Genomic DNA, 72,089 nt, shown 5'->3' with positions numbered 1-72,089 from the left:
GCTGTGAACAGTCAAACACCAACTAATCAAATAACAAGACTACCCCGGAGCACCATCCAGCTCTGATCGGACTTACTCTGCAGTGTTGGGGTTAGACGGGTTTGGATTCCGCTTTTCCCAGGACACTTCATCGCGAGGGGAAGGTTTGCGCTGGCTGTAGTTGGCAGCCGCTGAGAAGCTGATGCACAGTACTAGTCAGTACTATGGTATTGAGAAGGGTTTGGGTGGGATTAGGGATGGCACGGCCTGGCCAAGGACCTCTTTTCTTTTTTCTGGGAGGGCAATAGGCACTCTTCTAAGTTATGGGGGGGCATGTAGTTCAAAGTCCGGCAGCAGGGCAGCATGGGGGGGGTTTGCTAGAGTGGGGCGAACTTGCCATTAGCGGGTTGTTTAAGTTTAATGTTGTGATGTTGCTACTATTGGAGACACTGATATACGGGCAACAGGATGAAAATTCAGGGTGGGGTGGGGGGAAGAGGGTGGGCTTCATTATCCCCAACTAGGATATGGCTAATCAGGTTAGGTCTGCACTTAGGGTCCTGTCGTGGAATGTTAATGGGCTAAATGATAGAATTAAACAGACTATGGAATTACAATACCTACATAGACATTCTCCTGATCTGGTCTTACTGCAGGAGACACATTTGAAGGGCAATTGCTACTTGGAACTCAACAGGTTTGGATACACCCTCCTGGCACACAGGGGATTTACCTCTGGCTCTAGAGGGGTAGCAATACTAATCAGGAAAGCAGTATCCTTTATATTGGGACGTATATGGCATGATTCTCTGGGCAGATATGTGGCGCCGACAGGGACTTGGGAAGGATGCACTCTCAATTTATGCTCCACCTATCTACCTGCAAAGCTTCACGCAGAGACGCTTCCGCTGATAAGCAAACTAATGCTGGACCTACCCCCAGGGATCCTCCTGCTGGGGGGAGATATGAATGGTATGATGTCCTAAGACCTGGATAGAGCCTATCCATCTTCCCAGGTGGGGGCCCGAGCCATTGTGGTTGTGGACATTCGTGGAAGCACTGGGGCTTATAGATCTGTGGTGAGAGCATAACACATCCATTAGGCAATAAACGCATATATCAGCAGCACATGGTAGTGGGTCAAGATTAGATTTCCTTTTTACGCAACATGTGCATGTCCGACAGTTCGGGGACATGCAGCATAAAGCTAGAGGTATATCGCACCACTCCCCAGTGGAGGTGTCCCTGCGAGGCCCAGCCCAACACCAAGTTCTTCCACCACGTATGTATTCCTGGCTCTTTAGGAATCATGAATTTCAGGACAAGTTTAGAGAAACCACAGAACAATACTTCATAGACAACACAGGTTCAGTTAATTCACAGTGTGTGTTGTGGACAGGCATGCAAAGTGGTTGCACAGGGCAATGTCCAGGTGCTGATAGGTGGCAGGAAAAAGGAGCGCCGCTCTCAGAGCGCAAAAATAGAACAGGAGATCGCAGCACTTGAGGAGCACTGGGGACAGCAGCGGGGGACTGACTTGACACTCAGCCATATTCTACTCCTCAAACTGAAGGAGCTCAGGGACCTGGAAGAAGATGCAGCCCACTCACATGCAGTGGCAAAACAAAGGAAGATATATTATGTGGGTGACAATGCCAATAAGCTAATTGCCTGGTTGGAGAAGAGGGACTGAGACCGAAACTGGGCGGCTGAAATATGGGATTTAGAGGGTACGCGATGTAGGGCAGGATCAGAAATAGCAGAGTGTTTTGCACAGTATTATGAAAATGTTATATCAGTCTGCCTCAGCCACAACGGAAGAGGAATGCACCGAATTCCTTAAAGATATCTCCCTGCTGTCACTGACAGTGGTAGATACCACGGCAATTGATCAAGACTTGACAACAGAAAAGGCTGACAGTGCCATAAGGGAGCTGCAATCAGGGAAAGCAACGGGCTGCCCTCAGAAATGTATAAATGTATAGCAGAAACAGTAGTATAGCTCATGCTTAACATGTTTTGCATGGTACGGGAGGAAGGATGGCTACCAGTGGCCCTTAGGAAACCTGGCAAACCACCGGAACTATGTGGCTCATATAGACCCATCTCCCTGCTCAACTTTGAAGGCAAAGTGCTGGCAAAGGTGTTGGCCAATATAATCCGTCTCATCATTTCCACAATAATTCACCCGTACCAATCAGTGTTTATACCACAGAGAAGCACTAAACTGAACCTCGGTCACCTATATGGGGTAATGTACGAGGTGGTATCGTGCCCGACAGAGGCTGCAGCAGTGCTGTCGCTGGATGCCCGTATTGCATTTAACAGCATCGAGTGGCTATTCTTATTCATGGTTCTGTCTAAGCTGGGCTTTGGACCAAATTTTTGTGCCTGTGTCCGTCTTCTGTACTCCGACCTGTTGGGGAGAGTTCGGGTCAATGTGGCGAAATCTAGACCATTCGCTCTCCAAAGAGGCACACACCAGGAATGTCCGGTCTCCCCGATGTTCTTCGCAATGGCTTTGGACCCGCTAGTGGCATGGGTGCGTAGGGTTCCTTAGGTGTGTGGGATAAATGCTGGCGGTGGTTGGGAGGAATAAATCTCCCTATATGTGGACGACATCCTGCTTATGCTCATACGCCACGCCACACAATCCACGGACTCATGCATATCTTTAGAACCTTCAGTAATTATTCCGGCTATCAAATAAATTGGGATTAGTCATTAGTCTTTCCCTTAGCGGCCAAAACTCTACACCTTACTTCTGTTTGTGCGGCTCTGGCACAACAGGAGGAATTTGGGGATTTGTGCCACCAAGTCGGCAGAGAGGTTTCTAGAACTGAACTTGTATCCTCAGTTGGAGATATTGCGCAGCGACGTGGTGACCTGGCGAAAGTTACCTGTCTCTCTTTAGGGAAGGGCTGTCCTGTTCAAAATGATGGCCCTCCCACAGTACTCCAGAACACCCTGCAACAGGTCCCGAACGCAGTTTTTCGAACAATTGATGGGCAAATACACACCCTATTGTGGGGGCCAGCCCCGCATTGCACTGCGTAAGCTGCAACGGGGAGTTTCTGAGGGTAGATTGGCGGTACCAAACCTCAGGAGTTATTACTTGGCGTCCCTATCTTGTTCTCAATTGAGGGTGCAGAAAGCTGGACAGTTGTGAAAAGGTAGAAGGTATACTTATCTCCCATCCAGTTCTGTACTGTTTTATGTCCGCCTGAAAGAGAAAAGTAGTGAGGATAATCATATTTGTACGTTTTGCCTTGCACACAATACACCCATGTAATTCTTGCATACTGGGTGCTGTAATGTGCTCTCATTCCATTAACTTGTTGTGATCTGTGATCAAACTAGCTTTCTTGGGATCGTGTTGTCCCATATCGTTGAATTTAGCGACGTTTAATCGCATCTGTATATATGCAAGTTCATGAACACCATACTGTTAAAAACTCCATGGTAATACTTTCACTGTTGCATCACAAAACATCCCGCAACTTCAATCTCACATTCATACCTGAATAACTTAATCCTTTTTTCACTCTTGATTGTTCTTACATGCCGAACATCTTACCCTATTCAGGAGGATTTTATGTGTCTCAGGGGACTGCGGTTAGTGGGGATAGCCTTGTAGTCAAACTCTGTAAAATTGCAGGTTCGAAGTAGAATGGTAGGAAAAGACCCCAGCCTCAAAGAGTAAGCCCCGTATCCCTACTTACTTCCGCAAAGGTCCTGACCCTCCGTCACACCTACTTAGTTCCTGCGTACCCCAGCACTTGCAGTTCCATCTGCCAGGGACGCAGCTTATGAATAACCGTGGTCAATAAACTCCGCTCCGCTAGCAGAGATTTGGGAACAACGAATTTCATTGAAAACAGGGAATTCATACAATAATTCCTACTCTGCTACATAGTGGAGTTAGCTACTGTACCTACAACCCTTTGATAACACAACTTTACCTTTACATGCTAAAAAGCATATAACCATTCACAAAAGTGAACTTTGAAAAATACCAGGCAATGAGAGAGGTGATGAGTTTGGGGTCACCCCTAACACAGTGGGAGGGCAGACAGATGCCTTGAACACAAAGAGCATATCATGCTGAATGATTCTGTGGTGGCCCCATCCTCCTAGGACCAACCCAAGCAAAGTTATGGACAAAAATACAATGCCAACCAAATGCCCAGAAAAGCATTATGGGGCTCGAGTTTAGTGAATACTATAGTATTAGCTCTCAGCTGAGCCCCAGAGCCACAATCCGCTCTAACCACAAAGGTTATCCAAAAGAGCTTGTTTGCAAAAAACTTCAGAGGGGACAGTGCAGTTCCTTGCCTAGTGATGACCTACTAGCTGTGAAATTTGTGGACAGGAGGGATGTGTACATGCTGACTACCATCCATGATGAGAGTACTTCACCTGTGGCTGTTTGGGGTCAGATTGCTGAAGTGCGCAAACCTGTGTGCATTTTAGATTACAAAAAGCACATGGGTGGTGTTGATAGAGTAGAGCAGAGGTTGGAACCTTACACTGCTTAAGGCTTACGTTTGGTATAAGAAGATGGCCATCCATCTCTTCAATTTAGCAAATTTCAATGCTTTTGTTGTGTTCAAGGAGTGTTCTCCTGCATCAAAGTTTTCTTTTCTTCAGTTTCAGCAGTCTGTGATAGGCAGCCTTGTTGTTGTGGAACAGGCAAGTGTTCCTAGAGTTGGAGTGGTGGAGGATGTGGCTCGATTGAAAGATCGCCACTTTCCTGATCACATTCCTCCCACACCCTCAAAAGACTTTCCCACTAGGAGCTGTAGAGTCTGTTGGCGAAGAGGTATGAGGAAGGAGACTCTTATGTACTGCCCCGAGTGTCCTTCTAACCCTGGGCTGTGTGTGCCTGCTTGTTTTAGAACGTACCACACGCAAAATAATTATTGGGAGCATCCATGAGTGGTAAAGTGAACTGCCTGGTCTGTATTGTTCAAACAATTTTGTTCTGTTTCAAGTTTGGCATTAGTGCAATGTATTTAGTTTCAGGTTTTGTGTTAGTAGATTTGTATCTATTTGCAATTTGTTTGTGTTTTCTTTTTTGTATGAAAAAATCCTAAATGTGATGGCGGTGTGTGTAGGCTGGCGCTTGGCTGGTGGTGTGCGTGGACTGGCGCTTGGCTGGCGGTGTGTGTGAACTGGCGCTTGGCTGGCGGTGTGCGTGGACTGGAGCTTGGCTGGCGGTGTGCGTGGACTGGAGCTTGGCTGGTGGTGTGCGTGGACTGGCTCTTGGCTGGCGGTGTTGCGTGGACTGGCACCTGGCTGGCGGTGTGCCTGGACTGGCGCTTGGCTGGCGGTGTGCGTGGACTGGCGCTTGGCTGGCGGTGTGCGTGGACTGTTGTGTGACTGGTTGTGTACGTGGACTAGCACTCGGCTGGTGGTGTGTGAGTTGTGACTTGCTGCTAGTCACTACACACACTGCGAGCTAAACGCCACTCCATGCAATCCTTGAGCTGGAGTGGTTGCTGTGTCAGGAATGTGGGCGTGTGAAAGTGATGGGCCCTTGAATGGTGCTGTCTGCTGGTGTGAGTGTTGTATTGTGCTGGCGGTGTGAAGGGTTGTGTATGTGTCACACGTATGAAAGGTGTATGAATGGCCTGTAAAGTTGTGAGTCAATGGTTCAGTTTCTCGTCCTTTCAATTATTAACAGTGCATTTCATTTTTGTGAAATCTCTGGTTAATACAACTGTATATACTGAACCATCACTCACTCTCATGCCAAATCCAACCAGTATGTAAGTGTGCTTGAAGAATAGGTGGCTGTGCAGAAATATTTGTCTTTTCTGTCTTTCTCAAGCAGGTAGTACCTTGTCCTTTTTTAGGTTTCCGAAGATGGCTGCCGATGGCTGCCGAGCACGGGGCCAAAAACCCAGGTGACCCCCCTTGCAAAACCAGGTTGTTTTGTGATAGGCAATTTTGATGTCGCCACACTACGTTTTGCCTGTCATGGGTACTTGGGCCTCCCACACGAGTGAGGCACCATTTTTATCGGGAGACCCTGGGGAAAGCTGGGTGGTAGGAAATTTCTGTCAGCCCGGTGATGCCACAACTTTCCCACACAAAAGTGTGTGGAAAAAAAGTGATTTTTTCAGCTAAAATTAAGGTTTGCCGGGGATTCTGGGAGGAAACTTTGGGGGATCCATGCAAGCCATACCTCCCTGGAATCCCCCTGGTGTCTAGTTTTCAGAAATCTGTGGGTTTGGTAGGTTTCCCTAGATGTCCGCCGAGCACGGCGCCAAAAACCCAGGTGACCCCCTTCGAAAACGAGGTTGTTCTGTGATAGGCAATTTTGATGTTGCCTCACTACATTTTGGGCCCTTGCCTGTTGCGGGTACTTGGTACACCCACAAGAGTGAGGCACCATTTTTATCAGGAGACCCTGGGGAAAGCTGGGTGGTAGGAAATGTGTGTCAGCCCGGTGATGCCACAACTTTCCCACACGAAAATGTGTGAAAAAAGTGATTTTTTTCAGCTAAAATTAAGGTTTGCAGGGGATTCTGGGTAAGGAAACGTTGGGGAATCCAGGCAAGCTATACCTCCCTGGAATACCATGGGTGTCTAGTTTTCTGAAATAATTGGGTTTGGTAGGTTTCGCTAGATGTCCGGCGAGCACGGGACCAAAAATCCAGGTGACGCCCCTTGCAAAATCAGGTTGTTTTGTGATAGGCAATTTTGATGTCGCCTCACTACGTTTTGGGCCCTTGCCTGTCGCGGGTACTTGGGCCTCCCACACGAGTGAGGCACCATTTATAGTGGGAGACCCTGGGAAATGCTGGGTGGTTGGAAATTTGTGTCAGCCCGGTGATGCCACAACTTTCCCACACATAAATGTGTGAAAACATATTTTTTTCAGCTAAATTTGAGGTTTACAGGGGATTCTCGGTAAGGAAACGTTGGGGGATCCACACAAGCCATACCTCCCGGGAATCCCCCAGGTGTCTAGTTTTCAGAAATATATAGGTTTGCTAGGTTTCCTTAGGTGCCGGCAGAGCTAGGGTTAAAAAACTACAGCTAGGCACTTTGCCAAAAAAGGGTCATTTTTCACTGTGAAATTGTGGTGTATCCATGTTGCTTTTTGCGCAGTTTCCTGTCGCGGGCACTAGGCCTACCCACACAAGTGAGGTACCATTTTTCTCAAAAGACTCGGGGGAATCCTGCGTGGGTGGAAATTTGTGGATCCACTCAGATTCCAGAACTTTCCACCACAGAAATGGGAGGAAAATGTGTTTTTTAGGCAATTTTTTAGGTGTGCAAGGGATTATGGGTAACAGAACCTGGTGAGAGGCAGTCGAGTCACCCCATCCTGGATTTCCTGGGGCATCTAGTTTTAAAAAATGTATAGGTTTGCTAGGTTTCTCTAGGTGCCGGCAGATCTCGGGTTAAAAAACTACAGCTAGGCAGTTTGCCAAAAAAGGGTCATTTTTCACTGTGAAATTGTGGTATATCCACGTTGCGTTTCGCGCCGTTTCCTGTCGCTGGCACTAGGCATACCCACACAAGTGAAGTACCATTTTTCTCAGAAGACTTTGGGAAACGCGTGGTGGGTGGAAATTTGTGGATCCGTGCAGATTCTAGAACTTTCCACCACAGAAATGTGAGGAAAATGTGTTCTTTTTGGCAATTTTTTAGGTTTGCAAGGGATTCTGGGTAAAGTAAAGTCCACATTTGTAAAGCGCACAATCACCCGTAAGGGTCTCTAGGCGCTGGGGGCCATCGGGAAGATTAAGCGAGCTATTGCCCAGAGTCACATGGTGCTGGGCTAACCTGCCGCCGGAGCCGGGGATCGAACCGTGGTCCCCAGATTCCAGCGTCAGTCGCCCTGGCCGCGGCGCCACACCTCTAACAGAACCTGGGGAAAGGCAGTCGAGTCATCCCATCCTGGATTTCCCGGGGCATCTAGTTTTAAAAAATGTATAGGTTTGCTAGGTTTCTCTAGGTGCCGGCAGATCTCGGGTTAAAAAACTACAGCTAGGCAGTTTGCCAAAAAAGGGTCATTTTTCACTGTGAAATTGTGGTATATCCACGTTGCGTTTCGCGCCGTTTCCTGTCGCCGGCACTAGGCATACCCACACAAGTGAAGTACCATTTTTCTCAGAAGACTTTGGGAAACGCGTCGTGGGTGGAAATTTGTGGATCCGTGCAGATTCTAGAATTTTCCACCACAGAAATGTGAGGAAAATGTGTTCTTTTTGGCACTTTTTTAGGTTTGCAAGGGATTCTGGGTAACAGAACCTGGGGAAAGGCAGTCTAGTCACCCCATCCTAGATTTCCCTGGGTGTCTAGTTTTAAAAAATGTATAGGTTTGCTAGGTTTCCCTAGATGCCGGAAGAGCTAAGGTTAAAAGCTAAGGTTGAAAAACTAGAGCTAGGCAGTGTGCCAAAAAAAGGGTCATTTTTTGCTGTGAAATTGAGGTGTGTCCACGTTGCATTTTGCGCCGTTTCTTATCACAGGCACTAGGCCTACCTAGACAAGTGAGGTACCATTTGTCTCGAAAGAGTTTGGGGAACGTGGGGTGCGTGGAAATGTGTGGATCCACGCAGATTCTAGAACATTCCACTACATAAATGTGAGGAAAATTTGTTTTTGTTTTTTAAAAAATGTGGCTTTGCAAGGGATTCTGGGAAACAAAACCTGGTGAGAGGCAGTCAAGTCATCCCATCCTGGATTCCCCTGGGTGTCTATTTTTCAAAAATGTATAGGTTTGCTAGGTTTCTCTAGGTGCCGGCAGAGTTAGGGTTCACAAACAATAGCTAGGCACTTTGCCAAAAAAGGGTCAGTTTTTTACTGTAAAATTGTGTTGTGTCCACGTTGCATTTTGCGCCGTTTCCTGTCGCGGACACTAGGCCTACCCACACAAGTGAGGTACCATTTTTCTCGGAAGACTTTGGGGAACGTGGGGTGGGTGGACATTTGTGTATCCACGCAGATCAGAACTTTCCACCACAGAAATGTGAGGAAAATGTGTTTTTTTGGACATATTTTTAGGTTTGCAAGGGATTCTGGGTAACCGAACCTGATGAAAGCCAGTCACGTCACACCATCCTGTGTTCCACTGGGTGTCTAGTTTTCAAAATTGTATAGGTTTGCTAGGTTTCCCTAGGTGCCGGCAAAGCTAGGATTCACAAACTACAGCTAGGCACTTTTCAAAAAAAGGGTAATTTTTCATTGTAAAAATATGGTGTGTTCACGTTGCGTTTTGAGCCGTTTGCTGTCGTGGGGACTAAGCCTACCCACACAAGTGAGGTACCATTTGTTATCGGGAGACTTAGGGTATTTCAGATTTGTAAAGCAACTGTTATTACCCATTGACTTTCAATTCATTTCTGCCTTCCAAATGAAAGACAATGTGTAAAAAAGAAGTCATTTTGAAAAATGACCGATAATTCTCATGCTAGTATGAGTGTTCCCAATTTCGGAAATATGCATATATCTACTATTTCTAAACTCTATATTTTGTTCCCATTTCAGAAATACATAGGTGTCTTTCATATCGATGTTTCCATGTATACATTTTCCCAGATTAATTGCTATATACCCTCTACATAATAAAAAACCATTACAAGTCGCTGCTCAGTTTTTGGCTCTTGGTTCGTCCGGTTATTGGTGAACCTACAAGTCGTATATAGCTGCACAGCCAGTAAGAGCTGTCATAATTATAAGAAGTTACAGGTGAAAACGTTTCAACTAATTTTCAATTGTTCCTATATTTAACTGTTAATTTCTATAAGAAACCTTGAAGGATCTACACAAATGACCCCTTGCTGAATTCAGAATTGTGTCTACTTTACAAATATGTATAGCTTTCTAGGATCCATTATTGCTTTCATACCCATTTCTACCATTAACTGTAAGAAGGTTGAAAGCACAAAAAATAGCAAAAATAGGCTATGTCCCAGAAAAATGATAAAACTGTGTAAAAAATGTTGGTTTTCTGACAAAAGTCTGTCATTCCCTAAAAGCAGGGAAAATGCTGATTTCCGCCCCACAAACCTTTTTTTGATACCATTTGCAGGGAAAAACCCAGACACTTTCATTTACAGCACTTTTTTCCCATTTTTCCCCAAAAAACTAAAATGTTGCTGTATTTTGGCTAGGGGTATCCACAAACCCTGGGTACCTTCAGAATCCCCATGATGTTGGAAGAAAAGGACGTACATTTGGCGTGGATACTTTATGTGGTCAAGAAGTTACAGGGATGTAAGCGCAAACTACCACAAATAGCCCAAAAAAGGCTTAGCACGGGGGGGGGGGGGCAGGGGGTAGGCCTAGCAGCGAAGGGTTTAAGTCCCTGGATGTGCATCTGCAGCCAATAGACCCACTGCTTTTCCTTCTCTAGTAGTCTTTTTGATACGTTCATACCACCTTTTACCTTCTCAATGATGGTCCATTCTAGATCGTTGTCAGTGATGTCCCTTCTCAACATAATGGGAAGTACGTTTGGTAGCCATGATTGCTTGTCTAGTTGTACTCCAATGCTCACTTATTCATACCTTCACCTTCCTAGTGGTCATGCCAATGTATTTGGCCTTGCAGGGGCATGTGATCATATATACCGGGTTCTCTGGATTACAATTTGAATGGTCCCTTTGTTCCCATGGCGTGCCTGACCCAAATCTACACTAGTGGTGTGAGTGGTGAACCGGCAGACCACACACGAGCTACAAGGGTAATGGCCCTTTACCTGTGGTTGGCTCCACAGAGTAGGTTGGGTGTTTTATTTTTGTTTCCAACTGTCAGTGTGAATTAGAGTGTTCCTAATGCTTTTGTTGCATCTAAAATAAAACATGGGTTTTTCAAATGTCAGTTAGTTTGATGTGAGTATATGCCATTTTTTATTAATTCTTTTCTTTATGGCATTGAATGACGAATTGTAAGTGGTGACACATATTAGTGTCACAAGTGTGTGTGGGGTGTGGACACGTTGGTCTTTCATTAGCGCAGTTCGTGGTGTGGGAGTCGTCGGAGGCTCGTATGTTATCTCACGCAGGGGATGCCAGCCGCATTCAGGACCAAGGTCTGGAATTCGGTTGTCCCTCCGCCTCGTTTATTGAGACAAAGGAGCTTTCATGGCTAATTTTAGTCTCTGACTACTGCTTGCATTTCTTAATTGTGATGTGGCCTTCGTGCTGACTTGGATGCCAGGCCTGTGATTTGGGCTGCGCCAATTATGAGACACACGCAGCATTTGGCATGTTCGAATGAGCCACGGGCCCGATTGGCCTTGCGCTCCTTGTTCTGTCTCTCTCTCTTTCTCTCTCTTTCTTTCTCTCTCTCTCTCTCTCTCTCTCTCTCTCTCTCTCTGTCCTTTGATGAGGGCCTGACACACCTTCTTATCTTGGATATTGTCTTGCAGGCTGTGACTCACAGATTGTCCAGGGATGCCCCGCCATGTTTGGAGACCAATTGGAATGTGATATTTTGTTTGTCCTTTCAATGGTGAATGAATGAATCAGGATTTCTGTACTCACTTGTATGTTGATTATTGTAATTGTGTGACATCAGGTGGGTGCTTTTGTTCATGATTTCGTGCCGTTGATGTGCAGTATCTTGGCCCGGGGGAAGTGGGGCGTGCCTGGGGTAGGGCTCGGGGGTGGGAGTCGGGGTGGTGGTGGTGGGTATTATGACCCTCTTGGGTGTCCGGCCCGCATGATCAGTGGCTCCATGACATCTGTTGCCCTACAGGTGTGGCTCTGGGCTGGGCTCCCTTTTCTGGTGCAGGCTGTTGTCCGACTTTGCACCAGGTCAGAGCAGGTGTTACTTTCCTGCTGCTATCGTGCCTTATCGCATGCTTTGTGATCTTATCGCCGATCTGGCTGGTCGTTGAGAATGTTGCGGAGTGGTGTTGTCACAGCTTTTTGTACGGGAATACCTACTCTGCATCTCATTAGCGATAGTTGCCGGGGTCATCGGTGGCGATGTATTTTGCTGCTGCTATCGCAGGTAAACTGGTGCTATGGGCTGTTAGCACCAGCTTGTGAATGGGGAGATGAATTTATTGCAACTTTGGCTGCGATAAAGTGCCGATAAAGCGGCAATAATTCCTTGAGAACATGCCCCATAATTTTTTAGCCCTGCAATAAAAATGGGAATCTTACACACAAGTTGCTGGTAAAGTTTATCATTCTGTTCTCAGGTTACGAAGTGCTATCTGAGGGGAAGCTCGATGTGTGGCATACCTATATCTTGTTTTTTAATTTAGGCAACGGTCTCTTTAACGACCCCAGATGTTTCTTGAAAGCAAACCAGGGACACTAGCATTTCATCTCTAAAAACTGAGACATTAGGGGGCTGGAGAAATGGCCTACAGTATGATGTGGGCTGCAGTCCGCTTGGAGGAGTTGTAACTCTGCAGTATAATGTGCACTGGTCCAGGCGGCAGACTGCTTTTTAAAGAGATGCCTCGCAATTTACAGAGAGGGGCCGCCTTAAAAAACCCCGTCCCACCAAGATCACACCTTACAAGTTTTTCAAAACCAGTGCACCTGGAGCAGTTGATGGTTTTACTTGACTCTCACAAAATGTGGGAGTGATCCCTCCTTTTTATATTGCCTGTAGCATGTGCCAACGTGAAAAGTAGCAAATGCATTTGGTCAACTCAAGAAGCAGACTGCATCTAGGTGCTTGAATGACAGGTGAAATAGTTACAGGATGTTATGGACACTTGCATAACAAAAATTGAGGGGGCCTCACTGCACGGTACATCCGGGCTCAAGCAGGAGCTCTCCAGCCAGAGTGCAGTGTTGAGGGGGCCCCCTGGAGCTTGGGGCCCCCCCACACGGCAGGGGCTGTGGGGGCCTGTGTTACGCCCCTGGTTATGGACCTAGTGTGGATGACCGGCAAAGTAGGCTCTGTTGAAATTCAAACCTATTCCTGTAGATCTCCAGGACACTCTACATTATACATCATTATCTGAAACAAGAATATTTTAAACCAGGGGTGCGTGTTGTATACTTAACAGTAAGTGTACACTGTGCAAGTCAATGGAGCTGGGGATCTCTGGGAACAATGCACTAGTTGCTTGGCCTTTAGTAGCTCAAAAGGATTTTCACTGATTAGAAGTAGCTACCGAAAAGGTTGTAGACCCCTGTTCTAGCGCTACAAGCAGGCCATGGATGAGTTTAGTACACAGCCATTGAACTTTACATGACTGGACCAGTAGCCCCCACCCTAGTGACACCACTCTAGTGAGACACGTAAAAAGACCTGTTCACAGTGCTGAATCTACTAAAGACAAAACAGGTATGCAGCCGCCACTGTTCTCCTGTCACTTAACTCCAGGTAAGGGCGGTAACCTTCTACCTTCACGAAACTAGCGTTTGGTGCTCCCATCTCGGTCTAAGCAGACCGCATTAATATGACAAAGGCCTAGACACTGGCGTATGTGCATGATCCGTGCTCGTCCATACCCAAAAACGATACCAGGGATTCAGATATCAATGCAGCTGGGGTACTCAGAGTAGGAGTGCACATCTGCCACTATGCAGGGAAGTTTTCCATTCCAACAGATGCCCCTCCCAGATCAGACTACCCCAGATTAACTCCTAACCTGGAGAGGATGGATGTTTGTATTGGCAAAACCTATGGGCACGTCCATCTGCATTCCATTGGTTTAAGCTGGTCTTGTGTTTCACCCCAAAATCTAATCTTTGCATTGATATTGAATAACTTAACCACTTAGGATCCTCTCCCTTCATGGCCATTAACCACTTCAGTGGTATATGATCCATTTAGACTACAAGGCTAGTGTGAAACACGTTTGTGCACAAATTCCGCAAGGCCCACATTGTCACAAAGAGCTCTTTCTCAATAGCCACCCAATTCCTCTCCCTGGGTTGTAATCTCATGCTAATAAAGGCCACAGAACGCTTTCCACCTATGCCCTCCAGCTGAGCTAACACAGTTGCAACTTACTGGTCAGAGCCATCCGTCTGTACAATATAAGGTTACTGCTGTCAGGTGCTTTCACTACAGGTGCATTGCATAGTGCCTTTTTCATTTCTTTAAACGCTGGTTGACACTACTCAGTTCAGATCACTGTCCTACGCTGCGTCTTGGAGGTCAGTGTAGTCAATGGGGCAACTATACTCCCATAGTCCGCCACAAAGTTCCTGTAATGCCCTGTGAGTCCTAAAAAGGCTCTTCCCATGAGACAGGCCTAGGCCATTGAGCACGCATGCTCCATGTTCATCCATAACCGGAACTTAGTACCGGGGATCAAGATATCCATGCAGCTGGGGCACTCAGGGTAGGGATGCACATCTGTACCATGTAGAGGACTTTTTCATACCAAAAGAATATATATATATCAGCCGCGGACGGTAGTGGGAGTACGAATAAATGCGATGCAGTGCGCGCAACGAACTTCGTTTTATTTATTTATATGTTCGGAATCCATACATTACTACACCCCACCCCGCCCCTCCCCACGTCACCGCCCGGCCGGTACTCCCACTACCTGCCGCGGCTGATCTATGTGTATATATATATATATATATATATATATATATATATATATATATATATATATATATATATATATATATATATATATATATATATATTAATTTCAGTCAAAACCCTTTTGTAAACGTTCATTTAAGGTTTGCAGCTGAGATAGTTGGGCAACATAAGTGCAGTGACTTTCTTTGTATAACCCAAAAACAGTACTCTCATAAACCTTAACTAGGGTTTCTTAAATTAATTTGGAGTTTTTTTTTTCAGTTAGTTATTTATTTAATTTGATTTATTATATAGCTTTTATCCACAGGGCTGCATATGATTTCCCAATCCCCTAGCAGTGTTTTTTTTTAAGATCCGCGTAGCCTCATCCTGTGCTGTGTTGAGTGGAAAAAATTCCCCAGTAAATATTATTCACACACGGTATCACGTCATGATTACATGTTTTCCAAAGTGTAGTGGAGCATAACTTGAAGAAACGGTCTTAGTGGCTTTCATTAGGTTGAGCCTACCAGACAGCATAGCTGACTGGTAGCAAAAGACTTATTGTTCGCTTCCCAAGAACATACAGGGCCTTGGGGCCCACCCATCGCTTAAGATTGATTGGCTTTCTTGTCATTCTCGTTTGCCTGCTTCTTAATCGTGTCACAGCTTGTAAATCTTGTGTTTGTCCCTCCCATGGGTCATAGCCTCTTTACCATCATTTTGACTGACAGACTTCTATGCTTTCATTTCTTGCTTTTCAATCACTACTTTTTAGGTCTCCCCTAGTTACAGCTCGCATGCGCTACTCGCTCTTTAAGGCATATTGTCTTAAAGGAGACTTCAGAAGTGGAGTTGAAGCCATGCCCATCTTTTTTAGGTCTCGTCCTTTTCCATTGGGAAGCAATGGGAAATGGGGGAGAATTCATGTGCTCCATCGGATAGTCAAACCACCGCTTTTCTCCGCGGCGTTTTCTTCGAGTGCACGTACAGGCACGCGCATTTGGCCATCTGTTCCTGTTCCTAATGGCCCTCCCCCAGCACAGAGCGCGCATCGCGGCCGCACAGCACATCAAAGGGCTTCTCCCAGCGTGTGCTGTGCGGCTTCTCCTCCCCTAATTATGTGGCCGGCTGCAACGTGTATTGGCAAGGTTTGTTTAACAATGTTCTTGCTATTGTTGGTGTCTCTTAATTTTCTCTTGAAATTGTTTCTTCTTTTTTAAACACGCTCACACCTTTTGCCCATGTTCTCACTGCACAAAACTCATAAATAAATATATACATTTAAAAAACGATTGGCATACTTTCCGTTATATACTCATTTGTTTACACGTGATACGTCATTGAGCATGTAATCTTTCACTTTAATTCATTTTGAATCTCTTGTCAGAAGCTCTTCTACTGGCACCACCTCGCTGGTCTCTTGCTTGGGCCGAGTCAGCCGTCCCTGCAGCGTCTCTTCCTGCCCGTCCGTCAGCTAGGCTCGGAATTTAACCAAATAAATTAAAAGGCAGCCTGCTAGCTCTCCACACACCGCCGCACCCGCCTTGCCTCAAGCGCCACCACAAGCCAGTTTGGAATTAGTTTTAGTGTGCAAGCTCGTAGAGTGCTATTTAGAAAACAATCATGAAGCCGGACAATTTGCAGCTGTTCGTGGTAGGTTTTTTGTAGTTATCGCTCTCCTTAGGTGCAAATGAGATGCCTTACTCACCACTGAACACTTTACCCGACTTTTTAAAAAAAACATTTTTTAAATCGTTGCAGTTTGTTGGGAAACTGCTTGAAATCCAGGATAAATCTAGAAAACTGCTGCCTACTTCAGGGGAACAAAAGGTGTCTGGAAAGTTAACTTATAAAGTGGCGGTGGAGCTGCACTGGAAGTGAAATGGAGATCTGGAAAAGGTTCTGCTAGCCCCATGTTGCACCGAGCGAGCCCAGATGGTGCTCGCAAGAGAGCGCCGATAGGGATACCACGCTTGTTTTTTCATAGTGCACTGCACAGTCAGTACCACACAAGCACGAGCATCTCCGTAATCCGCCTGCCCCCACCAGGCTCACATTCCCGCCCCCTCACCAGGCCGCACATCTGCCTGCCACACTTCTCCTCCCCTCGTACGCATTCCGCTGCCCCTCCTTTCTCCCCCCCCGAACCCCCCCCCCGCCAGAAGCCTTGCAAAATAACCCCTCCTTTCTCCCCCTGCCCTGCTGCTCCCTTGATCCATTCTGGCTCTTTTTATTATTATTATACCTCCTTGCAGCCCTTTCAGTCCATTAGAAGACGTGTAAGTTGTTTATCAAGCATGCAAGCGCCACTCACACATGCAACGCCTCTCACACATGCAACGCCACTCACACACGCAACGCCACTCACACACGCAACGCCACTCACACACGCAACGCCACTCACACACGCAACGCCACTCACACACGCAACGCCACTCACACACGCAACCCCACTCACACACGCAACCCCACTCACCCACGCAACGCCACTCACACACGCAATGCCACTCACACACGCAACGCCACTCACACACGCAACGCCACTCACACACGCAACGCCACTCACACATTGTGGGTGCAGATTGTGGGTGCAGATTGTGGGTGCAGATTCAGAGTGCAGATTGTGGGTGCAGATTGTGGGTGCAGATTGTGGGTGCAGATTGTGGGTGCAGATTCAGAGTGCAGATTCAGAGTGCAGATTCAGGGTGCAGATTGTGGGTGCAGATTGTGGGTGCAGATTGTGGGTGCAGATTGTGGGTGCAGATTCAGAGTGCAGATTCAGAGTGCAGATTCAGAGTGCAGATTGTGGGTGCAGATTGTGGGTGCAGATTGTGGGTGCAGATTGTGGGTGCAGATTGTGGGTGCAGATTCAGAGTGCAGATTCAGAGTGCAGATTCAGGGTGCAGATTCAGGGTGCAGATTGTGGGTGCAGATTGTGGGTGCAGATTGTGGGTGCAGATTCAGAGTGCAGATTGTGGGTGCAGATTCAGAGTGCAGATTGTGGGTGCAGATTCAGAGTGCAGATTGTGGGTGCAGATTGTGGGTGCAGATTGTGGGTGCAGATTGTGGGTGCAGATTCAGAGTGCAGATTCAGAGAAAACGCAGCAGCACCACCACCATTGCAATGCAATAGGTCTCGTTTTAACGCAAATTTAAGCTATAGGCCTTGTAAATGACAAAGCCTTTTATTTATGTTCCAAAAACCAGAACGCAAAAATAAAGGGCATTATCATTTACAATGCTAATAGTTCAGACTCGCGTTATTGCGAGACCTATTGCATTGCAAATGCTTGTTATTGGCTGGCGTCATCATTTATGGTAAACGCTGGCTTGTGATTGAAAATTAGGCTTTTTTGTTACCGCCCTATCTCCTCTTGGGATCTCCCATCCGGACTTGGTGGGCTTTATCTGGTGGGTGAGCACTATTTTGTGTATTGACAATGGCGGCTGTATTTTAACAAAGAACAAGCATGGCCCGCTACAAACACAAATGAGCGGCTGCCCTTGCTGAAACGGGCCTCCCGCTGGCTTAACTGACGGGGAGCGCCAAATTAAAGACCAGCTTCTGCAATGGCGGCCCTTGTTTCATTGGCCAGGAAGTGTAATGCAAATATAAACAAGCTTTTAATAAGCTGCACCACAGGCGGCATTCTAAGCTGCTTACTAAAAGCATAAAATATTGAAAAAATTGTTTGTCGGGCAGCACGCACCGTTCTTTTACTCGGCGCCGCTCGACAAACTCTGTTGGGCATTCTGCAAGACCCGCGTCGCCCGACTCCAATGAAAGGCGCGGCTCGCCAAACAATATTTTTCAATATTTTATGCTTTTAGTAAGCAGTGCAGCATGCTGCGCTGCTTACTAAAAGCATCAAATATTGAAAAAAAGAGTTTGGTGATCCGCGCCTTTATTTTATTTCTTTCGCCGGGGATCGGGAAGGGGACGGCAGACCGAGCAGAAGGCTTGTTTAGGTTTCGCCTTGGGAACAGCTGCGCAGCAGCGTTTCGCGCAGGCGAAATCTTATGTTAGAACAGTATGGCCTTAGTTCCGCCTCTCTCTTCCATTGGCTAGCTCCATAAATGGAGGCTACCCATTGGAAGAGATATCTGTCATTCACCGAGGCGATTCGTGGGCGTTCCGGCGATTTTTTCTCATCCTGCCCCTTTGACAACGTCATTGCGGTGGTGGGCGGTTCCTATTTTTTTTTTGGGTCGCCTTGTTTTGGTCAGTTACCAAAAGTATTCTCCAGGAGTGGGCTGCGAAATTGAAGTTGCCAGAAAGGAGTTTATATTTGCGATCAGGTAAGCAGCAGCATGATAGCGCACGTGCGCGTTTAAAACCTTTTCCCCCACCTCCTCCCTCCTGTCTATGCTTGCTCCGTCCGCAAATCCGTTCCCTCTCCCGTCACTCCTTTAAACCCCCATTGGCCCTTGATGTCCAGTGTTTCAAACTGCTGGCTCCGGGCAGCCATTCCGAGTCTCTGTGCGGAAACATTTAGGGTCATAGCGGTTGGATGTTTTCCAGCCTTACTCTAGACCCAGCTGTGGGCACCTTCATGCTGAAGATCCTAACAGTGCCTATTTCCAAGAGTGGGCAAGGCTACGAAGTCGTCCCCGATAAGTGTTCACAGTGCTGGCATAAATGTTTAATAGGAACGTGAGGCTCCTTCGGCAGATGGGGCCCTTTCGTGGAGTCGTGAATCCTCGTTGCATAGACCACACATGTCGTGACTGCGTCAGATTCCCAGATCATCCCTGTGCAAATTAATTATATTTTCAAATTGTCAACTTGCTCCTAGGTAGAGACCCCCGTCCCCCCTCCCGCTGTCCGTGTGCCCGTCCCCCCTCCCGCTGTCCGTGTGCCCGTCCCCCCTCCCGCTATCCGTGTGCCCGTCCCCCCTCCCGCTGTCCGTGAGCCAGTCCCCCCTCCCGTGCTTATCTGTTCATTTGGGGAACACTATTTTCTTTCTTTCCTGCTACTGTTTGTAAAAGCTTCACTTTTTTTAGTGGGGGGGGTGGTACTTCGTGGTTTTGTTACTTTTGAACGCCATCATGTTTCCCCTTATGCTTTTGTGGCAGCCAAAAGACATTGTGCTTCTCCTTTATATTTAAATATTAATTTACATCGGAAAAGAGCATGATAGCGCATGTGCGCGTTTAAAACCTTTTCCCCCACCTCCTCCCTCCTGTCTATGCTTGCTCCGTCCGCAAATCCGTTCCCTCTCCCGTCACTCCTTTAAACCCCCATTGGCCTTGATGTCCAGTGTTTCAAACTGCTGGCTCCGGGCAGCCATTCCGAGTCTCTGTGCGGACACGTTTAGGGTCATGGCGGTTTGATGTTTTCCAGCCTTACTCTAAACCCAGCTGTGGGCACCTTCATGCATATTTCCAAGACTGGGCAAGGCTACAAAGTCGCCCCCGATAAGTGTTCACAGTGCTGGCATAAATGTTTAATAGGAACGTGAGGCTCCTTCGGCAGATGGGGCGCTTTCGTGGAGTCGTGAATCCTGGTTGCATAGACCACACATGTCGTGACTGCGTCAGATTCCCAGATCATCCCTGTGCAAATTAATTACATTTTCAAATTGTCAACTTGCTCCTAGGTAGAGACCCCCCTTTTTTTAATTTTTTTTTTTTATCTGTGGTTGAAGATGTGTGCACATTCATTAATTGCATAATTCAAGTGGAAGCAAGTCCACTCTCAACTTGCTTTCACGTGACCTCAGCAGTATAAGCACTAATGGGGAGTACTACCTACCAGGCACTCATATTCTTGGTTTTAACATCACTGCTGGCCTGCCTAAGGCTGCACTGAACAGAATCTGCAAACATGCTGAAGGGCCCCCCTCTGAGCCCTGATAACACCGGTACAATGCAACCTCGACTACCTAATTTTTGTGCAAAAATGTGATTTTACTAATCTGTTCCTTTAATGCAAAGGGCTAACTTGTGTGTGTTTTTATACAGCACCACCCCTTTGCAGCCCTGTGCTTGCTTCCCTGCCCCCTGGCTGTGCTTGCTCCCCTGCCCCCTGGCTGTGCTTGCTCCCCTGCCCCCTGGCTGTGCTTGCTCCCCTGCCCCCTGGCTGTGCTTGCTTCCCTGCCCCCTGGCTGTGCTTGTTTTATCTTGTGTGGGCATGCTTCTTGGATTGTCTAGTTAATTCTGACGTCCCAAGAAGTGCGACTGGGGACTATCAATATCACTGAGTTAAAATATTGTGTTTTGAGTCCTAAAGCATGACGTTTCAGAGTTGTAATCGGTTTACAGAGTTATCGCTCCATTTTAAGGTTTACAAATATTACAGTGATGCACGTGGTCGATTGGATGCTTATAAGTGGTGTGCAGAGTGTTAATTTAATTTGCTGGTCTGACGGTTGGGCTTCGTGCCTCGCTCCGCACACCTGCGTTCCACACCTCCATGCTGCCTGGACTTAATGCCCGCCGGCTGCTGCCGTCATGCGACATCTGTCGCTCACATGCCAAACCGTGCCTCTGGCCCAGGTCGGCACAGGTGACCAGAAGTACATTTTCACTTTCACATTCATGCTCTAATTTTGTGGCAGGGGACTAGTGTCGCCGGGTCACCTTCCTGTCTGGAGGAAAGTGGCGCCTTTCAGTCTGGCTGCGGGCGTGTGAAGAGGAGATCAGGGGTTGTGTGTTTAGAAAACAACTGCGCTTGTCCACTAGTAGTCCATCTCCCTTTCATTACAGCTGCTGTATTTTTAAACCATATCTAAAAATATGGGAAAACCAATAGACCCTTGGAGGCTTGAACAATTAAATGAGTAGTTAGCTGTGCCTACAAGGGATTAGTTCAAATATATATTTATAGCAATTGACAAATTACAATCAGGTAAGCTCTGTTAAAGTTGCTTCCAGTTGGATTACTCCGAAAACAATTTTGTTAATTTATCAATTAATCAAACATTATTATAGAAATACAGAGTTGAGAACAAAACGGGTGTAGGTATTCTGAAAATGAGTTTTATATTGATAAAAAATCATTAGTTGTAAAGGGTACAAAATCAAGAAATCAACACAATGTAGCCAGACGTAAAACAATACATAGGGTTAAATAATCTTCATAGTTACAGTTGTGAACACCTTTTCACAAAGTATTTATAAGCAATCTGAAGAGTTTTCACAATACCAAAATTGCCTGTAGTTCAATAAAATAAGGAATAGGTGTAAAAGTCGACATTTCGGTCTAATGTTGTCTTTGTCCGTTAGACTATCCTCAGGACTTTGCTTCTGTTGATAAAAAAAGACCCTTCGCACTAGGAAAAGTCAATCATTGGGAAAACTAATCCACAAATTGACTTTCTGGTCAAGCTAAAACAAATGGCTGTAACTGCTTTGCTTAAAGACCCCAGTCAATGCAGATGCTGTCAGCCAGAAAGGAAACACAAATTCTGGAATACAAATTCTGGGATGCTATACAGCATGGGTAAACACCATTGACAAAGCTAATAGTTTGCAGAGGCTTTGCTAATGCTTGTTCTACACTGTCTCCATTAACCCACTGTTTTACCCATGCACTTTCCTCCAAATATGTTACTGGAGGAAACTGCATAGGCAAAAATCAAGGTGCTTATTTACAATCCCCTGGAGCCGGCGGAACGGCACTTTTTGCGATGCACCAGCGGTGCATTTTGCAGCCCCATATTTAAAAGGACACGTAAAGCCACCCTTTGTGGCTTTTTGTGTCCTTGTAAATACGGCCCTTTTCACGCAGCACTTTGCATGAAAGGAGCTTGCCATTGGTGTTGCTGTGGGTGTTCCCACAACACACCCATGGCTTCTGCCGTATTCCCAGGTTTACAACATTTTGTAAACCTGGGAATGTGTCAGGTGCAAGGAGGAGAAATGCTTTAATTTCTCCTCGTTTTTTTCTTTTTCTATGCATGCTACATTCTGCAGCACACATAGAAAGAGGAAATCACAGCTCATGATTGTTTTTGTGCAGGAAGGTGTCCCTTCCTGCAGAAAAACAATCTCACCTTCATAGCAGGCACCCTTGCACCATTGTGCAAGGGTGCCTGCGTCGAAGAATTGCAGTCAGTTGTGCACCAGGGCCGGCTCTAGGCTCACGGAGGCCCTGAGCAGGGAGTGTAGGTAGGGGGCCCGAGGCCGCCAAATCCCTGCCAGGGGCCGCCACGCAAATATGTATCTAAGGATATATATTGGCGTGGCGGCCCCTGGGGTTTGGCGGCCCTGTGCAGGTGCACAGCTTGCACATGCCTTAGGCCGGCAGCGCAGGGAAGAGCACAGGGATCGTCGTATCATTGTAGATAGGACGCATCCCTGTGCTTTGAAAGTGACTCAGTGCTCTGCAGCGAAATGGCTTGCAGCACCACGCAGAGTTACTTGAGTAAATAAGGCCCCATGGGCCTCATTTATGAAAAGTGACGCATCGCTGCATGAAAACAGCGATGCGTCACTTTTCACTGCGCCCTCCTTGTGAGACCAATGATGCGTCATATTTACACTATGACGCATCATGGCGCAAGGAGTTACAGATACGTCAGTATTTCTGACGTATCTGTAAGCGCAAAAGTCACGCATTGTTGGAATGTGTCACAAAAGTGACGCAACTCCAGCAATGCGTCCTTTCACATGGGGAAAGCCCCATGTGAAAGGGCTTGCGTCAGTCTTACGCCTGCTGTGAGGCAGGCATAAGATTTTGACGCAACAGTGTCCTAAAAGTGACGCAGTGAAATCTCATAGATTTCACTGCGTCACTATTACGAGGCTTTTTGCGGGGGAACACCCCCTCTGCATACATTATACCTGACGCAGGTATAATGTAGCGCAGGGGTTTACAAAGTGACGCATCTGCTCAGATGCATCACTTTGTAAATAGTGCGCAACAGGAGGCATGTTTTACGCCACCGATGCGTTACAAAAAGCGACACATCGGCAGCGCAAAACTGACGCAAGACCTCATAAATGAGGCCCCATGGGTTTAAGCACGATTTTTGCGTAATCCAAGGCAGTACTATCAGCAAACACCTTTTTACAAGTACCACAACCCTTATTATGAAGCTGGCAGAGTTTGTTTGTGATCATTTCAATGACGCAATTTTGTTTTTTTTCCTCTTAACTGAGCACAATCACTGATTGAAGCTGTGGATAATACAGTCTTTGCGATCTTCTTTTTCAGTGATGCACGCTCCTGATTATTAATTAGAGATGCCAACAAAACAGTAATCCATTGGGGGGTGTTCTGTTTTACGTTCGTGTTCATCCAAATAGTACAATTTCCCTTTTTGCATCTTAAGTGCAGGAAATTGCATGCTTGCTAATTGATGTAACATTTTGGAATTATTGTATACTTGTGAATTTGTTGTTATAACTTTGGAGACGACTACCATCCCAGTGAATGTAACTAATAGGATGTATAGAAAATGATTTCCTCTGTGTGTCATCACCTTCTCTGTCAACTACCCTCGTTGTTCTCTCAGAAGAAAAATACATTTGAATTATCAAAATTCTCTGAAACTCAATTAATCCTCATTATTCTACTAACAATGTACCCAGGATAAATAACCACTTCATGCCGGAACCGTCCACTGTCCACTGTACATTTCAAACCGAACCTAACAAACCTCTCACTCCTGCAGACAAAACATGCCTTTACACCACCCACACAAAAGCCCCCACGGAAACCCCACCTAATGACGCATATCTTATCTGTTCTCTTCTATGGTGGCGCCCAGACAGAATACTGCCGTGTTCAACTGACTGCCTTTAATAAACATGCTTTATTTTCGTGCTTTTTAAATTAAAAGATATTAATTGTTAAAGCACACCACTGGTATAGTCTATCGTCTATAGTCTATGTTACATTTCGGAGATATTTTGACTCTTCTAAACCACTGAGCCTTTGATCTTCTTGAAGATTATTAAACCTCTGGACTCCGTCAATAGCACTGAAGGGCAATATTACACTTTAGACTGACGTGTATTGTTTTTGTAGGTTGACGGAGATATTATTCAATACAGTAAATGATCTATCTGTGACTACTGGCTTGACCTTCTTAGAGTGTTTGGGTGTAGGTGATCTGTTTGTATTGATCCAGATGACAGTAACCTAGGAGTAGTTCTCCTAATAGGTCTTCAGATAAATTAAGTGACTTGTGATATCTCCATGGTGCATTCTGCGCCCTTCGTGTGCATAGACTGGCCACCCACCAATCACTCAAAGAAGCCGTGGGGCTGTTGACATCCTGTCTGCATTTGTTACTTCCACCCAGCCCCCTTGAGAACCACAAATGGAACTCAAACGAATAGCTAGAGTGTGTTTTGCAAATTCACCACTTCCTGTGCTTGGTCTATTGCTCTGTACCTATTTCCTAACGACAGAAGTAATTTGCTCCGGAAAGTACGTGTCACTTCTCCTCAACGTCTGCCACCTACACAAGGGACACTGATACATAGAGGCAAGGTAGGAGTTGGACACTGCCCCACTGAGCGTAAGGTGACCCAGAGAGCTGTTGCCCTGGTGCTATCAGAGACCACCGCCTGCACCCAGACCCACCATGAAGGCCTCCCTGGCCACCCTCGCCGCTCTACTCCTGGTTGGCATCTGCTCCGAGGTCCTGGCAGCCCCAGGTAAGTTCGAAGTCGCATATCCTCCGTGGGTAGAGAGGGAGGTTTCTATAGCTTCTAGAGTTTATCCAAATCAAAAAAAGAATGTGTAGTAATTTTGGTGTCTAAAGTATTCGCATAAATTCCCTGCCTGTCTGGGATAGCTGTGCTGCAGAAAGATCTATCTAAAATATCTCTCTGCCTTGGAGACCTTTTCTGTACCTTGATGAAGACCTTTTTTATACATTGATATAGACCTTTTCTATACCTTGATGAAGGCCTTTTCTGTACCGTGACGGAGACCTTTTCTATACATTGACTGAGACCTTTTCTGTACCTTGATGAAGACCTTTTCTATACCTTGATGAAGACCTTTTCTGTACCTTGATGGACATCTTTTCTATACCTTGACGGACACCTTTTGTGTACACTGACAGGCACCATTTCTGTACTCTGGTGGACACATTGCCAGAATTAGCTGGGCCGCCTAAATGGGCATCCACCTTGAGTGGATGGTTCGGCTGTCTCAGGATGTGCTTACCTCCATCAGCAGGCATACCTGGCATGTGTAAGACACCTGAACAAAAGCCTGTGTCCATCAGCAGTATTTAAGCTGCACGACAGACATGTCCCATTATATCTTTATTGTTATTTGACACTTATTTAGTGCACAACATACTGCTGATTGCAAGAAGAAATGAAAGAAGGATGTGACAGTCATACGAAGATTAATGTCATAAGTAAACAAGATGCAGGGAAAGATACCAAGAACAAAAATCTCTACCAAATAACATATGATATTAAGTTCAAATGTTATAGATGTGGAAGTCCTCATCATTTAGCCCATAATATTTCCTGACAAGCCAGAACAGTTGTATGCCACAAATGAAGTGAAAGGGGTCATTTGGTAAGGGCTTGCAGGGAGCAACATCCTAAACCTGTTTAAGCTACTGAACAAGACAAGTTTCCTGAAACCAAACTAGTTAGTTTTCCAGTTACAGAGTGGTAATGAGGTATAGGGTTTCCCATCCTGTAGAATCACATTAGACAATAAACCTGTTACTGTGTTAGCAGACATATGCTTCCCATACACCTTGGTGGATGTAAGTCCTTTTTCTAAATTTTTCTCTGACTTGCATAAGGATTTACAAACACCATAATTCAAACCAGGAGGCCCTATACCATTGTTAGGTATGACAACCATGGAAATTGGTTTCATGGGAAGCAATAGCGTGGGTAAAATCTATGTCATACAGAGGGGATCTAACTGTGGGTTGGAGACATCAATAGGAACTTGGAAGCAAATTAGTCACTAAACCCATAGCACATAAAGTAAGGCCTACTCCTCATATGATGCATGCCCTTTTAAAAGTTGAATTAGACAGATTGTTAGCTTCAGGTGAAATTGAACTGATTGAAAGCTCACAGTGGTTGGCTCCAATAGTTCTTGCAGCTAAATCATCCAGCAAGGACATTAGACGTTGTATTAATCTAAGACACCTCAATGCAAACATATGGGTAGGCAGACATCCCTTGCCATGCATCCATGAAGTACTTACTTTAATTAAGGGTGCAAGTTGTTTTAGTGGATCTCACCACATCGTTTACTAACTAGGTTAAGCTACATCCTAACTCATGCCACCATACCTCCTTTGAGACTCCAATAGGGGCGTTTCAGTTTTTGTATGCCTTTTGGGTTGGCATCTGCTATGGCCGCTTTTCAGAGGATCAAGCAGCATGTGTTAAGAGACATTCCTGGGACACTATGTTTTCAGGATGACATTCTCCTTTATGGCAAGGATGTGGAGGAGTGCAATGTGATGCTTAGAACGGTGTTGACTAATCTAGAGAAGACAGGGCTCACCTTGATGAAGGAAATGTTTTGCAATCGGGTAGGGTCCGTAGAGTACCTAGGACACGCCATATCACAAGACGGCATAAAACCCAACTTGAATTTAGTGGAACCCATTCAAAATATGATAGCCCCAACCAGTGTTGAAGACCCTAAATTCATTTGGGACTGTCGGAATACTATTCTAAATGTGTACTGAATTATGCCAGCATTCTTGAAACCATTACAGATGTTACTAAAATCCATGGTCCCTTTCATTTGGAGTAAAGAGTGTCATGATGTCTTTATGTCTGTGAAGGTCAGTATAGTAGCAGCCCCTTCCCTGGATAGACTTGACCCTACTAAGCCCATGGTTTTGAGCACAGATGCAAGCAACAAGGGATTAGGTGCTAGTCAGACACAATGGGTGGATGGTAATACACAAATTGTTGCTTTTGCCTCTAGTGCACTAAAAGGGGCTGAGAAGAACTATTCTGTTGTTGAAAAAGAGGCCCTTGCTTGTTTCTGGGCAGTAAGGCATTTCAGAGTTTTAATGTGGGGTATACCGTTTACTGTAAAAACTGACTACAAGCCCTTAATGTATGCCTTCAATAAAAAGGGTTCTGACAGAACCACACCCAGGATTGTGTGATGGATTTTGGGGCTAGAAGGGTACAATTTCATGGTAAAATACTTACCTGGAGCACAGAACGTGGTGGCAGGTCTTTTGGCCCGCTCGCCTACAAAAGTTGGCGAGGATACCAACATTGAGGAAGAAAAGGATGTCAGACTTAAATTGATGAGTTTGAATAAGGAAGAATGGGATGAATGTGTAACATCTGACATGGAAATGGTTTCATTGAAGGAATACATAAGACATTGTTGGCCAGATAACAAAAGCGATGTCCCAGCGCTAATGTCTAAATACTGGCAGGTGAGAGTAGAGTTGGCACCTGTGGAGGTCCCGGATAGCTCTTGGTCCAAATAAGCACTTGATATAATTGGCCCCCGCAATCTTAAAGTGTTGAACGAGCAGTTCATTCTGGTATTCGTGGATTATCACACTTGTTGGGTGCTTTTCAAATGTGTACATCAACTCAATACCAATACTCTCATCCAGTTCCTAGAAGGGGCATTCTTTGAAGATGGAATTCCTGAAATCTTGGTGACAGATAATGGGGTGCAGTTCACATCTGAATCTATGAAAGAGTTTTTGTCTGATCTTCAAATTGTACATCACAAGACTGCATTGTATTGTCCTCATGTAAATGGTTTAGTGGAAAGAAGGAACCATATGATTAAAGAGCATTTACAAAGGGCTGGATCGCTGGGTACTGCTGTCGTGACTACCCTACAAGGCACCTTGTGGGCATATCACTCCACCCCAAATTGTGTTACTGGGATCTCTCCTTTCACATCATTGAAGGGCAGTGCTGCTAAGTCCAAGTTCTATGCTTCTTAGTTGATGAAAAGGAATGTGTGCTTGGTTGACCGAAGTGAAATCTCCAGGAGGGTTTCTGAACACCAGGATAAGTACAAAAGCAGGTACGACTAGACCAAGCATGTGAAACCCATTGAATTTTATGCATGGGAATGGGTCCGTAGAATAGCCAGGGTAGGAATAACATTGTTCATCTCGAAAATGGTCAATCCTGGGGTAGGGACATAATTGTTTCACAAAGGCCCGCTCGTGTTCCCGGTGTGCGCCCTGTTCCAGAAAATGTTTTGGTGGACTCCATGCCTTGTGGTTCTAGGAGATCTCAGAGAACTAAATCCTCTCCAGTGTGGCATAACCATTATAGCGTAAAGTGATTTTTGTGCCAGAGTATTTCTCTTCCTGTGTGGCATAGGTTTTAAGTGTGATGTGATTTTTTTTAGTCTCATTGCTATTTGCCTTTTCTCCCTCCCCTTCCTCACTGTTCTTCCCTATTTCCCTTCCTGTTTTTCTTCACTGCTTAATGATCATCCCATACGAAGGAGGTGTGTTATAATTAATGTATTGGCACATTCCATCTCCCCTCTTGTCCTATCCCAGTTGGTATGTACCATGTCTTTGTAGTGTTAACATTCCACAGGCTACAAAGGCTGACTGGAACATGTGGTGGTGGAGAGATGAAATAATGATTCTTCTCGCACCTGTCCATTGTCATCTCTCCTTATAACAGAATGACACTGTTTTAAAGCAATGGCTGAAGGGAACTGACCCAAAGCAACCATAGAATGCCCCTGCCTACCAAAAGGCTATACATGTTTATTGTGCATGCAATAAGGTGTTTGATTGCCCCAGACATAAAAAGAGGCAAAACTCATTTAGCTCATAGGTAGGGTTCTACAACATGGAGATGTCTGCAGGTCTAAGTCTGATCACTTGGTTAGAGAGAGTTCCCTGTAGACTCATCCTACATGCACCTGGGATGAGCTCAGCACTTCCACCTCCAGGTAGTGATGCTGTCTCCTTTTTTCTTGTAGTGGGATCTGACACAACGCCATGTTGCTTTTCCTATGCCAAGAACCAGATTCCTCGGACCCATGTGAGAGAGTACTTCTACACTAGCAGCCGCTGCTCCCAACCTGCCATCGTGTAAGTATCTCGTTACACTCAAGTGTTTGGGTGCATGTCTCATGGGCACAGCTGTTAACACCTGTACCTATGAACATCATTTAAGGGTAGCAAGGGGTAACCATGGGCAGAGACTGCTATTACTTGCTAGCAATTTGGTACTGTTGACAATGCCTGTGCTACCACTAGGCCTTGGAGTTATGAAGGCACGAGCAGGATAGTAAGCATTCTTTACTTTCTCAAATTTTCATCCCTTGGCCTTCCTCTGTCCGCTCAGAAGCAAATAAGAGTCTTTTAAGCAATTAAAGGCAGGACAAGTGGTCAACCCTGTGATGTCATCAGGAATGAAAGGGTACATATTATGCAGGAATGAAAGGGTACATATTATGCAGGAATGAAAGAGTACATAATATACAGGAATGAAAGGGTGCAATTTCACCACCCTTGGCACCAGTGTCTGTACAGGAACCCAAAGTTTGCTGTATGAGTGCATGCGTGCAGTGAATCTGGATCACTAGATAGTGTGAAAACATTAGCACAATGAACTATGTGGTTATACATCAATGTGGAACTGGGTGAGATGCATGCATCTGGTAGGGGTCATGGGGGTCCAGCACTGGAATAACAGAGGCCTATGTTGTGGTCAGAGTAGAGGTTCATTTGCTGAGTGATGGGATCACCAAGCACTAGAACGGTTGTTGAAGTTGCAGGTCGGGTGCACACTGCAGTGGCAGAGCACACTGTTTGGATACTATTTAACTGAAATACATTCTCAGCACTTGAGCCCTACATTGCTTGTCACTCTCTGTTATACCCAATGAGCTTTTCTCAAAGACAAACCTCTTTCCAGAAACAACTATGCAATTTCTCTGCACAATCTAGAAGCAGAGATTTTCTCCCCTCGATTAATCCCTTCCAGACCAGGTCCTTTTGCAGTGTGTCGGCATTCATCTGAATCATGCATTCCTCATTGTTCCCCATGGTCCTCATTATTTGGGCATGATGAATGTCCACACCAGAGAGTCAAAAAGTTCCTATTAAGCACCTTTATGCAGCCTGTCTGCCTTCCTATGAGCAAAGGAGCACCTTTCACAATACTACCAACAAAGCACTTTGGGGTCAAAGTGTAATGTAGTGTTCCTGCTACCCTCAAAGGTCCACCAAGACAAAAAGTCCCTAAAACTACAACAGAGCATCAGAGCCCCCTGAGCGAGGAAGCTTCTTTCACTGATAAACCATATCCAAGAACATAATCAACTGCAGTGTTTCTGTACACCCCCCACTACCAACCACTCCAAATACAAATAAATGCAGTGTGACACCACATCTCAGAGCCAGGGAGATTCACCACTAACCAAACCCCAAATAAAACCTTTAGAAAAAGAAGGAGGGATTTGCTACATTCGATCTGCACATCACCACTTGTCCCTTTGTAATCCAAGAAAGTAATTTGTAAGTATATATTATTTTTTGAGTGCAACCTTGATGTAAAATGCTTTTCCTCCTTAAGAATTAATCATGTACAAACCGCCCCACAAAGTGTTGCAGATTGTCACATCCATGTACGACACAATAACATCAATGCACATCACAGGAAGTCTCTTTCATCCATGTGCTGTAAGCATGCACAGACACAATTTCTTTGCCCCAAGGAGTCTCGTAGTGTAGCCAAAATCCAAATTTTATTTCTTTTAAAATACGGTTCTTCACATCCAACGCGCGTTTCGCCCGCTATGGGCTTTTTCAAGGCAGATCTCCAATTTGTACAGTTTTTTATCTCCCGATACTTTTATGCTTCACACTCCCTTGGAGCGAAGTACACCCAATATATATTCCAATTCTAGTAGCACACTATCAACAGTTGCGTTGTTGATTTCGGTCGGAGACAGTCTTTGGATTACATGCTGGAACTTATCATGGCTCCACAGTGACAATTAATGAGGACAACGCAACTGTTGATAGTGTGCTACTAGAATTGGAATATATATTGGGTGTACTTCGCTCCAAGGGAGTGTGAAGCATAAAAGTATCGGGAGATAAATAACTGTACAAATTGGAGATCTGCCTTGAGAAAGCCCATAGCGGGCGAAACGCGCGTCAGCTGTCAAGAACCGTGTTTTAAAAGAAATAAAATTTTGATTTTGGCTACACTACGAGACTCCTTGGGACAAAGAAATTGTGTCTGTGCGTGCTTACAGCACATGGATGAAAGAGACTTTCTGTAATGGGCATTGATGTTATTGTGTCGTACCCAAATAAAACCTAATTCAGGGTCGGCAAACTTCAGAGTGAAGAGGAATCTATCGCTAAGAAACCATCCCAGCACTAGTGATTAAGGCAGTGCATCAAACAAACTCAAGCCAAAGAGATGGGAAGCAAATGTATCACCAATAATTCATCCACAGCAAAAGAGCCTTGTTAAAATGTGTCTGCATACCTCAGAGATAGTGAGCAGTGCCCACTTTCAAATTATTCTAGAATAACAGCGTAAATGAGCGTGACTTCACACATCAGAGGCAGTTAGCTTACATCTGCACGGCACTGTGATTCAGTGCTTAATTTGTAAAAAAATAAGTGCCAGGGCTCTCATCAGGAGGCCACTGCAGCTTGCACCACACATTGCCCCTGTTGTGCTGCCAATTATAGTAACCACACAACTTCTAACCATCACACTCCTACAGGTGTGACAATTTGGGCTATTACAGGCCCCCAAAGCTATAAGAATAGCCTGGATGACAGACAATAGTCATTTTAAATCGATATTTAATCAATGATTAACTGTTGTTGTGTCATTTCTTAATTATCCGGACAGCCCACCTTATGGCAGACTGTCACAAATGCAGTGTTGACAATTAAGTGCCAGTGCTAAGCATCGGAAACCACTGGCTCAAATTAAGCACAGCTGTGATGTCCCTATTTCTGACACCCATCCCATCGTCTTCAACCTTCACATGGAGTCCATTTGGACTCTACTCGATGATAACTGTATCAGTATTAACCCATACACTGATTACACAAAACTCAGATTGCAAGTCTCATTTGCTTCAAACATTCAAAGCATCAAACACTGTCTGCACCTCACCCAGACCTGTACGTTCAGCACATAATTTGGGTTTATGCTACAAAGACAAAGATTTCTACCATTTGGCATAAACAACAAGCAACAACTAGTCCAAACCTGGCTCAACAACATGAACATGGGCAGATTCTTACCCAACTTTCAACCAGTTTCAAGTCACTTGGGTTTACCCTGGATTCTGATGTCACCCACAAAGAACACATCACCAAGAAAACCATGACAGCCTGTTACCAGCTTACTCTACTGACGAAGGTGAAAGCTATCCTCCTGAAAGTGACTTAATTAGTTCAGATTACGCCCTTATAATCTTGCATCTCACACTCTGGTTCACAGTTTTTTAGACTGCACAATTGCCACAGCTCAACGTCATTCTACATGCCGTACCATGCCTCATCAGGGGCCTTAAAAAAATATTAACACATCACTCCCTCCCTGATGGAACTCCACTGACTCCCCTTTTCAGCTCGCACCATCTTCCAAACCAGTTCCATCATCTCCAAAGCCTTCACGACTGGTACCCACGCCTATCTGTCTGGCTCGCAGCACTCTGCAGCCAGAACACTAGCGGATTAGTGTTAAGGAAGTAAAAAACAACAGAAAAAACATGGCAACATGCCATCTCCATTTCTGCATCCAGCATCTGGAACGCTATCCCTGTATCCATCAGGTTTGCCCCAACCCTGCTCCAATTCAGAAAAGAGCTGAAGACAGATCTATTTAAGAACACTACTTTATGTAGATGCATCAGTCTTTCTCTTTCAGATCTCAAATTCCCCCCAATCACTCATTGACAGTATCATTCCTATACAGCACGCTTCTCCATTTTCAATAGGTTTGCACTAATGCAAACACCTGATAAATACATTATATAAATATATATATATATATATTATATATATATATATATATATATTATATATATATATATATATATATATATATATATATATATTACCTACTGGCGGTCGCCAGTAGGTAGTTATAGTTAGGATTGATTTCCATAGGGAAATCGCAACATTCTATTGGGAATAACTTTGGCGCCGGTTGAGGAATCTGCCTCAATTTTTCAGAAACTTTGCCTCGCGGCGCTCCGGTCCTTCCCTGAAAGTTTGGGGGGGATCCGTGAAGCGGGGGCCGAGATAAAAGGGGGGTCCCAAAACGTGTTTTCCCCATGTTAATTTCCATAGGGCGGTCGGTTTCACTTTTAGCTCGAAAGGCTGAATGGATTTTCACCAAACTTGGCAAAATTGTAGGGACTGGTAGCCCGATGTGCCTTTGCTATGTCTCAAGATATGTGCTCCAGAGGATTTTGAGTATTTTGGGTTCCCAAAAATTTATATATCTATAGCCGCGCCCCGGTACGCGCCACGCGACTTGCGCACGGGAAGCTGATTGGCTCTCGGGTGTCTGTAAACATTCGAAACAGTCCGCAGCGGCCACCATCTTGTGTCTCGGTAGGACCGAGATACAAGAGGTGGCTAAAAACAAAAGGGGGAAATGACCAAAAGGGGGCAGGGTACACCCCCCTGACTCCCTAGGTTTGATGTGGGGGCCATAAAAGGGACCGCGGGACAAAAAAAAAATTTCCTTTTTTTTTTCGATTTTCACGGGGGGAACGCCCGGTACGCGCCCCGGGGAGCGTACCGGTACGTGTACCCGGCAGAAAAAAGATTGACAGAGATTTATTAAAACTATAGGTTTATTTTTATAAATTAAAGGTAGTTCTAAAAAGAACTGTTTTTTTATTCTTTTTGTTGTTTTATATTTTTTTTATTGTTTTTTGGAATTTTTTTTATTTTTTTGGGCTTTTCTAAAGTTTTATATTTTTTTGTATTTTTTAAGGGGAGAAACAAAAAATAGGGAATTCTAAAGGGCTCAACAGGAGCAATAAAAAAAGGCGGAAAAAATCAATGTTTCTTTGGGCACTTGTGGTTATCCCAAGCAAGGTTAATAAGTGGGATGCTTTGCTGTCCATAGCATATTGTTTTGCCACAAAAAATACAAACCATTTTTAAATTGTGAAACTTTCTTTGTATGGTGGAGCACATTTCCCTAACTTCCGGTCCCGATGGGGTGGGATCATTAGTTTGGGAGGTGCTGGCAAAAGATTGGACAGGGTTTCTGGCCAGTTCCCTGACCTCTGCCCTAGCATAGTTATTTGGATGCCTTCGTAGCATATGCCTGATCATGGTGTGGTTGCCAAAGGAGTACTTTTTGTTGGGATTCCCCCTTGACAGCTCCTGATGACATATTAAGCAGGTTGCCTTAGGCCCATTTACTTTTTTCTTGTCATTGTGGATTGAAAAAAACTGCCAGATGATGTGCTCTTTAGGTTTGTATGTAATATTGTCCTCTGGAACGAATCTCCTCTCCTCCTCCTCCTCATCCTCCTCTTCTCCTTGATCTCCACCACTGTGAAGTTGTGGTGGTCCTTGTGGTGGTGGTGGTGGTGGTGGACCAGAAGCTCCAGCAGCTGCAGCTAATGTAGCCATTTTCGACTGAAATAACTGCAGGTCTTCCTCTCTCAAAGCACAAAGGTAGAATGAGGAAAAAAGGTGGGGTCTTTTATCATTTGGAAAAGAAAACTGTTCTGAACCAATGAAAAGTGTTATTTTTAGGTCACATGACCTGGCCTTACATCATTAGGAAACCAAAAGTGAAATGAACCAATAAAAAGTTTTATTTTCAGGTCACATGACCCGACGTGCTTACGCTGAGTGATGTCACTGACCATGTCATGAGTGATTTAATATGTGACGTCATCAGCAGTGCATTGCACGCGCAAGTTATAGTGAGTCCAACTAACTATAACGTGGGAATTTCATTGGTTTTATGCCAGTAAAATTTCCAGCTAACTATAACTGGTGTGAAACCTATGTTTTTTTCAGTGAATATATATATATATATATATATAAATATTTATATATATATTCTTTTTTTTCCTTCAGTGAAAAATACAAAGGTTGCAGGGATATTATCGTTAGGCTGACATTTCACTCGTACATAACCAGAGAAATTTAGTAGTTAATGTTAGCTGAGCTAACTATAAATTGCGGCCCGCAATGCACTGCTTTTGACCTCACATATTACGTCACTCATGACATGGTCAGTGACATCACTGATGATATCTCAAATGACATCACTGATAACATCATCCAGTGACTTGAGTGTTTTTAAAATGTTTATGAGTGTTAAATATATATAACAAGGTGTATTGATGAATCAGTGGCTGTATGAGTGCCTCTATGGATGATTCAGTGGTTGCATGACTGACTGTAAAAGTAAGTGATTAGGTGTCTCTGTGAATGTATGGGTGAGTGACTAGGTTTTGAAAATGTCTGTATCAGTCTGTCAGATGATGTCTGAGTGGCTGTCTGGGTTGCTGAGTGGGTATGTGAGTGGCTTAATCGGCGATTGACTGGGTATCTGAGTATCTGTATGGGTACATGAGTGTCTGTATGGCTAGGTGAGAGGGTGTGTGACTGCTTGCATGGATGAGCGAGTGGGTGAGCCCGTGGCTGTATGGGTTAGTGAGTGTGTAAGTGAGGGGCTGTATAGGTGAATGAATGAGTGTGTGTATAGGTGTGTCAGTGAGTGAATGAATGTGTAAGTGGTATATGGGTGAGTAACTGGACATGTGAAAGGCAGTATAGGTGAGTGTTGGAGTATAAGAGTGACTGTATGCGTGAGTGAGGGATTGTGATAGTGGCTGTATGGGTGATTGTGCACTTGCATCAGTGACTGTATAGGTGAGTGAGTATGTGTTAGTATCTGTATGAATAAGTGACTTAGGGCCATATGTAGGTAAATGGCAGTTACCGAATCGTAAATACCGAATTTTACCGATTCGGTATTTACAAATCGGTAAATGCCATGTAGGTAATTATTCTGTAACAATTACCGAATCGGTAAGAATCGGTACTTATCGATTCGGTATTTGCCATTGATTCCTATGGGCCTTGAAGCCCATAGGATTCAATAGCAAATACCGATTCGGTAATTACCGAATCGGTAAAATTACCGATTTTAAAAGGGGGACAGGGTGTCACTTTGACACCCTGTTGCACCCCTGTTTCTGGCTTGTATGCCATGTGACACACATACATGCCCTTAGGGCATGTCTGTGTGCCACATGGCACAGGTGTACATGCACAGATGTGCATGTACACAGGAATTCGTTATTTACCATGCCATAATATTTCATGGTAAATAACGAATTCCTAAGGGCCTGTGGCACTGTTTCCAGTGCCACCTACATCCCATATTACCGATTCTGTACATTTACCGAATCGGTAATTTACAGATTCGGTAAATTTACCGATTCGGTAAATATACAGAATCGGTAATATTTTGGCCACCTACATCTGAAAATCAAAATACCGGTCGGTAACGGCTGAAATCGTCCGTAACCGACCGGTATTTGGCCACCTACATATGGCCCTTAGTGTGTATAACTGTAAAGGTGAGTAAAAGGCTGTGTGAGTGACTTTCTAGGTGAGTGAGTAGGTGTCTGAGTAGCTCTATGAGTGACTGACAGTTTCTGAGTGGCTGTTTGGGTGTATGAGTGGATATATCAGTGGCTGTATTAGTGAGCAAGTTGGTGTATGAGTGTCTGTATGGCTGACTGAGTTGGTGTGTGTGTAGACCTATGAATCAGTAACTGGGCTTGTAAGTACTTATATGGGCTCCCGGGCAGCCATGCGCTTTATAAATCATGTTTAATTTCCTTTCATTTCGTTTCATTTCAATGATTTCAAGAATGGTAGTGTGGAGGTTGGATTGGGTGTATTGAAGGTTACATGGGGGTGTGAGTGGGTGCATCCGAGATTCTATGGATGATGTCATCAGTGATGTCGCTTGAGATGTCATCAGTGATGTCACTGACCATGTCATGAGTGATGTAATATGTGAAGCCATAACCAGTGCATTGCGGGGGCGCGAGTTATAGCTAGCTCAGCTGGCTATAATGGCTGAATTTCTCTGGTTTTGTATGAATGAAATGCCAGCCTAACTATAATGTCCCTGTAACCTTTGGTTTTTTCACTGAATTTCTAAGATTTTTTTAAATTCTATTTCCTAACTATATTGTCCCTATAACCTTTGTTTTTATCAGTGAATTTCTAAGGTTTTTTAAATGCTAAATCCTCACTATAACATCCCTGTAAACTTTGGCTTTTACAGTAAAGTTGTAAGGTTTTTCAAATTCTATTTCCCAACTATAACATCCATGTAACCTATGATTTTTTCATAGAACTTTTAAGGTTTTTAAATTGTATTTTCTATCTAAAATGGCTCTATAAAAGGAATTTTAATAAGCCTGTATTTTCTTCAGTGGATTAAAAAGCTTTGTTTTTTAAATTTACATTTTCTATATTCATGACGTCACAATACCCGTGGTGACGTCGCAAAAATCGAATACAAAAGCAGACATTCAATGTCCACTAACACATCAAAAAATAATATGTAAAAAAATCCATCTGAGCATTACCCTACACATATTACTATATACATACTTCCTTCAAAACATGTTTAAACTCATGGTTTTGTACTAAGTTTCTTTAAAATCCATCTTTCAGAACTATTTTCCATTTTTGCGACGATCGCGCCTTTTCCATAAAGTGTAAAACACAAATATATCCACACATACTACAGTATTTTACACACTAGGGGTTTCTTACGGTATTCTCTAAAGTCATTGTTGGCTGGGGTTAAGCGCGGACCGGAATAACAGGCGGGGAGGCCGTATGTAGTTCGCTATGGTAGCTGGTTTTATTTAAAGTTAGTGATCCGGGTAACAACGGAAGGGTGACGAGGTCCGTCGTTGCTGATCTTCTCGGTAACGTCAGCTGGTAGGAGGTCTTCGGGGTTCCTCTGGTCACCAGGGGATCCGGGTGTAGCCTCGGAGGGAATAGAGAGACAGGGCAGTTAGTTCTTAGGTATGGACTTTCTGAGTACCGACACCGACACCCGGGTCTTGAGGGGACAGAGCAGACTGTGAGGACGGGGACGGTAAGGGAGGAAGCAGAGGAGTGGAAAAAGCCCATACACAAGGGGGGGGGAAAGACCGTGTCTAGGTGAGGGAGGGGTGGTGGGGTTCTATGGTACAACGTGATGTGCAATGACTATCAGAACTATAATACAGTGACTCCGTGCTCTCTCAGTGCGACTCTACTTCTTTACATATATTTACAACTATCTACAGAGGGCACGGAGAAAAGGTGATAGGGTACTCACGTGCCCCGCCGCAACTCTCCAGTGAGTCACGGCCGCTCTCCAGCCACCTCCTGAGGACTCCACCACTCCTCGGTCCAGACGTCCTCAGCTTCCTCTTCTTCGCTTCTCACGCTCCTTCCGCTTTCCGCCTCCGGGTCTCCACGCTCCGTCTCCTGCCACGAGTCCGCTGCTTGAGAGACTCTTCTCCTGTTGGTGCCGGCTTTTCTGTGTCTCGGGCTATCCTTGGGGGCGGGACTTCCGGGTACACGGGAGGTCACTTCCGGTTCCGACCTTCCGGGTCCTCTGGGGTCGTAGGGATCCGTTTCCGGGTCAGTGCACGACCCTGCCGGTCCGTCGGCTTCCTGCAGGGGGAACAAGAAAGGAGATGTCCTGGTCGTCAGCGACGCAGGAGGGTTAGCGTGTATCGTGTCCCTGCTAGAGCGCCGCCCAGCCGAGGTGAGTGGCGCTACCCTTCCACATCCCCTTCCCCTAGCTGTCTTTCTTGTGGGGGGGACAGGTAGAGGATACCGAGAAAGATAGTCTGCATTGCCTTGTTCTACTCCCTTTCGGTGTAGTGTTTTGAAGCGGTATGGTTGGAGGGACAGGAACCACCGGAGTACCCGGTCATTGTGTCCCCGGTTTCTTGCCATCCACTCGAGGGGAGCGTGGTCAGTATATAGCAGAAACTCCCTCCCGTCTAGATAGTATCGAAGGCTCTCTACTGCCCACTTAATGGCCAGGGCTTCCTTTTCTACCACTGCGTAATTCTGTTCTTGGGGGTACAATTTTCTACTAATGTAGAGGATAGGCCTCTCCACCCCTGTCTCGTCTCTTTGGGACAGAACTGCTCCCAAACCCTGATCTGAGGCGTCTGTTTGTAGGATGAAGGGTTGTGTGTAGTCGGGGCTGACCAAGACTGGCTCTGTCACTAGGGATTGCTTAAGGTCGTGAAAGGCCTGTTTCATCCGGGGAGTGGGTTGTTGCAACATGGCTTCGGTTCGGGTGTCTTTCTTCAGCATATCTGTCAAGGGGACTGCGATTTGGGAAAAGTTGGGGATGAACCTCCGATAGTACCCTAAGAGCCCTAGAAAGGCACGGAGGTCCTTTTTGGTTTGGGGGAAAGGGATGTTCTGGATGGCTTTTATCTTGTTGTCCTGGGGCCTTATAACGCCCTCCCCCAGTAGGTACCCTAGGTATTTTACAGATTGGGCAGCCAACGTGGTTTTGGCGGGATTGATTGTGAACCCGTATTCCCCCAGGGAGGTGATAACTCGTTTCAGGTGGTACAAGTGCTCTTGCCAGGTATCGCTATGGATAACGATGTCGTCTAGGTAGGCTCCTGCGTATAGGGCGTGGGGTTGTAGGACTATGTTCATAGCCCGTTGGAAAGTTGCAGGAGCCCCATGAAGCCCAAAGGGCATAACTCGAAATTGGAACAGGCCATCCGGCGTGGAAAATGCTGTTTTTTTCTTGTCTTCGCTCTTCAGGGGGATCTGCCAGTATCCCTTGCAGAGATCGAACGTGCTGATGTATCGGGCCCTGCCTATCCGTTCGATCATCTCGTCTACTCTCGGTAGTGGATACGTATCAAAAGTTGACACTTTATTGACCTCCCTAAAATCGATGCAAAATCTCGTGGAGCCATCAGGTTTAGGGACGAGAACAATAGGAGAGTTCCAGCTGCTGATCGACGGCTCTATGATGCCCATTTGTATCATTTGTTTGGTCTCTTCTCTGATTACTTTTCGGCGTGCTTCCGGGACTCGATAGGGACGTTGTCTCACGGTCTTCCCGGGTTCGGTATGTATGGCATGTTCGATAACCCTTGTGTGTCCGGGTTGAGAGGAAAACACCGCCTGTATGGGTGCTAGAGAGTCTCTTAAGTCTTGTCGCTGGTCTATGGATAGATCAGGGTCCAAACAACACTCAAATGGTGGGACTTCTTGGCATGGTATACTGGCTAATACCGGCTGTGGTCCTTCCCATTTTTTTAGAAGGTTTACGTGATAGATCTGTTTCTGGTTGCGAGTGTGATCCAGTTCTATCTCGTAGGTGACAGGGGTTACTTGTCTCGTTATCGGAAATGGTCCTTGCCACTGGCCAAGCAACTTGTGGTCGGAGGAGGGAATGAGGAGGAGTACCAGGTCACCGGGAACAAAGGATCTCGCCTTGGCTCCGCGGTCGTACTGGCGTTTCTGGGAGGCTTGGGAGGTCATCATGTTCTGTCTCACTATTTCTCGGATCTGCCCCAGGTGGGTTTTGAGATTGGTGACATATTCTGGCAGGGGTCGGGTGCGATCGGGCTCTGCCTCCCACGCTTCCCTAGCCATATCCAAGAGGGTCCGGGGAGCCCTCCCGTACAGGAGTTCGTAGGGGGAATAACCCGTGCTACTCTGGACTTTGCATCGAATCGCGAATAAGGCCAAGGGCAACATCTCCTCCCAGCGACGGCTCTCTAATCCTAACAGTTTCTTGAGGGTGGTTTTCAGTGTGGCATTATACCGCTCCACCAACCCGTCGGTCTGGGGGTGGTAAGCAGCGGTCCTTATCTGTTTAATGCCCAATTGTGAACATACTTGGCGCATAAGGGAAGAGACAAATGGTGTGCCTTGGTCCGTTAAGATCTCACGGGGAAAACCCACCCGAGTGAAGACGGTGATGAGAGCTTTTGCTATGTTCTGGGTGGTTGGGTGGCGTAACGGAATGGCCTCAGGGAAGCGGGTGGCGTAATCCACGAGGACAAGAGCGTATCCACACCCGCTACGTGAGGGCAACATGGGGCCTATGAGGTCCATCCCGATCCTACTGAACGGGACGTCTATGAGAGGGAGGGGTCGTAGGGGTACTTTCGGGGGCCGGTATCGACTGTTTTTTTGGCATACCGGACACTCGCGGCAGTATTGGCCCACTTGCTTGTACACCCCCAGCCAATAGAATTTTTCCAAGATGGTCTGTCCGGTCTTTTCATCCCAAAATGGCCCCCTAGCAGATGGCTATGAGCCAGGAACAGTACCTTATCGTGAAAGGGTCTGGGAACGAGTAACTGCGGTTCTTGTTGGGGGCCACCCTTCCTGTACAACAGACCGTTCTTTTTGAAAAAGTAAGGACATACGTGGAGTGGGTCCTCGTTTTCTAGGGCACGCCCCCAAGCGTCCTGTAGGACCGGGTCCTCCTGTTGGGCGGCTCGGAATTCACAATCGGTTTCCCAGGGATGGTTGTCCACTTGGACAGGATAGGCTGTGGTGTGAGCCCTTTTCGCCTTCTTTCTTTGTCCTCTAGACTTCTGTACTTTGGTGGTTGGTTCCAAAGGGGGAGGGTTACGAGAGAAAGGTGCCTCTGTCCAGCACCTTTCTAGGGAGTTCGTGGCATTATGTAGTAGACGGGGAGACCGCTATAGTCACTACCAAGGATCACTTGCTCTGGAAGATTCGGCACCAGTCCAACAGTAAGGGGGCTCCCTTTCTCCAAGGCGGTTTGTACATGGACGCAGGTAGTGGGATACCGCTTTGTATCCCCGTGCACACACTGTATATCCACTATGCCGGTCACAGGCCCGATAGGGGTGGGCATCTCCTGGGGTCTAAGAACTCTTTGTCTGCATCCGGAATCGGCGAGAGCCACCATGGGGTGGCCGTCGATCTTCACCGGACATCGGAAAGGAGGAGGGCTGTCATTCGCGGTAAGACACACATAGTTCCTTGCAAGCCCCACCTCCATAGGCTCCTCCTTCTGCGGACAGAACCGGGCAATATGTCCATGTCCCCCACAGTGGTAGCATTGAGGGCCAGGCGGATGGGGTCGCGGGGATACAGGGAACTGAAACAAGGGGGCAGGTTCCGGTTTTCGTGGCATGACCGGCCTTTGGGGTCGTATGTGACTTCCATGGGGCGTTCGAGGGGGTTGTTCGTCTTTTTTCTGGAAGTCATGGGCTCGGCTGTAGGCGCTTGCAATCTCCACCGCGCTGTCTAGGGTTAGCCGGGCATGTTGTCGTACCCATTTCTGGGTGGCAGGGTGTAGGGAGGCCAGAAATTGTTCTAAGTAGATCTTGGAAAGGATCTCCTCCTTCGAGGCCGTGGCGGGTTTCAGCCAGCGGTTGGTGAGGTCCTGTATGTTATGTTATGTTATTATATTTTATTGAGCGCGAACAGCTGCCCCAGCAACGAGGCGTCCCGGCGCTGAACCATAACAGTAACCTGAGGGGAGGGGGAGGAAGAGGAAGGACTAGTGAAGATTATGATGGGGAGAATAGAAGAGTTTTAATCACTTTGCGAAAGGCCAGCAGGTTGGTCATGGAGCGAATGTGGGGAGGCAAGGAATTCCAGAGCTTTGCCCCCAAAACTCTGAAAGAACGGCCACCTATTCTGCTTAGTCTTATGCGGGGGGTTACAACCAAATGTTGACCCGAGGAGCGTAGGGCACGCTGGGGGATGTAAGGCTCTAGGAGTGGACGTAAAAGTCCGGGACAGTCAGTTTTAAGAATTTTAAAAACAGTAGTGAGAGCCTTAAATTGAACTCGGGCTTCCATACGCAGCCAGTGTAGTTTCTGGATAGTATTTCTTGCCGAGCATCTGCGGGGGAGGCCTACAACGACCCTGGCAGCAGAGTTTTGAATCCGTTGTAGCCGCGCCATCTCAGTTTTGTTAATGCCTAAGAATAGGACATTGGCGTAGTCCAGTCGAGCCAAAATGGTAGACTGGACTATCAGTTGGCGCGTGCAGTGGTCAAAAAAGCCAAGAATCGGATGAAGGCTCCTCAACAGGCCCACACAGGTAGCAGCCAGTTTCTTAGTGTGGGTCTGGAAGTTAAGAGAGGCGTCCACCCAGACACCTAGGTTTTTCACCACGTTTTTGGGGGGGGGATGGGGCCTAATGCGGACGGCCACCAGTGCTCAGTCCAATAGTCGGGATTTTTGCCTAGGAGCAACACCTCTGTTTTACCAGCGTTCAGCTGGAGGCAGTTGTGTGACATCCAGCGTGCGACTGCCTCTAATCCGTATGCGGAAAGACAAAGCCCGGGGGGTTTCCTGAGGTCCTTCTCGGGCTTGTCGTAGGCGTACTCGATAGGTTTCGTCATCTATCCCGAGCCTCTCTAGGATACTAGTCTTTATGTCTAGGTACGGGGTTTGTCCCTGTATGTTGGCCTGTTGGTAGGCTGCTTGTAGTTCCTCCGTCAGTAGTGGTCCCAAATAGTGTCCCCAGCGATCGGCTGGCCACGCAGCAGCTTGGGCCAGACGCTCGAAGTTTGCAAAGAAATAATCGGGGTCCTCTCCCGGGACATACTTTTGTAGGACCACCGAGGGCAAAGAGGTCATCGGCCTCTGCTGTCCCATGACGTCTGCTAGCCTCCCAAGGGCCTGGTCCTGCACGGAGCCCTGGTCATCGTGGAGCTGGCCCCGGTCGTCCTCGGCCGTTTTCAGGAAGCGCTCCATCATCTTTCCTAGCAGCTCCTGGCTTTCTGCTAGCTGTTTCACTGCGGCCTCCATGCCTCCGGTTGATCCCACTTCTGCCACCAAGTGTTGGCTGGGGTTAAGCGCGGACTGGAATAACAGGCGGGGAGGCCGTATGTAGTTCGCTATGGTAGCTGGTTTTATTTAAAGTTAGTGATCCGGGTAACAACGGAAGGGTGACGAGGTCCGGCGTTGCTGATCTTCTCGGTAACGTCAGCTGGTAGGAGGTCTTCGGGGTTCCTCTGGTCACCAGGGGATCCGGGTGTAGCCTCGGAGGGAATAGAGAGACAGGGCAGTTAGTCCTTAGGTATGGAATTTCTGAGTACCGACACCGACACCCGGGTCGTGAGGGGACAGAGCAGACTGTGAGGACGGGGACGGTAAGGGAGGAAGGGAGGAAGCAGAGGAGTGGAAAAAGCCCATACACAAGGGGGGGGGGGGGGAAAGACCGTGTCCAGGTGAGGGAGGGGTGGTGGGGTTCTATGGTACAACGTGATGTGCAATGACTATCAGAACTATAATACAGTGACTCAGTGCTCTCTCAGTGCGACTCTACTTCTTTACATATATTTACAACTATCTACAGAGGGCACGGAGAAAAGGTGATAGGGTACTCACGTGCCCCGCCGCAACTCTCCAGTGAGTCACGGCCGCTCTCCAGCCACCTCCTGAGGACTCCACCACTCCTCGGTCCACACGTCCTCAGCTTCCTCTTCTTCGCTTCTCACGCTCCTTCCGCTTTCCGCCTCCGGGTCTCCATGCTCCGTCTCCTGCCACGAGTCCGCTGCTTGAGAGACTCTTCTCCTGTTGGTGCCGGCTTTTCTGTGTCTCGGGCTATCCTTGGGGGCGGGACTTCCGAGTACACGGGAGGTCACTTCCGGTTCCGACCTTCCGGGTCCTCTGGGGTCGTAGGGATCCGTTTCCGGGTCAGTGCACGACCCTGCCGGTCCGTCGGCTTCCTGCAGGGGGAACAAGAAAGGAGATGTCCTGGTCGTCAGCGACGCAGGAGGGTTAGCGTGTATCGTGTCCCTGCTAGAGCGCCGCCCAGCCGAGGTGAGTGGCGCTACCCTTCCACAGTCATGTTTTAGCAGAGAGTGTCTATAAAAACATCCCTAAAACCTATTTTATCTTTTCGCAGTGACCCTAGAGACCGCAATGACATTGGTAATTGCGATCCCCACTGATACTTCGTGAGAATTGGAAAAAAAAGCAGACATTCAATAACCACCAACACATCCAAAAGGAATATGTAAAAAAATCCATTCTGAACATTGCCCTACACATATTAACTTATACATACTTCTCTCAAAGCATGTTTAATTTCATATTTTTGTACTTAGTTTCTTTAAAATCCCATCTTGCAGACCTATTTTCCGTTATCGTGGTTATTCGGGACATCGTGATGACGTCGTTAACCATTTTCCATAAATTGAAAACACATATATGCACACATATTACAGTATTTTACACAATAGGGGTTTATTACTACACTTCAAACTCATGTTTTTCTAGTGTATTTCTAGAACAACCATCTCTAAAACCTATTTTCCATTTTTGCGATGAGACCAGGGAACGCGATGACGTTGGTCATTACGAACTCCGCGGTTACATCACGAAAGAGGAAAGCAAAAGCAGGAATTCAATAGCCATCACCACATTCAAAAATTATAACTATATGATTAATACTAACCATCACAGTAGATAACTCACTTTATAAATAACTATAAAAACATTTATCAAAATCTCAATATCTCTATAACAATGTATACTAATGATTCACTGATATATTTTTTATATTTTCCCCAATATTCGCAATAACATTGATAGTCGCAATGGCCCTGTGATGATACACGGGGGCCATACTGACTGTTGCAGCATCACAGTGAATATTACACACGATTAAAAAAATCTATTTTGGACACATAACTTGTGTCACTAACACCCCCATTTCTCAGACATGGAGTCAGTGTAAAAACCTGATGCGGGTCGGGGGCAATCGATATTTGCCCGGCGGTATTGCCTATGTGACCCTCTAGTTATTTAATCAATGAAGAGGCAGGCGCTGGAGACTGGAAAGCAGGAAACAAGGTTTTTATTCTCTCCGGAGGAGAACACAACGAAACGGACAGAAGGTATCGTTCTGAGGTGCTCTAACTGCATCCCTGAGGCCTGGCCTCTTATACACAAGTTTATGACTTTATTGTACATTACACATTCATGTTAAAGCTTTGATGTATGAAAAAGACATTCCCGGAACTCCCTTTGAGCCCGTTCCCACACACATTTACAGTCGAAGTCCCCACCCTAGTCACAACAGGTGATGAGTATCACGCAGCTGGATATTCCGCCGATTCACGGAATGTGGGGGTTTGATCGGATCTCATGGAGTGGGGGCTTTGATCAACCCGGGGATCCTTTGATGGGGGAAGCTTTCTATTGTACGGGGAGGGGCAAGGGATGGTATCGGCAGAGCTGGGTGTCGGCCTGGGAACGGGGAAGACAAAACGGGCACACGGGGAAAAAGGGGGTTTGCATCTAAGGGCCGGAGATCATGAAAGGGAAGCAGGGAGGTGTCGCGCTGGGAACAGGATGAGGGCCTGGGGCAGAGCAGCGCCGAAGAGGGGTTTATGACTCAAGGCAGGTGCAAGCAGGGGGTGGTCAGCGTGCAGGCTTAGTGAAGGCGAAAGGCTATGTCAGGGGCCAGCGGCATGCAAAAGGGTTCGTTCTGATCGGGGTATCTAACAAAATGGCGGGCGCGCACGACAAAAGTGTGGCATCAGGGGAAGAGGCAAGATGGCGCAGATAATGTTCACCAAAACGTACTAATTTTCAACAGTCCTCCCTTTAACATATTCAAGACATCTTGCTGGTTCATTTTCTACTCGGTTCTATTGTGGTGGGCACGAGAAAGAAAACGGTAGGAACCCTAGATGAAAAGAGTCGTAAACAATACATTTTAACATTTCTAGTTTTTAGGAGGTGGGCCTATTTGATAAACTTTGATCAATTTGTCTAGCAGGAAAGTCATAGAAATGCAATACAAAAACGATTCTGTAGCGAGAGCAAGTATTTCATACAGGCAGGTGATTACATATATATCAGGTTCGGATTGGAGCATGATCAATACAATGGCGGCTGGGAGAGAAATGAGGTCTAGTAGAAACGGCGATTGGGGATGTCAAATGTTCTTTGCTGCCTTTCGTTGGTGCTGTTGAGCACCGGCGGTGGAGCTACGAGTCCAGCTCGGTTCTAAGTTCTGCGTTGCAGGGCACGACCCTTTCCTCGCGTTCCTGGTCGGAAAGGTCCCTTTCGCCCTGTGTCCTTTGAGGTGTTTGTCAGAAAGTTCAGATGGAAGAAGAGCGTACAAAACAGTCCATAGGGTAGGTCAGAGGAAAAGGGGGATGGAGCAAGGCCAAATTAGGAACAAACTAGGGGAACGAGAGACTTCAAATAGGCGGGCGTGTGACTGAATTCAGAGAGCGGGGACTTGTCGACAGACACTGGACATCGAGCAGGGGCATCAGGTCGACCCTTTCTTCTCATGTTGTCGAAAACAGTGCCTCGTCCTGCAGCTCTTTTCTGTCGTGGTCTCGCCTTGGCTAATGTCGCAGGTGTTCCCTAGTCTGCAGTCAGGCCTCGTGCTCCCACATCCGGTCCTTCTCTCCTCCAACAGCAGTACCCTTAAACAAGTTTGAAAAGACAGTCTTTAGAGAATTTGCAGATGAAGATAATCAAAAAGTCTATTTCTCTCCCAGCTCCAGGCAAAGAATGAAAAATGCCCGTCATATTAGTGTTCACAACTGGCATATGAATGACCGGTGACGGGCCTGTTGGATTTACTATGACTTTCCTTTAAAATTATTTATCACAGTCACGACAGTTCATCTGATGGTGACCCACCTTCGTGAGACGTTAACATGGTACTACACAGGTATTTTGCTGAGAGACGATCATGGCTAAACATTTCCTTTCTATCGATGCATCCTGCCTTTTAACTACTACGGGGTTCATGTCGATGATTTCTTTACCTTGGACTAGTCTGTTAACCTTGTAAAACATCACTCTGGATCCTACGTAACCTTTTACAGCCCGATTACTTAATTAGGAAGGACAGGGGTTTTATGGGGGACAACCAGGGGCATAGGAAACTTGTGGTAAGGGCATAAATCGACCCATCTCTCACAACCGGAAATGAGGGGTAGTTTCATAATTCCAGTTTTTGGGCGGCTGATACAGGGGAGGTAACAGGGGTGATCATTTTTCCGGTCTGGGTATTGCGACAATTCGGGGAGGGGAGGGTCGCGTATTCTGAGGTCCTTGTTTTATACCATAGGAGCCGTCGACATGTAGTCCCCTTATTTCGGGCCAGATTAGGGAACCTCTGTCGTCTTACCTGTCCTTTCCCTTACGGCCCAACCTCGGTTCATTGACTTCTAGCGGAAAAGGAGAGGTAATGACGTGGTCTCAGGGTGATTGTATTAAAGACAAGTTTTTGTGCAAATACTGACGGTATTTGAAGCCAATTAGGTGGTGTGCTAGGGGTGGCAATCTGCCAATTTCGGGGCTAATCACTCGGAAGAGTGGGAGTGCAAAAATAGAGGGAGAGAGGAGAGAGAGAGAGAGAGAGAGAGAGAGAGAGAGAGAGAGAGAGAGAGAGAGAGAGAGAGAGAGAGAGAGAGAGAGAGAGAGTGCAACGGCCGGTTAAATAGTATACGTGCGACAGAGAGGGTGGCGGTGTATTCAAGAAAGGCTATTTAGTGCATTACACAGTAAAGGGCATTCACGGGTCTGCGTTAGAATCTTGTAATCATGCAGTTTGAGCATTAGACAGGGTAGAGGGGACGTGCCTTGAGAAAAAGGAAAGAAGAAAGGAGGTACCATTTTGTCGCACTTCTCGCATTCTCGGTCCTTCGACCAGTTGGGTCGACGCCTCAGTCACGCACACACATTCCCTCATAGTTTCGCATCATACGTGACATGGGTTCATTCGTCCAGTCTGGTTTAAGGGTGATCACTTTTTATCAGGTTGTGCTAATTTTTTTTCGGGTTTGTTCGATACGTGAGTAGTTTGCAGGCGCGCTTAGACACCACCTTGCGGTGCTAGTCCGCTTCGTGTATTAGACATGGCAAGGCTTCAGATCTTCGCCACACCTTGGCTGTAATCTCTGATGTAACCTGCAGAGGGAGGAAAAAGGGGGTGGGGGAGACAGCATTCGCGCATATTCAAACACATGGGTTCATAAGTCCTTTACTTACCTCTTACTCGTCTTTCCTCCTCGGGGCAGGGTCCCTGGGGATATGGTTTCTGGAGTCGAGGGGGGTAGTGTGTCCATATAGGTCGTGTGCGGGGAAACGTAAAAAGGTAACCGGAGGTGCTTAGTGCGAGGTATCTAGTCAAAAGGATGTATCTCACTATCGGGATCCTTAAACCTCTTTCAACGCTGTGGCGTTCTAAGGTTCTTTGGTTCTTGGGTCAGCTCCGTTCCCTGATACTTTGGAACGTTGTACTTTATCACATTTACATTATTTCATTTCACCCTCCTTTTACATTCCCTCATTTACACCGTTCGTTTTACCCATCCTTGGAAGTCAAGGTCTTCCTCTACGCGAGAGTTCATGAGCCAGTCGCGTACTTTGAAGGCGGAGTGTCGTGTTGTCGATCCGATCCGTCCTCCAGGGCTGGGCAACCATCTTCTTTTAACCTTAAAGAGAGAGCAGAGTAGGGTGCACAGAAAAGAACTTTCCCACCGATCCCACATTTTTAAAATAAAGCATGCAATACCCGTCCAAAGTTTCAAAAACTTTATTTTGCAAAATCATTTCAGCATGAGGATTATGAGGGTGCGGTCGTATTTGGCCGGTCGTGGCAATGGCTAAAGTGCGTACAGTGGGGGGTGTCGTTTGCAGCAAAAAAACATCGGAAAGTTTTACTCATTCATTTGTAAGAGACTAAAAGCGTCTATTAATTGGCTGGGGGTTCGGGGGCATTTATTTTCATAATTTAGAAGCATAAGCATAATAGTGGTAATCAGATTTCCTATATGCATACCGTACGTGAGCGTCGTAAATGAGGTTTACATCAGTTATAAAAAAATATAATACATTGTACATTTGTAATCAACATTTGTAACGGGGATCCTTTCGTACTGTTCGTCGAGTGAGTTCTCCTTGTCTTTTCTAGCCAAGTGTACAAAGGATCATATAAAATCTTAGAACATCAAGTTTATATTAGTGCGAAGGAACACCACGAGGTGTTCGTAAGTTCCGATTGATACCAGCGCCAATTTGGGCGGGGCCGGCTCAGTCCGGAAGCAGCATCAGGGGGAAATGTTTCCCATTACTGGCAGTTTGGACCAGAGTCCTTTTCGGCAGTTCTAGAATTCATGCTAACAGAAGGAGTGGCAATGTCATGTTTGTTTCGTTGGCGATCAAGGCAGCCGTCCCTTACCGGAAGCCTGCAAAGGCCGAAGGTTCCGCCGGGGACCTTTGTAGGATCTTCAAGGCTGCGGAGATGCTGTCGGAGATGGGGGCTCGTGCTCCAAGGGGCAAATGTTCGAGTTATGTTGCTGGTCAAAGTTACTCTAGTGGCCGGGGCCCGCCTTCCAGCGGACCCAGACGCCATTTTGAGGCCCTACAGGGGCCACTCTCGTCGAGTTTGCAAGAGTGGGAGAGATCCTTCGGAGTGAAAGGAAGAGGTCTCTGTTTTGTGAGAGCGGGACGTTCGGCTGGGGTGCAGCTGTGATGCCCCCACCTGGGGGGCGAGGGAGACTGGTTCGCATCGTCTCCTTCTCCCGGTGCACTCCAGGCCGCTCCTTTTCATCGCCCCGCATGAAGGTTTCTCCACATCCGGTGTTCCCCAAGACCTGTGCTCGGTGCTGTGGGAGTATGGCCACCATTGCACGTTCGGTGCTGCGCAAGTACTGGGGTGCCACCATGGTGTGTTCGGTGCTGTGGAAGTATTGGCACCATCGCCTGACTGGGGGTGTTCGGCGTCGGGCCGGGGGCTGGGAAACCTCCTATCGGTGGAGGTGGGAGAGGCTCGTCCGCGTCGCCTCTCCCTCCCAGCCCAACTTGGACAAATTGTTGTGGAGGTACGTGCAGGACATCCCGCCGTCCAGGGCTGCTGCGGCTGTGACGGAAGAGAAAAGGAAGAGGTGCCTCGTTCTTCTCTGGACATGTGGCGGGACTGCTTAAGTCTATCCAGGCCCGTTGCGGCTGGCCGAGGAGACATGTGGCGGAACTACCTACAACTGCCCAGGCTGCTGGCTCCTGCCTCTCCTCCGGCTCCCCCATACGTTAAGATTTCCTGACCAAGAGTTGGCGGCCGGGCCCGCCTTATATGGGTTGCCGTTGGTTGGGCGTAGCCGTAACCCTGCCCTACTTTGGAAGGTTCCAGAATGAGGGGGGGGGGGCGAATGTTCTGTTTGACTTTCATTTTCTACAGTTTACCGTTATTATTCCTTGTTTGTTGTGTTAAATTAAAAGTTCAAGTTCATTAATGGTCTACGGATTTTGTTTTACCATTTCTTTCTTTTCAGGTTGTTTTTATGCTAAGTTTCTGCTAACAGAGGTTGAGTAACACGGAAACACGTGTAGAGGGATGACGCAGATTTGTACATTACATACACACAAACTTAGACGGGGGGACAGTACAAGTACGACATACAAAGACCCAAGACGAATATAAAACAGTTATTGGTCATAATTATCTCTTTCCGTCAGTGAATTTGAAACAAGGCTGGGTTCCCGTCTTGACGTTGCCCGACCTAGGAAAACTTGAGCATGCCGCTGAAATTGTCCTGGCGAAATCTGTGCCATCGGGCATAATCAAACGTGGTGGTTCTGTCTGGTCTGTCTATGTAAGTCGGGTTCTTCTTTGTCTCGCGCTTTTTCTTGTACTGCCGGTCTGTCGTTCCTGTCGGCCCTTTGCCTTTACTCACGCTCAGTAGAGTCGGGCATTGGGCTTTCCAGTGTCCGACATACCTACAAAAAGCGCATTGGGCTGGCCCTAAGTCTGGTCGTCTTTTGCATAGTGTCGGGGGATAAGTTGTGGGTAGCGATGTCCTGGGGTTGTCCTGTCGGTATATTTCTCTATTTGGTTTGTCCTCGTCTTTTCTCTGTCGTTGCATAGCCTCTCTGCGCCACATACCGAGACTGTCGAGCATAATTGGCGTTGTCTTATTATTTCGAAGGGCTATTTCTAACGTTTCTATTTTATCAAGGTCAAAGGATCCTGCCAGTGGCCACTGTTTGTCTTGACTATCTTCGGTATACCTGTGCCACAATTTATTATAGGCTATGGTGACTAATCCATAGTTTATGAACATGTCCTTATTAGGGGTGCCTTCTAGTGGAGCTATATGGTCCACCTCTAATACTCGGTCCGGGCTAAACAGGCTATTAATCAGTGGGGAGAAGACAGACATGACGGCTCGTAACGAGGGACTAAAAAGTCAGCACTGCCTATCTTATCACTAGGTGCAAAGACCGGACAGAATATTTCTATTCAACGTTGTTTGCAGGCAGTGAATACCTCATGGATCAAAAATAATAAAAAAAAAAGACCAATAAATAACAATGGGGAGAATGAGTAGGTCCGCAAAGATATGCGTTACCTACCCTTTTCACTATCTGCAAAAAGGGTGGTCTCTTCCCTGTTTGCAGACAGGGAATCTCCAGGAAACAATAGTTTGCGAACAACAGTTCAGTTTCAAGTAATTATTGAGTGGGGGAGAAAAAATAAGCACAGCTGCTGCCCTACCTATCCTCCACTGCTTGCAAAGAGAGAGCCCGTTGTTTCTCCGTTTGTAGACAGTGAATCTCCAAATAAAATAAAAAGAGCAATACTAGTATTTCTAAACAATCAAGCAAACAAGCAATTATTTCGCAACTTGTCGTGATTACACGACCTTACCCGGACCATGTGGACAGTTTCTTGTCTTCCGAATCCAGCGCCCGATCGTCCTCTTTTTCTCGTATTTCTCACGGCACTCCTGATGGTCCCCAGTCAGGACCGTAGATCACTCGAGAGAGGTCTGTTCGGAACTAGTGAAGTTCGGATGATCGGCTGCCAGACGAGGGTCTATTGGGCAAGAGCTCTCCCGATCGTTGCAGTCGTTCACTCTGTCGTCGGGACCTCTCCCACTGGATCCACGAGTCGCTGATGGGCCCCACGCTTGGGACGCCAATTGTAAAAACCTGATGCGGGTCGGGGGCAATCGATATTTGCCCGGCGGTATTGCCTCTGTGACCCTCTAGTTATTTAATCAATGAAGAGGCAGGCGCTGGAGACTGGAAAGCAGGAAACAAGGTTTTTATTCTCTCCGGAGGAGAACACAACGAAACGGACAGAAGGTATCGTTCTGAGGTGCTCTAACTGCATCCCTGAGGCCTGGCCTCTTATACACAAGTTTATGACTTTATTGTACATTACACATTCATGTTAAAGCTTTGATGTATGAAAAAGACATTCCCGGAACTCCCTTTGAGCCCGTTCCCACACACATTTACAGTCGAAGTCCCCACCCTAGTCACAACAGGTGATGAGTATCACGCAGCTGGATATTCCGCCGATTCACGGAATGTGGGGGTTTGATCGGATCTCATGGAGTGGGGGCTTTGATCAACCCGGGGATCCTTTGATGGGGGAAGCTTTCTATTGTACGGGGAGGGGCAAGGGATGGTATCGGCAGAGCTGGGTGTCGGCCTGGGAACGGGGAAGACAAAACGGGCACACGGGGAAAAAGGGGGTTTGCATCTAAGGGCCGGAGATCATGAAAGGGAAGCAGGGAGGTGTCGCGCTGGGAACAGGATGAGGGCCTGGGGCAGAGCAGCGCCGAAGAGGGGTTTATGACTCAAGGCAGGTGCAAGCAGGGGGTGGTCAGCGTGCAGGCTTAGTGAAGGCGAAAGGCTATGTCAGGGGCCAGCGGCATGCAAAAGGGTTCGTTCTGATCGGGGTATCTAACAAAATGGCGGGCGCGCACGACAAAAGTGTGGCATCAGGGGAAGAGGCAAGATGGCGCAGATAATGTTCACCAAAACGTACTAATTTTCAACAGTCAGAGTATCTCTATTCTGACCCCTTATGTTAGCTTTTTCAGAACTTTTCAGCCCAGGGAATTGTTCCCGATAGATAAATGGTGGTCGCAACTTTCTGTGCAGGTCGTGTCCAGCCAATCAGAGCATTCCTGTTGGCACGTGCATTTGCAATTCATCGTGAAACCACTGCGATATATCCACAGCCAGAGATATCACTACAATTTAAAAATTACATTTCCCAACAACTACAGAACAGATTTACACCAAATAAGCAAAAGGTACCCCCTTGCACCAACATCTACCTCCCTGCCGAATTTGATGTAAGTCCGTTCAGTGGTTCAGGCTGTAGGTGTGGCGAAAGGTTCCTATGGCGATTAACATTACAAACGCAACCTTATCTCGCACCCAAATTCTCGGTCCCCACTGCACGGATCACCCCCAAACTTTCCATAAGAATAGAACCCACGTTGACACTTTTTGGGGAAATTTCATGAAGATTGGTCAAACAACGTTCCAATAGGTAATATATGTATATATATGCACAGTTTCATCCCCCAGACAGCCAACCCCTCACTGCACACAACCTTCAGACGTGCACTGTGATGGGTTGGCCTCAGGCCTTGACCCTGGTGACCCAGGGGAGGAGGGAAAGCACTCCCCTCCATGGGCTGATTTCAGCCTCAGAGACCCCATCCCCTGGGACCCAGGGGCATATATTCAGAGGGAGGTATGCATGTGACCTGCCTCTGGGGTCAATTTCTGCCCCAGGGACCCCATCCTCCATGGGCGGTGTTATTGTTGGGGAAGGAGCCTTTTAACCCCCCTCCCCAGTGGCCCCAGCGGGACCGAGCATGATTATAAGGGGGGTGGACACTCCCCTCCTTCCACTGCCAATTGTGGCCACAGGGACTTCATCCCTCGGGTTTGACTTTATCATTAGCAGGAGGGGGCACGCAGCCCCCATCCCCGGGTCGATTTTGGTCTTGGGTCCCATCTCCCAGTGCCCAACTTTAATATTTGGGGGCAGGGAACTGTGACCCCCTCTCCGGGCTGATTCTAGCACCAGGGATCCTATCTCCATGTGCCCAGTATTGAAATTATCGGGAGGGGGGCACACAGCTCCCTCCTGGAGTTGATCAATTTTAACCCTGGGTACCCCAACCCCTGGGTTCAAATTAGTTGGAGGAAGACATGCAGCCCCCCATCCCAAAGCCATTTCGACCAGAGGGACCCCATCCCCGGGGTCCAGCATAGTAACATTGCAGGCCGGTGGGGAAGCCCATACGCCCCCTGCTGACCAAGCCCGCTCCCCACATCCAGCTGGAGCTGCCATTGCTCTCACCCAGAGAAATCAGCCAATAATGCTTCTCCCTCTGGGCAGGAGTAATTTTTAGATCTGTTTGCCTGCTCATTTCACTGCAGGCAGGGAAGCAGATCTCAAGTTCGCTCACAGTGGGCGGGAGCATTTTTCAAGCTCCTACCCACTGAGAGGGGAGTTGGTATGTGCTCCCACTTGGTGGGAAATTTGAAAATGTTTCCCCCCCCGGTGAGACCAACCCCAAGTGAGACCAACCACAGGTTTCCCTGGACACGCCAGTGCGGGCAGGAAAACTGCTATGTCCTGAGGTAGGAACCACGGGACATAGCTGCTGAGCCAGACCCAGGGGTGGGCTCCCTGGGATCCCCGTCCCTATAAAACATGTGGCCAGGCCCTGGAGAATAGGGCTCCTGGGCCTTACATTTGCCTGGGCAGTGGGGCTACGTGCCCCATCACCCTTTCCGCATGCGGCTGGGCCCACGGGGATTGGCTGATTTTTGCCGCGTGTGTCCCTCACACAAAAAATAGTGCTGGGCCCGGTTGGATGGGATCCCCGAGACAAAAATTGGCCTGGGGAAGGGGGGGCACCCACACCCCTTCTCTCCAAATATATAAACATCTGTTCACCCCGGAACCTGGCTCACCCAGGGGGCTAAAAAAAACAAGAGCGGGATACCACACTTCTTTTTTTTTAAATGTATTTGGCCACAAATTCCCACCAATATTTTTTGGGGGGAGGGAGTATTTGACCCCAGGCCTAGGAGTTCAGGGTATTCCTACCCTGCCCCCTTGTGCCCTTTTTGTGTCTGAACAATTTAGAGCTATTGAAGTCATCCATCTGACCAGTGTCCCCATCCACCAGGAGCCCAATACAGGGTGTCTGCATTACTTAGCGGGAGGGAGGATCTCGGAGTCACAGACCATTCCTGCCCCAGAGCTGCATGTGCTCCCCCCGTATCTCAGAGGTTTAAACCTCAGTAAGGGTGTGCGTAATCTAGAATTGCAACATATGATGATAAAATCCTGCAAGATGATGCCCCTTATCAACAGACACTCATTCTCTACCTCCTTTTTCTTTCTCTCTCGTTCTTAACAGTTTTATCACCAGGAAGAATCGACAAATTTGCAGTGACCCCGAGATACAGTGGGTGAAGGACTACGTCAACTACCTGGAAATGAACTAAGAGGATCTGGAGCACTTGCCATGCTGAGGATGGGATCTACACATCACACAGCATGGACTGAGCCAAGGATCCACTGGAGATCAACCTCCTGCATGGGGTCACCAGTTTCTTTTCATTTCCTTGTTCAGCCTTCTTGAGAGGAAGCTTTGATGCAGATTTGCAAACTCTCCAGTTAGCTTATCGTGTGGGCTTTGCATTGGCTGCACAGCAGAATATCTCAGGAATAAAGAGAGGTGCCTCCGACATGGCACAGCTGAGTCTTGTGTCATAACCCTTTTTGTCGCCATTTACTAACAGAGTCTACCTTGATGGGCCAATCACTCTGATTGGCAGGCCCTATCATTAGCTAAGGTCAAGCAGTGCTGTCACTACATTGTGAGGTCTTCAAAGCTAATGCTTCACTAGTTGAGTGATTGCTGCCTATCTGGGTAGAAGAGGGATGTCCTCCACAGCAGAATACTATAGAAAATGGTGCATGGTGACCACATCGGGGCATTTGTTGGCTTGCCAGCTGTCAAAGCCTTTGTTTGCGTCAGAGTGGATGGAATACTTGCCTTGTTATGGTCGCTGTTCTGCTTGGGTCTAGGGAAGGTTTTGCTTGTTGTTTGGGTGAGAGGAAATACCATCAGGGGCTGCATTCTTTCTGAAGAAAAGGCAGGGACTTCAGCTTACTGGAGTAAAGGTGACACCTGCCCCACACGGGCTAATATTGCATCTGAGGGACATATGTAAAAGCCCCTATCGCCACGGGAACGTTGCTTTTTGTGACGTTGCCGTGGCGATAGGGGCTTCACCTTATTTACAAGGCAGCATTAAGCCACTTAATGTGGCTTAATGCTGCCTTATAAATAAGCCCCCCTTTCACGCTATGCTTAGCTTGAAAGCGGTGGGCAGTGGGTGTTGCGGTGGGCATTCCACTGCAACACCCCTTAATTTTGACGCTGTCCCCTATTTACAAAGGCAGCGTAAATGGGAGGCAGCGCCAAAATTAGGACCAGGGAAAACCTGGTCTTAACTTGGTAAAACAAGGAGAAATGCTTTATTTCTCCAAATTATTGCTTTTTCCATGTGTGCAGCCTTGTGAAGCACACGTGGTAAAGCAAAACGCCTTGGATTGTTTATGTGTAGGAAGATGACCCTTCCTGCACATAAAAAATCCTTAAATAAAATTACATTTTGTTACTTCCATGTCTGCTGCATTAAGCAGCATAGATAGAAGCGACAAAATGGCATTTCAGGATTGTTTACGTGCAGGAAGGGACACCTTCCTAGACATAAACAATCCTCCCTTGCACACAGACACCCTTGCACTAAAGTGCAAGGGTGCCTGCATTAGCGCTACACTGCTGAGTGTAGCGCCAGCGAAGGGGGAAAAGCAAGGCTGCACCATATCCTTGTAAATATGGTGCAGCGTTGCGTTTCTGAAGTGGCAGAGTGAGGCATGATGGCTAGTGCCTCGCTCCGCCACATCTCTTGTACATAACCCCCTGAGTATGTAGAAAGGTTTGTTATATTGAGAGGGAACGCAGCCCCTATAGATGCCCGTATGTCAGTCAGTCAGTCAAAATACTTTATTGCGATAACTTAATATCATATAAAGACAATGGCAAAGTACAAATTACACAAAATACATATACGAGAAATTCATGCTTAAAAACGGTTAAAATACAATAAAAAGAGAAACCACACTACATATTACAATTCGTATCAGTATGAAGTACAAAGTGCAAAGTGCTAAAAGCTAAGAACAACTACAAAAAAGGAAACCCCCAGCAGGACGAACATAACAAGGACCAGATGTGCCCTGATTATAAACCATGGTATAGTTACAGAGTGCCTTTTTATAGTACATGGTCTGTGTTACTTAAGGGGGTAGACACTTTTTTTAGTCTAATGTTCCTGCTCCTAATAGCACTCACCAGGAAACTAGCCACATAAAACATAATCCTGGGAGTCTGTAGAAGCTGTAGAAAAATAAGAGCAGGTTTAACTTGAATAAAACCCTTCTTATTGAGAATTGGTACTATAAACTTTCTCCTAGCATCAATGTAGTGACTACAAAACATTACAAAGTGCATTGTATTTTGTTCGGAGAAATGGTCACAAGAACATGGTAACGCCTTTTCTGGGGTGCTCCAAACTGGATAAAAACCAAGATTAAAATGAATCAAGTTCAAACGAAAGCGAGTTAAAATAAACCTGTGGTAGGGGTAAGTCACCACATTCAAATAGTTTTCTGGGCCGTCAGGTATGGATAATATTAGACTAGCCCTAACACTAGATTTTTTTAGCTCACACACTTCTCTCTCCAGAGATAAAAGCTCTCTCATCGCACATTTTGTAAGTGCGATATCTTTAGATGTTATAGAATCTATTTCAGAATAAAGCTCTGGCCTCCCCAACCTGGAAAAAATTTCCTTGATGTAAGTCAGCCACTTAATGTTGTTGGCTTTGTCCAAACACAAATAATCTTTCATAATGATATGGTTTAAGGGGATTTCTTTATTAAGCCACAACCTCAGCCATGCTACTAGAGGTGCTGTTTTTATCAGATCTATGATGTAGCCTTCCCCTAATTCCATATGAACAGTGTAGGACGGGGTTGATTGTGGAACACCAAGGAGAGATCTAAAAAATTTGTTTTCCATGATTTGTAGGGAATCCAGCCCCCTATATCCCCAAATAGAACTTCCATAGGTTGCCACCGAGATGCATTTGGCCTTATAGATTTTCAGTATAGCTATGATTGGCCTAGCCCCAAGTTTTTTGGAGAACCCCTGAAGGGCTGCAGAAGTGCTTGCTAGGGCAGTTACTCTGTTCTTGACCTGGGGACCCCAATTTCCCTTCTCATCAAATGTGATTCCCAAGTAAGGAAAGGCGGTTACTCGAGCAAGCTTCTCCTGTCCACAAAGGAAGGTTTTATGACAATTTTTTCTTGCTACTCTTCCCATGAGCATAACTTGAGATTTCTTTGTATTTATTTTCAAATCTAGTGAGGCCATAAAAATTTCAAAGGCATCCAAAAGGCGCTGGAGACCCACCCCAGTACGCGCAGGGAGGACCGCGTCATCCGCGTAGAGGAGGACAGGAATCCCCTGTTCCCCTGATTATATGACTAATAGGTAACTGTTTACCATTGAGTGCACAGCTAAGTAAAGGGTAATAGTGCAAAGTAACAATGGTGCTCCAAATGATGGCTAATCGGTTACCACGACTAGATCAATAAGCTCAGAAAGGTTCAACATAGATACTATAATCATCGAGCACTCAAAAAAGTCCAGTATTAGTGTTCCATTTATTAGTTTCTTGATTCTTGTCACAATTAAATCTTCATTGAAACAGTCCTCGTATTATTTTCAACAATACAGCAGCCAACGTACGTTTCGTCTGGTCTGATCAGACCTACAACTTCCTCAGGGCTGCAACCCAAACAAATTATAATAATAATAAGTAAACCAATTTATGTCTAAATATGACATTTTCACATTCATTTTCAAAAGGGTTGAATAACTGTTGTAGTTGTGTCTAGAATAAAGTTATTATATAGAATTATTTGCTCACCACCAAGTTTATAAGCTGAAAGCACCACGTGTGTATAATTTTAAATAAATAAATGGAGGGTTCTTAGTTTATTAATTCAGAATGAAGAGTAAAAGAAAGAGAACATGAAATTGTAGTGACAATTCCAGTTTGGCGTCATGGCTAAACCGCGAGGCTACATACCTATGCCTTCCCTCATTGGTAGCATCAATTAATCCACTTCTTAAGTATAATGCAGTCTTTAATATTAACGTATCTGAAAGAGTTAGTACATACGTATTCAGTCTCATATAATTTGTATTTCAATACTTATTACCTTAATGTAATCTATTCCCCTGCACGCGGGATATCAGGGGTCACGTCCCTAAGAGCCGGCACCAAAGCATTCACATATAGAGTGAACAACAGGGGTGCCAAGATGCACCCCTGTCTAACACCTTTTTCAGAAGCAAAGGCGTCAGTGCACCTACCTCTCGTGGTAACTCTAATTTTAGCAGTAAGGCCCGAGTGCAAATCAGCCAAAAGGTTAACTATAGTCCTATCCAGACCCATTTCCAGCAATTTTACCCAGAGCTTCGATCTATTGACCAGGTCAAAGGCAGAGGAGAGGTCCATGAACCCAAGGTACATGGACCCCTCCTTAGCCCTGGTATATTTCTCTATCAACAAGTGGAGATTAAGGCATTGGTCCTGGGTGCTTCTTTTTGGTCTGAACCCATATTGCACGTTTGTGAGGATACTGTTCTCGGTAACCCACTCATTTAGTTTCACTAAGATGACTCTCCCTAGGATCTTAACTGATGAGTCAATCAGTGAGATTGGTCTATAGCATGCAGGGTCCTGCCTATTTCCCTTTTTAAACACAGGGATAATTATGGATGTTTTCCATGATTTAGGTATATTATCATGGCTTAATGCATTAAAAACCCTGCAAAGTAATCTAGACCAAAAATTAGGGAAGCATTTAAAGGCGTCCGCAGGTACCCCATCGGGTCCTGGCGCCTTTTTCTTTATGGTACAGTCTATTGCATGTAAAACTTCCGATGTCTCAAAGTGCAATTGAGTCCCAATAGCTTTAATATCATCCTCCTGAGCCCCAGGATCTCCGCTGGTATGACTGGAATATATGTCACTAAAATGTTTAATCCAACCATCGTCAGATATGTTTGTTTCAAGGGGGGAATTCTCCTCCCCTGTAAAAAGGGGTTGGTTGACAATCTTCCAGAATTCTCCAGTGTTTTTCAATATTGCTGGATCTAGGAGCTGGATCCAGGCTATATCTTTAATCTCTTTTTTCCTGTCTGCTATAGCTTTTTTGTACTGAGCTCTGCAGATAGTGATAAGTACTCGGTCTTTTGGGACAGCGTTTAAAGCATTTAGTAGTGCAGAATGTGTTTTGAGCATTTATGATCAAACCATCTTCTAATGGGCACTGTCTTAGGTTTAGAGCCAATAGACAGTCGGTGGTTAATCTTGCTACAAATGCTACCAAAGGCAAGTATCACTTCCCTATTCTCAGCCTCACTAGATAGGCACACACCAACTTCGTCCTCAGCATCAGCGAGTACCTCTTGTACAAAGGGTCCAGGGATGATGTTATCCCATTTTAATCTACGTCCCTGGTCTTTAAGTTTGAATGCTTGTGTACTAATACAGGGACCACATTTACGCCTTATGAAACCAGTGGTTACTATATCCAAGGAGACAGGATTGTGATCACTGAAGACAGAAACCACAGTTTTATACATTAAAACCTTATCTAAAAAACACAATGAGATAAATATATAATCAATAATAAAGCCATTGTCTTTTCCTTTAAATGTCGGTAGTCTAGCCCCCCCATTCCCCGCACCCAGACTCATATGAATTCCATCTTGCTAAGAAATTCTCTAAACACTCCCCCTGTTTGTTATGTTCAAGATGGATAGGTGTACAGTTCGGGGGGGATTCTGCTTCATCGCAAACACACATTGATGAACACGGGTGTATGTTAAAATCACCCAAGAAAATGATTTCAAAAGAGTTAACATTTTTACTATAGACTGACAAGAACTGATCCAATCTATCTAGGCTATATAAAGTACAGACAGATGCATTGGAATTATAAAAATGTATAAATAAAATATTGGGAGATTCTGCCGACGAAAGTTCAACTATTAGACATTGTTCGGAGCCCGAATCACATTTCTTTAGTCGACCATTAATGTCTGTTTTAAAGAGGCTTAACAGGCCTCCCTTGGCTCTTCCAGCAACGCTAGCTACTGCAGGGATACAGAAATGACTATAGCCATCTAGAGAAAAACTATTATTTGTATCCCAGGTTTCCTGCAAGGCAATTATATCATACCTTGTCATCAGATCTACCCATGCCACATTTCCTACTTTAGACTTAATTCCTGCAATATTCCAGGTAAGCATACTAAATACTTCTACTTGTTTCTCATCATGGCTTATATGTGCAGGCGAAAGTCAATCATTTTGGTCCAAAAAGGATAGAGGAGCATAGCGGTTAGACAGCAATAAGGGTTGTACAAAAGGATTATGATGAACTGGATGAGGTGGGTGGTATTCGGTATTTCGATGTTGATATTGGCCCCATCTGTTATTTGTGTCCCTATTATTATCCCACCCAAATGCAGGGGTCCTAGGGTAGGTGATATTCTGTTGTTCTCCATAAAAGAATTTTAAAGTTAATGGGACAACAGTACCCTGCCTGCGCTGGGGCGGGAGTAGGTTAGTGAGGATGTTGGGTAGGACGCCTGCATGTGAAAAACTCACTGCCACGCAATCCCCTTTAAATTTTTTGGGGCGATTACCCAGCCAAGATACCCTTTTTGCAGTCTTAATCTCTTGAGCCAATTGCTGACCCCCTCCCGGGCTAATCTCACATTATTTGAGAACCATTGCAATGCCTTGTTTGACAAGGAAGTGGAAGATTCTACTATGCCTGATTGTAAGGGGGGAACATTTGCTAATACTAGAACAACAGGTGAGGCTTCAACTATAAATTGTAAAGGGTCAGTTGTCTGGGCTTGCACTAAGGGGATATCAACTGTTAAGGAACCATCCCCATTACCACCTGATTCGTTGGCATTTGGTAGTGATGACTGTATTGGGGGATTATTAAGCAGCAGATCCTCTATTCCTTTACCGTCATCATCTGCATGCTCTCCAATATTGTTGCCCATGTTTACAACCAGCGTGGTAATATTTTCAACTCCCTCAACTAACTTATACTACTGCCCTCCTAGCTTTTTAACCTCAGTTTGTAGTTTATCTATCTTAGCTACTAGAGGTTTAATAATAGCTTTAATTTTACTTTCAATCAGCTCAGCAATTTTTGCAAACAAATCATCTTCAACATTAAGTTTTACTCTCCCCTCTCCATTTTCCTTTATTTTATCCTTTGGAGTATTTGCCCTCTTCCTCCTTGACCCCGACCTTAGCCCTGTTCATTTTGGCTGAGTTTTGAGACCAGAACGTTCTTTCCGGGGGGCATGGTCGGATGGAGACTGATCCTCATCTGAGGGACAAGACTGAACCTCCTGTTCCGAGTCACTGTCTATGTTGTTCACTGGGTCCGCAATAAGTACCTCAGGGGCTGGCACTATATTCTCAGTTTGATTGCAGCTACCCTGGTTAATAGAAGGAACTGGACAAGCCTCCGGATCAGTTTCCAGGGATATAATATCGTCAGTGGGAAGAAGTATACTAGGGGTCAAGCATTGTAGGTCTGGTGACTGGCTCAACCCCAAAGATTCTCTTCTCTGTGTGTTTATTTTTTGCACTGTTTGAACCAAATAATTTTCCATAGTGTTTGTAGCAGTGACCGCGCCTCTTTTTTGGCATTCTGCCACTAGGCCAGGGAACAGTCTCCACGATCTTATGTGTGCGTGACAACACAACAATGCCTTACTTGGTTATTCCGGTTTACCTCGAGAGACCAACAGCGTTTCTGGCCCTGTCGCTTCCTGCCGCTGAGGGCCGTAGAGGGCCCGCCCTTTGCCCGGGCTTCACCCGACCTGCTCCCGCCTGCTCCCGCTAGGCGGGTATAGCAATCCGTTATAAGCAGTGCCGCAGTGGTCACGGGCGGGGCTCAGGCCAGAACGCGGACCAGGTGTGCAGTGTCCCGCAGGGGCTCCTGGGAGTTGGAGTCCCGGCGGCGTTCTGGTCGGCACACAAGCAGCCCTTCCCTCAGGCTGGACCCCAAAGATACACTCCACTGGCCCTCGACGACGCACAAGGTGCAGGTTACTTCTCCCTTCCTCGGATAAACACCGCCAAAAAGTCACGGGTAAGGGCGCTTCCAGCAAAACCTCCTTTCTTCCACGGTTAGGTATGTGTTCCCAATAGTCTCTGGTCTTTCCGCCGTTATCAGCAGTGCGGTGGTCACGGGCGGGGCTCAGGCCAGAACGCGGACCAGGTGTGCAGTGTCCCGCAGGGGCTCCTGGGAGTTGGAGTCCCGGCGGCGTTCTGGTCGGCACACAGGCAGCCCTTCCCTCAGGCTGGACCCCAAAGATACACTCCACTGGCCCTCGACGAGGCAGCGGCACCCGCGGAGCAGGTGCGGCAAGGTGCAGGTTACTTCTCCCTTCCTCGGATAAACACCGCCAAAAAGTCACGGGTAAGGGCGCTTCCAGCAAAACCTCCTTTCTTCCACGGTTAGGTATGTGTTCGTATGGTATGTGTGTCTGAAGAAAAGTTTTTTTCGGCTGAGAGGGAAAATCTTTTTGGGAGAAAGACTGTGCCGGATGTGGGTCTGTAGGTGGAATCAGAATTCTCTAGGACCCTCTATGCCTGGAATTCTGCGGTACAAAAGGGGGTGGTGATGGACGGACCATCTGAACCAATCAAACACTCACACCCAGTCAAAAGATCTGGGTTTAATCCATCACCGTTCTTTAGCCCACTCTGCCACCCCAGTTCTGACATGGCTATAAGCAAATCAGTCTGACCCTGTGCCTCATGGGAACAGTCCAGCCCGAACTGCAAAGCCATGCCTTCCCTGGACCGGAAACAAGCTTCCGAGGACCGGTTTCTGGCATTACAGCCGTCTTCAGCCCGGCTTGCTTAAATCCAGTGGCAAAGTGAGCAAGGGACTCACGTCTGAGCATACCCTGCCACACTTATGGCGGCCAAAAGCGGTACAAAAGGGGGAGGTGATGGACGGAGCAGCTGAACCAATCAAACAATCACACCCAGTCAAAAGATCTGGGTTTAATCCATCACCGTTCTTTAGCCCACTCTGCCACCCCAGTTCAGACATGGATATATGCAAATCAGTCTGACCCTGTGCCTCATGGGAACAGTCCAGCCCGAACTGCCAAGCCATGTCTTCCCTGGACCGGAAATAAGCTTCCGAGGACTGGTTTCTGGCATTCCAGCCGTCTTCAGCCCGGCTTGCTTGAATCCAGTGGCAAAGTGAGCAAGGGACTCACGTCTGAGCATACCCTGCCACACTTATGGCGGCCAAAAGCGGTACAAAAGGGGGTGGTGATGGACGGAGCATCTGAACCAATCAAACACTCACACCCAGTCAAAAGATCTGGGTTTAATCCATCACCGTTCTTTAGCCCACTCTGCCACCCCAGTTCAGACATGGCTATATGCAAATCAGTCTGACCCTGTGCCTCATGGGAACAGTCCAGCGCGATCTGCCAGCACTCTCTGTGGGTGAAAGGGACAACCAGCTGAAGTCTGGGATGTGTTGGGTGTGGAGAAAGCCTGTTTGCGTGGCATAGGAGACTTCTAATTTCATTGGTGTGAGTACTGCAGTGCACTTTTCTTTGTGGCAATTACTTCATTGCAGTTCTCGCCACTGGAAAAACTCTTGAGTTTACAATGCCATAGAGGTAGTGCTAAAGTTGTAAAAAAATAAGTGCCAGGGCCCTCGTCAGGAGACCACCACAGTTTGCTCCACCCATTCCCTGCCAATGACAGTACCGACACAACCACTAACCATCCCACTGCTACACGTGTGACAATTCAGACGGTTGTAGGCACTCAAAGCTGTAAGAATGGCTTGGGCAGCAGGTTTTAGTTGTTCTAATGTATATTAATTTCATAAACAACTGTTTTCTGCTTGTCTCTAAATTGAACACACAGCGCCACCATGTGGCAGCTGTCCTGAGTGCCGGTGTTAACAATTAAGCTTCCGAGGACCAGTTTCTGGCATCACAGCCGTCTTCAGCCCGGTTTGCTTGAATCCAGTGGCAAAGTGAGCAAGGGACTCACGTCTGAGCATACCCTGCCACACTTATGGCGGCCAAAAGCGATACAAAAGGGGGTGGTGATGGACGGAGCATCTGAACCAATCAAACACTCACACCCAGTCAAAAGATCTGGGTTTAATCCATCACCGTTCTTTAGCCCACTCTGCCACCCCAGTTCAGAGATGGCCATATGCAAATCTGTCTGACCCTGTGCCTCATGGGAACAGTCCAGCCCGAACTGCCAAGCCATGCCTTCCCTGGACCGGAAACAAGCTTCCGAGGACCAGTTTCTGGCATCACAGCCGTCTTGCTTGAATCCAGTGGCAAAGTGAGCAAGGGACTCACGTCTGAGCATACCCTGCCACACTTATGGCGGCCAAAAGCGGTAAAAAAGGGGGTGGTGCTGGACGGAGCATCTGAACCAATCAAACACTCACACACAGTCAAAAGATCTGGGTTTAATCCATCACCGTTCTTTAGCCCACTCTGCCACCCCAGTTCAGACATGGCTATATGCAAATCAGTCTGACCCTGTGCCTCATGGGAACAGTCCAGCCCGAACTGCCAAGCCATGCCTTCCCTGGACCGGAAATAAGCTTCCGAGGACCGGTTTCTGGCATTACAGCCGTCTTCAGCCCGGTTTGCTTGAATCCAGTGGCAAAGTGAGCAAGGGACTCACGTCTGAGCATACCCTGCCACACTTATGGCGGCCAAAAGCGATACAAAAGGGGGTGGTGATGGACGGAGCATCTGAACCAATCAAACACTCACACCCAGTCAAAAGATCTGGGTTTAATCCATCACCGTTCTTTAGCCCACTCTGCCACCCCAGTTCAGAGATGGCCATATGCAAATCTGTCTGACCCTGTGCCTCATGGGAACAGTCCAGCCCGAACTGCCAAGCCATGTCTTCCCTGGACCGGAAATAAGCTTCCGAGGACTGGTTTCTGGCATTCCAGCCGTCTTCAGCCCGGCTTGCTTGAATCCAGTGGCAAAGTGAGCAAGGGACTCACGTCTGAGCATACCCTGCCACACTTATGGCGGCCAAAAGCGGTACAAAAGGGGGTGGTGATGGACGGAGCATCTGAACCAATCAAACACTCACATCCAGTCTAAAGATCTGGGTGTAATCCATCACCGTTCTTTAGCCCACTCTGCCACCCCAGTTCAGACATGGCCATATGCAAATCAGTCTGACCCTGTGCCTCATGGGAACAGTCCAGCCCGAACTGCCAAGCCATGCCTTCCCTGGGCCGGAAACAAGCTTCCGAGGACCGTTTTCTGGGGACGGAGCATCTGAACCAATCAAACACTCACACCCAGTCAAAAGATTTGGGTTTAATCCATCACCGTTCTTTAGCCCACTCTGCCACCCCAGTTCAGACATGGCTATATGCAAATCAGTCTGACCCTGTGCCTCATGGGAACAGTCCAGCCCGAACTGCCAAGCCATGCCTTCCCTGGACCGGAAACAAGCTTCCGAGGACCGGTTTCTGGCATTACAGCCGTCTTCAGCCCGGCTTGCTTAAATCCAGTGGCAAAGTGAGCAAGGGACTCACGTCTGAGCATACCCTGCCACACTTATGGCGGCCAAAAGCGGTACAAAAGGGGGTGGTGATGGACGGAGCATCTGAACCAATCAAACACTCACACCCAGTCAAAAGATCTGGGTTTAATCCATCACCGTTCTTTAGCCCACTCTGCCACCCCAGTTCAGACATGGCTATATGCAAATCAGTCTGACCCTGTGCCTCATGGGAACAGTCCAGCGCGATCTGCCAGCACTCTCTGTGGGTGAAAGGGACAACCAGCTGAAGTCTGGGATGTGTTGGGTGTGGAGAAAGCCTGTTTGCGTGGCATAGGAGACTTCTAATTTCATTGGTGTGAGTACTGCAGTGCACTTTTCTTTGTGGCAATTACTTCATTGCAGTTCTCGCCACTGGAAAAACTCTTGAGTTTACAATGCCATAGAGGTAGTGCTAAAGTTGTAAAAAAATAAGTGCCAGGGCCCTCGTCAGGAGACCACCACAGTTTGCTCCACCCATTCCCTGCCAATGACAGTACCGACACAACCACTAACCATCCCACTGCTACACGTGTGACAATTCAGACGGTTGTAGGCACTCAAAGCTGTAAGAATGGCTTGGGCAGCAGGTTTTAGTTGTTCTAATGTATATTAATTTCATAAACAACTGTTTTCTGCTTGTCTCTAAATTGAACACACAGCGCCACCATGTGGCAGCTGTCCTGAGTGCCGGTGTTAACAATTAAGTGGCGAGCACCGGAAAACGCCATGTTAAGCACTGCATAGAGGGTAGACCCCACTTTGTGCTGTTCACTTTCCTACAGCCAGTATGGTATGTGGAGGGTGAACATGTCATTGCATTGGAGGTGGGAGGGAAGTATTGACTGTCCTTGACCACCTTCTCTGCCCTAACCCGCCAACAGTTCTCTCCCAGAACCTTTCACCCTGAAAAGCAATGGAGTGTTCAAGGTCTTCAGTGAACTAGGAGGGAGAGAGCTTACATTTTTTTTTTTTTAAAAGATCAATGTGACCTTGTGTAATGTAACAGGTGCTCATGTAATGCGCTCCAATACCTTTTGGTTGAGTTAACGATATAGAAAACTCCAAACAATATTGTGTCAAAAATATCAAGCACCAAAGTATTGAGAAGTTATGTGCAAATGGGTAAGTATAGATTTACTATTCCTGCCTACACATCTATGTACCTGGAAGAGATACATCGTCAAAGTACATATAAGTGCGGTAATATATTGCAAAACTTCACTTACCTATAGAAACTTACCTTCACCATATTTTTGTCCTCGATATTGTTGACACAATATTTTGCCCCACTTAGGATATTCTGTCTGAATACCAATTCAATCTTCACTGGAAAAGGAGGGGTGATGGTGGTAAATGGGACAATATAATCACAATATTTCTATATCATTTACATTACACATATGAACGTATTTCCTTTTCAGAAACTACATTCCACAGATTGACAATATCAGGCTCAAAAGCTTAAAACATAAAATAATGTTTCAAAAATGCTTAAACAATACAATCCCTTGAAGAAATATTTGTTTTCTAAGCTAGTGTTGATTTTCTGCAGCTTTCTTGGAAGAAAAAGTAATCTTCAACATCTGCAGGTGGGTGTTCTGAGGCTGCAGGCACATGTGGTTTATTGGCAGCAAATACGCGCTATCCTGTGTCTCACATCCCCCACTACCGCTATCTCTGCCTGTGGCATTCTCCCACAAGTGCATGACTTTTAGAATTTTTAATAAAAAATGCATGAATAATTTTAATGCTTACTGCCTACTGGTTATTTTTCTCCTGATAGCTTTTTATATTCAAGGCTCAAGGGAAAGTTTGTGTTGCTTTATCAGTTAAGAGTCACATCCCATTCATGAGATGGGAATAAGAATAAGAAGCGAAGAGACCTACAGCATCCTACACCACATACGCACGCTAAGTGGAGGTTGAGATGAAGAATACAGCTGTCGGCCATCTTGAAAGTAATGTAATCTTTGTTGAAACATTCTGCAGCTCATTTATAGGTGACTTTCCGTAACACTGTCTCAGTTGGTACTGCTATCAGAAACATCTTGCCAGCAGTCTATCTACTACAAGGCGCAGACTCAAAGACATCAGAAGCCTAATAACCCTATTTTGAGAAGACTTACAACTTTTTGCTGTTCATGACCTCTTTGAAAGATAAGGTGATCGCAAACAAGAGCAAGCATTGGCAAAGCCAATGGGTCTCGCATAAGCAAGAGCTATTGGCTTTGCCAATGTGTTTTATGCATATTATACTTTAGCGTGGATACTGTTCAGCATCATCAATTTAGTGGCATAAAGGAGAGTGGCGTGGAGCAGAGTGGAGTAGAGTAGAGTGGCATGGCGTAGAGTGTTATTGAGTGGAGTAGATTGGCGTGGAGTGAAGTGGAGTGACACAGAGTGTTGTAGAGTGACATGGAGGGAGTTGAATGTTATAGAGTGGGAGGGCATGGAGTGGAGCAGAGTGTTGTGGAGTTGAGTGGTGTAGAGTGTGATAGAGTGGCGTAGAACAGAGTGGAGTGGCATAAAGTGGATTAAGGTAACGTAGATTGGTGTACAGGGAGCTGAGTAGAACGTCGTAGAGTAGAGTGGTGTAGAGAGAAGTAGATTGTCGTAGAGTGGAGTGGTGTAGAGTAGTGCAGTATTGTAGTGGAATGGCATAGAGTAAACTAGAGTGTTGTAGAGTGTTATAGAAGGTAGTAGCGTAGAGTGGAGTAGAGTCATAGAGTGGCATAGAATGAAATGGCGTTGAGTGGAGTAGTGAATTGGCAAAGAGGGAGTGTAGAGTGTCATAAATCGACATATAGTGGAGTAAAGTGGCAGAGTGGAGTGACATGGAGTGGAACAGAGTGGAGTGGCGTAGAGTAGAGTAGAAAGGCCTAGAGTAAAGTGTCATAGAGTGGAGTGGCGCAAAGTGGAGTGGAGGAGTACAAAGGAATGGGCATATAGTGGAGGGACATAGACTGGAGTGGAGTAGAGTGGTGTGGTAAATAAATAAATAATTACCGGTAGTATTTTTCTATGCATTAACTGAAAAGGATAGCTCAATAAATAAGAGGCAGAATCCGTGGTATCTGAGTCATACGGGCTTTAATCAGATGGCTCGAGCCAATGGACCGTCGGGTTCCATCACCTGCAAAGGTTCAGGAAGGGACAGACACAGGACAAAGGGAAAAAAGCCTAATGTCATATTAACATCATACAGTATATATAGTAAAACAGTACAATTGCATTGAATACAGTAGGCGTAACAAGTGACAAACGGAAGATAAGAACATATGGGCGTAAAAAGAAGGCGTGCACAGGGCGTGCACGGAGACATGTGATGTAAACGTCACAGAAGTGTCATAAATGGGTGGATACATGGAGGGGGCTACCTGGGCAGCTGGAACCTTTAACCTACTGGTGCGCGCAAACGGGTCATGACGTGTAACTGGGGAGAGCTGGGGGCTCTGACTTCTAGCACTAGAAGAGGAGACTAAAGTCTGGGATGTCAGAACGACCTGTACCTATAGCATATCTGATATCTTGTGTTTGGAGTACATGTTGCTTGAATCTAAAAGTCATCAGGGCAAAGGCTACTTGTCACTTAGGCTAGTGCATGCATATATTTCTTTATGTATTGCGTGTGCTATGAATCTTCTATGGATATTAATTCAGTAATGCTCTTGCCTGGAGACAGGAAGACTAGACTATAGATGAAGATGTTTATGCGGTTCGTTAACTAGGAATGTGAAGCCGGGGAGCTGAACTGATAACTGTAAGCATAACATATTCTTGGCAGACAGGCAGGCAGGCCAGGCCGGGCACCGCGCTGCTTGGCAGGAAGTAAGTGAAGGGTCAGGGATGCGGGAGGGGCTACATCTCTCCTCGGAGTGGTTCAGGAGACTTGAGACTCGAATCTGGTGTCCTGGCCCTGTGATGCCTAGAAAACGGGGACAACTCGATGATTTAACGGGCACAATGTAAAGACGTTGGCAACATAGGCCTAAAAGCCTAATTCACGTTGCTTTCACGGGGGACTGGATAACTGACATACTGACGTTGGACACAACTA

General features: G+C 46.4%; 1 protein-coding gene across 1 annotated transcript; it reads left to right on the top strand.

Moving 5' to 3' along the window:
- The first annotated feature begins 24,861 nt into the window (after positions 1 to 24,861).
- On the top strand, positions 24,862 to 56,970 carry LOC144824470 (C-C motif chemokine 5-like). Its single transcript, XM_078683560.1, has 3 exons — positions 24,862 to 25,068; positions 29,345 to 29,456; positions 56,626 to 56,970. Exons 1-3 carry the CDS (start codon positions 24,996 to 24,998, stop codon positions 56,711 to 56,713), a joined length of 273 nt encoding a protein of 90 aa, XP_078539686.1. The 5' UTR covers positions 24,862 to 24,995; the 3' UTR covers positions 56,714 to 56,970.
- The last annotated feature ends 15,119 nt before the right edge of the window (positions 56,971 to 72,089 follow it).

This window comes from Lissotriton helveticus, chromosome 3_1, assembly GCF_964261635.1.
Source record: "Lissotriton helveticus chromosome 3_1, aLisHel1.1, whole genome shotgun sequence".
Lineage (NCBI taxonomy): Eukaryota > Metazoa > Chordata > Amphibia > Caudata > Salamandridae > Lissotriton > Lissotriton helveticus.
The sequence above is the reverse complement of the archived record's forward strand: the minus strand, read 5'-3'. Positions and strand labels throughout refer to the sequence as shown.

Excerpts from the sequence above, each read along its gene's own strand:
- LOC144824470 (XM_078683560.1), top strand. The coding sequence starts at position 24,996 with ATGAAGGCCTCCCTGGCCACCCTCGCCGCTCTACTCCTGGTTGGCATC. Across the intron at positions 25,069-29,344 it reads CGAGGTCCTGGCAGCCCCAG|TGGGATCTGACACAACGCCA; the intron begins GTAAGTTCGAAG and ends TTTTTCTTGTAG. Across the intron at positions 29,457-56,625 it reads TGCTCCCAACCTGCCATCGT|TTTTATCACCAGGAAGAATC; the intron begins GTAAGTATCTCG and ends CGTTCTTAACAG.